This window comes from Magnolia sinica, chromosome 8, assembly GCF_029962835.1.
Source record: "Magnolia sinica isolate HGM2019 chromosome 8, MsV1, whole genome shotgun sequence".
NCBI classification, from domain to species: Eukaryota; Viridiplantae; Streptophyta; class Magnoliopsida; order Magnoliales; family Magnoliaceae; genus Magnolia; species Magnolia sinica.
Genome location: NC_080580.1, coordinates 14707794 through 14768741, shown reverse-complemented (window position 1 = coordinate 14768741; position 60948 = coordinate 14707794). Strand labels below are relative to the sequence as shown.

Sequence of the window (60948 nt, the reverse complement as noted above, 5' to 3'; positions counted from 1 at the left end):
AATCCTTGCATAGCTTGGTGGTTGCATGCTCTCCAATGTTCGTTTCCACTTTTATTAACAAGTCTCACAAATCGAGTGACTCGGCCAAGTCGCAGCTAGATTCGTTGAGTCGACTCGCTAATTTGGTCAACTTGGCCCTAAATCTTGTTGAGCCCAGTTGACTTGGCTGAGTTTTGAGTCAAGTCACCGAGTTTTAAAACTGCACTCTTAAATACAAAACTCATCTTTTTTTTTTTTTTCTGCAGTACCTTGAGCATAAGTTATCTACATAAAGTGATCGGATCTCTGGCAGAGATGCACCCACTGTTTCCACATGATACAGCATCAAACGATTGAAACCCGTCAACGCCGGAGGGCAAGCCTTCGAAAAGATTATGTTTGCACATTTGCTCAGTTCATCTGTCCACACTTCCATCAAGATTCCAACAGCTTTCCTGATCTTCAGAGGCATCTACGTGTGGAATGTCAGAATGAGGATTGGTGGTTTGGTGATGCATACCTTCTCAAAGACCTCTTCTTAGAGTCACAGTGGGACTGTATCTTCCATTGCATCTCTTTGACAAAAATCCTTGCGCTCTCTCCAATTCCTTCAGAGGGAATCACATCAGTAGGAATTCAAGCTTTTGAAGGCAGAGTAGAAGAAAGTAGCAGCAATGATGATCCATGCAAAGAGTACTAGAAAAATGTGATGGCTACTCATGTGTGTGCTGTGCAAAAGATCCGTTCCATTCATCAGGCGGGCCACATGCATGTGCTTGGCCAAAACTCAGGCTGATGCACTCATCAGGTGGTTGCAGTCATACATTTAAGTCCAAACCATCAATCAATCTTTTCAAGTGCCCTTTTTGTTTTCATCCATGTGGCTAAAAATCAAGCTGATGCACTCATCAGGTGGTTGCAATCATACGTTCAGTGCAAACCATCAATCAATCTTTTCAAGTGCCCACTTTTTTTTCATCCACATGTGGCCCACCTGAGGAGCAGAGCAATTTTGGTCCGGGGGACAGGCATCCTGGGGCCCGCCTAATGAGCAGAAGGGAGCACATGAGAGTTCACAGGCACATGTGCGCACACGTGAGATTGAATCTGTTCATCAGGTGTGCCTCATCATGTATGTGCCTCGGTAAAAGATCAGACCAGTCCACTTATTAGGTAGCCACACTAGTATCTTGAATGTGGTCTCTTGTTCAAACTTCATCAGTCCATTCTTTTAGTACAAGAGTCACCCACCTGATGAGCAGGGCAAGTAGACATGCTCATGAACGGCCTAGATCTCGAACGTGTGACCCTGCAGGTAGGATCAGACTCCTACTGGTATATCCTCAGCTGGGTACTTTTAACTTTGAGACAAATCTGTTTAGATGTCAAACAAGAGACAAGGTGTCAATCGCAGAAACCCTGGAACTATCACATCGGAGTTGCATACTTTTGAAGGTTTGCAAAAGTGCACACTCATGCAGAGCTCTGCCCATCCAAACACAAGAAAACCTGCCAGTATGGCACACCTGAGACACTTAAGTGGGCCACAATATACAAAACATATAGGAGGTTTAAGAGAATTTGTTTTCTTCTTGCCATCCATTTTGTTTTCTACATTGTGGCCCATCCAAGGAGTGAAACTGCCTGATTTTCAGGCCAGAAGATCTAATCAGTGAGTCCCACCTTATGGAAAGCTCGGAGCTCACAGATGTGTGCTCCTGTGGATGGGAAGGGCTCACAGACGTGTTAACAAACCTCTATATGATCAAATTGAAATAATTTATTGCACACATGACTTCGTCTTTGTGAGTTTCTGTGCTTAGATTGCAAACGGCGAAAATTTGCCATTTCCTTTTCCCAAGAATTATAACATGATGTTTCGACCTCATGCTAGGCATTCCCTGAAAGAGACGTGTTACACTGGCACCCAGTGCAGTGAGAAATGGGCAAAGGTGGGTTAGGGTGTCCTCCATAAGCGAAGCGTGCGCAACGGCACCCATTTATGGTGAAGAGTAGGCAAGGGTTCCAGTGTCATTTTGGACATGTGAGGAAAGAAGCTAGTCTAAGAAAATAGAACTCATGTCACTGCTGAGGTTGGCAATATGCCAGGCTTAGGCCTGAAAACTTAAAATTTTGAACAAAGCAAGCTGAAGGCTGGGTGCAACCACTTTAAAATCCGGGTCTGAACCAACACCAGGCACATCCATTGTTACATCTACATGCCACAGAGAATTTAGAAAGTTCGATAGGTAAGATGTTGGGTAGGCCTTGGGAAACCAATGTTACATTACATTTTACCTAGATTATATGTATGATACATTCATTCATTCATTGCCTTCATTAATGTGTATGGAACATGTTTATCCATATGGGTTCGAGAGGGGAATCCTTTGGTTGTCCTAGGGCACTTGAGATTGGATACAACAACCACCGGTCAAGGGAGAGTTGTAGGCCATGGATCTTAGCACCTTGTTGGCCATTACCACTTACAGATTCCAGGACCATTGTTGTCGGGATCGCATATGCCATTTTTTTCAGAAGAGTATGCGATGGCATACTTTTTTGTGCGATAAGTATGTGATTGTATATGTGAGTATGCAATGGCATGCTTATTTGTGCGATCAGTATACAATCGCATATGCGTGTATGTGATGGCATACATTGTAAGTTGTGCTTGATTTTGTAAATTAAGTTGTAATTTGTAAGTTGTTCAACTTATCAAGTTATCATTTATCAATAGAATTTCTATGTTCGAAGTGTTTTATAATTAATTCTCTCGTGAGTATTAATGTAACTTGTTGATTGTTTTGTAAAATTTTATATAAATATTTATGTCATTAAGTATATAACTTAATTTATAGATGGTCCAATAGTTTCAAACGCTCAAACTACAATGAAATAGGTAAAAGAACCCAACCCAATCACTTGTAGTAATTAGGGATAGCTTTTCCTATTTTTTTAGATTTTTTAAAATTATTTTATTTATTATTATTATTTTTAAAATTTTTCGATTTTTCGATTTTTTAAATTTTTTTTCAAAAAGAAAAAAACAAAAATGCTAGAGCAATATGCGAGTATGCGATCACATATGCGAACAACATATGTTGGTCACATACAATCGCATATTCAATTTGACAACATTGTTTAGGACAAGCCTGTGTTTTTTTTTTTGAAAGGTAACAAGCATGTGTTTTTTCAAATGCTAGTTGTCTTGTGTGTTAGGACCACCCTGTGTCAGGATGGATAGTCTCCACCATCGGGCACAAACTTGAATCTATGTGCCTTGGCCCTACCCTGTATGAGAATGTAGTGTGCCATAGATATAGGATCCTGATAGGACCTTTGGGCACTTACATTAGCAAGATTGATGGCACGTATCTAGACTAGGAGACCCATCATACCTAGACTAAAAAGAGTTGCATGTGCATTAGCTCCGTCAAATCCCTAGACCCGAGGTGTAGATGGAGAGGCTCGTTTTACGAGGTTATCGCGTGGACATTAAAGTAGGTGTGGCGAGGCACATACATTAGGATCGTTAAACTTCATGTGATTCAATAAGGGATCCACTTAGTCTACCCAGGACACTATTAGTGGGCTAATCTTATGGTTTGGACTATTCATCAAGTGTTTTAAAGGCTGAGCAACACATCAAAAGTTTTCAATTGATTAATTACAAGTTTTCAACCGTTAACTTTCATTTTTATACGTTGATTTGTTTTAAAATATGCTCGATGGACATCCAATGGTTAATATTTGTTGATCCATCCTTTAGACTAGCATGGGTATTGGCTAAGGACGGTGATCACGGAAAGTGGAGAGATTAGGACGATTAACGTGCACGGAAAATGAAAGTAAACAAACTTTTGTTACAATAAGATACATTGAAATTTGTAGGGTGGTAGAGCATCATATGCGGTGCATCCCCTAGAACCCACTTCCTCTTCGTAAATAAATCCTATCTTGGAGGGAGAGGAGCCTGAAAAAGGAGAGCTTGGATGCCCAAGCCCCCCTTGGGCACTACCTAGCAGAGAGCCAAAAACAGATAGTGAGAGAGAGTAGACCACACCCACCTCTCATAAGTGCGCTTGCCCAAGAGCGCGTAGGCCATAAGGTCCACCTTGAGGATGGCTCTGGGTTAGCCATTGGCCCCTACCAAAGGGTTGACGTGAAGGTCCTCCATCTTTCTTCCATATGGGATAGATCAGAGAGAGACTTCCTAGTTTGGAAGATTGGCCCTAGCAAGAATTGATGGTTTCTACATACACAGGTATGGTTAGTTCATGCGTTTTTGCGTTTCCAAATATGGGATTATCAAAATGGGGATCCTTAGGGATAATCTACTAATATTAACTTTTCAAAATCGTTTTTTTTCTGTTTTTTTTTTTTTTAAAAATAAAAAATAAAAAATCAACAAAAGTGGTATCAAAGCAGTCTTGTTTCCCGATAATCAGTTGTTTCTATTTTTATTCAGCCAATGAGTATGTCCATTTGATGTGCTAATCAACTAGATTTTGTACACCTTAATCAGAAAGGGTCACCTAAAGTTTCAGCGTAATCAAATGTATGAATTGGGAGATCTAGTCGGGTCAATTTTACAATATTGCCAATGGTCAAAACTGAATGCATGACCGTTAACGATACATGCTTTTAGGCCCCCCATTATAGAGAAACTTGTAATTTGATTCCTAAATATGCATATATGCAGATTTTTTTTACTATTATTTGATTCTTAAATATGCAAATATGTGTATTTTAGCATTTCCGGAAGTATTATTGAAAAATTCCACCATTTTCTCCATGTTTCCCCAATGTTTTCCTGAGTCAGTGTTACATACTTTTAGGCTCCCATTAAAGGGAAACTTACTACGTACGCATCTTTTCTGCAATTATTTGATTCCTACATATGCAAATATGTGTATTTTTGCATTTCCTGAAGTTTTATTGAGAAATTCCACGATTTTCCCCATGTTTCCCTCAGTCAGCAATACATTTCTGGGTATCGCGAACAATATCGGTGATATTGATGCATGTTTCTATATCCCCAGTCAGTAATACATGCAATGATACCAATACTATGAACACTGCTTGAACCCAATCTCGAACAAGCCTTATTCCTTCAATCGGGGTAATCAAGGCAATTAACTAAAACCGACAAACCTAGCTAAAGAATTCATCTAATAGGGGAACAGGAAGTGTATATTAAATAGGGATTTAAAAATTAGATACACTCCATCTAAGACCAATCCAAACCAGACCAGTGGATAAATGGATCAGATCTGGATCCTGTTAGTCCAGACTGCTCCAGCTTATTTAGACTTGCACTCGATCCAGACCCAACGTGTATGCTAATGATCCAGTCTGGGGCTGAAATCCAGACCCGACCCAACTGCCATTTGCAAGGGTGTGCCAAATGGATCGGCTTGCCCCAAAATTAGGATAGGTGGATGCACAATGCCCGTTAGCATTAGGTGCTGCATCCAAACATCCCCGAATTGCGAATAGATGTCACACCTGGGACAATACATTTCTCGCTGCTTATCAGCACCCCACCCACTAGTCCACAGATCTGTGCAATTGTTAGTAACTAATTTCAACTTATGTGAATGGTTGTGATTATCCATACATTTCTTTCATTAGTTTCCAAACCCAAGAGAAATGAAAATCCTGTTAAAACATAGAAAAGCTAAAACTTCCAAATATGCCAGAGGAAAGCAATATCTACGTACCTAGAGCAGTTAATCCACAGCTTGACCTTCGAAAACTGGAATTCTCCGGAACTGGGTGCCTGACCGTTGATCTGATGTTTCCGGTGCATTAGCATCTCCAGATCTTTTTCGCCTAGCCAAAAATCCTTGACCAGAAATTGACTCCAATAGAACCCCCATATCTTTCTTTCCCTTTGTTACCCTGCTGTTTTCTTCCTTCAAGCTGCACAAATGACAAAGCAACAGAGTCAAAAAAAAAAAAAATCTTTCTTTCTTTTCTTTTCAGAAGGCAAGATGATTTTTCAGATTCATCAGTGAAAAAATAAGAAGCCAGCAGATTTATCCAGCATTATCTGAAATATTTGAAGATGGAAATTTGCAAACAAATGAGAATGCGATAAGGAATCTCATTGAAAACTTAACATAAACATTTGATTATATAGTGAGAGATTGATATAGTAAACAACATGACTTAAAATCCCCTCATCCATATACCATAAACAAATCTAAAGATTCTAGACTTGTCTATGACTGAGATGATCAAGCAGAGACAGTCCTACCAGTAATGCAAATCTCTACACATTCTTCGTCACAGCTAAATGAGGAATTACTGGATCTTGATCTGTTGGGATGACAATCGTGTACCAATACACCCATTACGTGGCACTGGGGCCCATTTAAGTGATCCAGACCACTGATTCGAGGGGCCTCATGGAAGCTGGAGGGTTGTCTGCTTCAAGATTAAAACATCCTGGAAACCCAAATTTTAGCCTTTCTTCGAGACCCTTTCCATATTATTTTTACTAACCATCCATTGCAGGCTAGGTAAGATCTTCCAGTATCGGATCTTTGGGCAGTCACTTATCTGTAGTGGGGCCCATTGGATCAACAGTTTGGATTATCAAACTATATGGAATTGGAAGAGACACTAATATGAGCAAAGATAGGTCTCAAATCAAGAATATGAGGATTGCCATTTGAACATTGGATAGCCTGGAAGGTAAAATAGCAAGAGTTGCATGAATCCACAGCAACAAGGCACTGGAAAAAGAGGTTGAAATCTTCCATCCTGTAGGACCCCAGAATTGGCAACTACCTAAGGTAATAACTTGCCAATACTTCTGTTTTCAGTGATTTTTTTTTTTTAAAAAGAGAGATCTGTTTTAAGTGATCTATTTCTTCGAAATCTATAATGAGTAGAGATGAATTTATTTTCAGGCATCTACCAAATGGGACCTTAGCAAATGATATGAATTTGGAAGTGTTCAAGATGTTTGTTTTCAATCTACAGGTGGGTTTGAACTTCACCTATGGCATTACCTATTTTTAAGAGAACCATTGACCACTTGGTTGTGCCAAGTTCTCATGAGTCCAAAGCAGTCCGACTGTCCAGTCCAGTTTGGGTTTTAAAACACTCGTATAAATTGCTTAAGTTAATATCCACAGAATCGATCCTAAGCTATTAATTTAATTTACTAATTGATACTAATTTAGCATCTCAAGCGCAAAATTAGGATCAGAGTTTTTCACTAATTTAATTAGGGTGGTAGCTTATATGAGATTTATTTTAAGTTCTACTCTATCTCTTTAAAGTAGTTGGGTAAGAAAGAGATGAGACAACTACCAACTTCATTTCAGCCATATATCGCATCATGTCTATCATATGGTTGCATGAACCAACAACAAATTTGGGTGCAGGAGCAGGGAAGCAACAGCTTGAAAATGTTTGCCAGTATAAACAGCTAGGAAGCAGGAGCGGAAGAGGGAGTGCAAGTTCGAAGAGTGATTCAAAGTGTGAGGTCCACCTAGTTAGAACTTATGAGGATCGTGAAACTGACTCACTTGATCTAAATTTTGAATTAAATAATGATAATAACTAAAAAAACACTAAACCTAAATTTGATTTCCTCATACAGGAAGTTCGAAGCAAATAACAAGGCAAACATGTTAATGGCCACGAAGATACTTACCACTGTGAATACATAGGGAAGTATTAACTTATGCAAATAGGTAAGTGTTGAACATAAATATGGCAAAGGAACAGGTCTCATATTCTGATGCAAAACTACTACAATAACCATAAACTCACAAATGCAAAACTACGAAGAATCCTCAAAGCAAATAAAGAAGATTTACCGTTCCCGAATAATTCTGAAGGCTTCTTTTGTTGCAAAAGGTAATCCTGTCTTTGGGTCACGATACCTGCAACAACAGAAAGCTATTCAATGATATAAATTTAATTGAAACAGTGGAATGTTCAATGACAAAGGCAATGCTTAAGAGGAAAATTCAATGAATTTTTTGAGAATGGGCTATGCTAAAGCAGCCTCCAGAGAGGTCTCCTTCCACTTCTCAATCTCTGAGTAGATCTCTAATTCCCAAGGAGAATCTTAACACTTTCTTCTTATTCTTGGGGCCGATTAGCTTGTACATTGAGGTGTGGAGTTTGTGTTGGTGATGATTGCTCTTCATCCCCTTTGTGGGGTTTTTATTTTTCCTGCTTGTTTCCTTTTGCAATAAAATTTTGGTTGTGGTTTTATAATTAAAAAAAAAAAAAAATCATTTCCATCCACACTATACTTCAGTCACACCAATGTCTGGGTTGGCTCGGAGTCAACCTATACCCAGTGATGCAATACAATTAACCACTTGCTCTAAAAGCTTAAACTGATAGAGCATGACAAATTAATCCCTTTATCTCATAGCCTGGGCCCCACATCGCATGAGTTAGGACCTCGGCCGAACCCCCCTCGTGGGCCCCACATCACATGGGTACCGCCTCACACGGGCTGCCCACCCTGAGTATGCCCTTGCATCTCACAGGCTACCCCACTTGAGCCCGGTGTGAAAATGCCCCTACATGACCCAGCTTTTAAATGTTTTACCAAACGTGTTTATTTCACATAAGAGCTTTTTTTTTTTTTTTTTTTTTGAAAACTTGATTTTACCAAACAAGCTTATTAAAAATAAGAACTAGAATTTTTTATTTTTTTTAAAAAAAAACTTATTAGAGTAGCTCTTATTTGAAAAGCTCTTATTAGATTAGAGTAGAGATCAGATGCCAAATGAGCCCTTATACTCCCCTAGGCGATAACTAGTTAAGAAAATGTTTGACTAAAAAGGAAGTGGGGATATTGGATGGCATACAGAGTATGCAGTTAGCCCAACCAAACGCAGCATGATCAACTTCATGGTGTACTGCCACTTGAAAACCGTATTCCATAAATCAATTGATGCATCGGATGAAACAAAAAATGCTACTTATATTTTATCCCTAATGGATAAGATTGAAGAGGAGAATGTGGTGCAGATTGTGACAGATAATGAAACAACATATAAGGTTGCAAGACATATGGTGATGCTAAAGAGACCACATATTTTGGTTACCATGTATTGTCCACTGTATTGATCTTATATTGAAAGATATTGAGAAGAAGAAGAGTGTTACGGAGATGGTCGAAATGGCCAAACGAGTGACGACATTTATTTACAACAATAATCAAGTAATCGCAATAACAAAGAGGTTCACAAATGGAAGAGTTGCTTAGACCTGCAACAACTACATTTGCAACTATCTTTATAACCCTGAAAACTTTGTACCAGCATACAGGAGAGTTGAGTGAGATGTTTGCTACCCAAGCTTAGCTCAACGCAAAACATGGAAATAAGACATCGGAGACACCAGTTAAGGTTATGAAGACCATAAGGGATAATAAATATTGGAAGAAAGTCGAGAAGATCCTTAAGGTGATTGAGCCACTAATGAGGGTACTCCGTTTTGTTGAAACCGACAAAGCACCTACAATGAGCTTTCTATACGATGTCATGGATAAGGCAAAGATAACAATTCATTGTGATAGTACAAGCCGGTTGTCCTACTAGAAGATGATTGACAAAAGATAGACAAAACAGCTCCATCATGATCTTCATGTAGCAGGTTACTATCTAAATCCTAAGTACAAATATACTCAATCATTTGTTGTAGATGATGAGGTTCATGTCAGGCTAAAGAATGTAATAAAGAGATTAAAGCCTGACTTAGATATGCAAATAAGGACGTTGAATGAATTAGACATATTTAAAAATCGTCGGGGCAGCTTTGGAAATGTTCTTGCACAACATGTAATATGCAACCGCACAACATGTAATATGTAGGTTGCAACCAGCATAATGATGGATGAATTTTGGAAAGAGTGCGAAGGCTTTTCAAAAAATTACAGTAAAAGTTTTAAGCTAGACAACTTTCTCTAGATGCGAAAGGAACTGGAGTTGTTTTGCACTTATTCATTTGAAAAATATGAATAGATTGCAGAGTCAGATGTTGAATCGACTTCTCTTCATGCACTACAACATAAGGTTAAGAGTACGGTGACATCATAAAAGCATTACAGCAAGCGTTAGTGACTCGAACTATTGTCTAATAGGGACAATATTTTTTTATGAGGATGACTCACATCTACCTTGGTTGTAAGGGAAAAACATATAGAAGAGGATAGTGAAGAATTGGAAGTGGATGACCCAATAACATGTGGTGTGCAGCAAGAGAGTCATGCAATTATGTTGGACCCAGAAAAGGGGGCATGTTTCATGTAAAGTCCGGCTCAATGAAAGTGTACCGAGTAGCAGCAGCAGCGAGATCGAGACGGATGATCATGGTGGTGGTGGTGATGGTAATGCACCTGATGGCTGATGCTGGTCCCACTTCTGTTGTTGCTCAACACACCATATAGTTGTCTACAAATCGCAAGGCTAATGAGCATCAATGACAGGATACGCGAGGCCGGACTTACGAGTCTACTGAGTCACGATACAACCAACGAGAGGAGGCTGGCACCAATGGTGCACAAGGAGGTTCGAAACATCAACAGGTTTATGGTCACAAGCATTATGGATATTCTTACGACCAACGAGATTATACGGAGCCTGTTCTATCACATTCATGTTGGAGTAGTCCTCTTGATCCACATGTTCCACATGGATATAGATATCTAGATCTAAATCTAAGTTATTAATCACAAACAGATTCTCAATCTCAACAGTTCTAGTATGAGCACCAACAAGCCTATTCGACTGATACTAGTAGATATCCTTACTCAGGGTCAGAGTCGTTGTCTAGTCAGGATCAATCATCCTCCGGTTTCGTTGACCTTCACAACAAAGAAGATTTTCATTTAGGTGGTGACTCGAGAGTTTTGTTAAGGTAAGTATATTTTTTTAAAAACATTATTTACATTTCAGGTAAGTATTTCGATACCCACACACTCAAGTCCTCCTTGACACTGTTGAACTTGTGCTTAAAAGAACTCCCCTGAGAAACAATCAAGCAATCTTTAATTTGCAAGGGAGTTAATCATACTATCATTTTTTTCCTATCTTGAGGATAACAAAACAGGAATCATAGGATAGGAGAAGTCTCTTGTATGTTGAAGACTTAAATAAAATGGACACTGTAATTTATGCAAGTCTTTAGGTATGTAATGTACACTAAATTATGGAATAACAAACACCTACACATGAGAATGAGATATTTTGATACTACATTCATTCTAATATGTCTATCATTGGTATTAGATAGTTAGAAAATTAAATCTATAAGTTTTGCAGTCAATTCCATGTTGTCAGGTTCATAAATTCATCAGACAACCCAATACAAATTTCTCACCAAAGAGTGGACTGTTACACTATCATAAACATGTTCAAAACTATAAATGAATGCATATTTGGAATATTTAGAATTTTTCATATTTAATCCATGCTTTTTTGGATTTTTTTTGGCCCAAAAAAAGTCGATACAAGGGGTGTAACTGTCATTATAGCCCTGTATTGGCCGTTACGGCATAAAGGTAACGGTGGGCACCGACAGAACACCTTGCCCAATGGACTCAGGCACCACCTGATTCATGTTGCATGACTTGATAATGCCCCAGTATACTCCTGTCAAAGAGCAGTTAATAAATAAGTGGTCTGTTGTTGTTTCGTTGCTTAAACATAAAATGCACCATATTTGTTACTATCATCTATTTGCCTTTGGGTGATTTAAAGATAGCACTTAGTATTTACCAACAAGCCATCCAAATGCTATCACCCTTGGCAGACCCTTGTATGACCAGATTTTAGCAGTAGGCACTACAATATGTCTTGCCTCTTACCGCCAAAACAAAATATATAATGATTTCACCATAAAGAATCCTAACATTTCCACCCTCCATCTTCTTTTGTCTCTATCATTCAGATCTAGAACCACCCTCCATCCCTCCTCAGGATCAAATATGCATTACCTAATTTACTGAGATTCCATGGTCACTACTCCATAGAATCTTGCAAATTTCTGATATAGAAGCTTTTCACATACCACGTGTCCTCCCAAAACCTTCTTCCATCACCTTTCCAAATACTTAAAACCACCCCTCTGGAGAAACAAACTTCAACACTAGAAACCACTCTCATCCTCGACACTTTTCTTTGTATTGAGAATTTTCTTCAATTGTTGCCATCCACAATTTTCATTCCCCATATTTTCTAGCGATCACTTGCTTCCAAAGGTTAACATTTTCAACCGCCATCTCCAAAGCCGTTTTACCTAAAACAGTCAACTTCATAAGTTTCATACCCCTCATCCACTCCACCCTGCTTTTGAGCCATACCTACTTCCACCCATTAAACTATCACACCAAATGGAATTTTTTACTTGTCCCCTACTCTCCAAAGGAATTTCTTTGTAGATACCCACCCTTCCAAACCAAATTCCCCACAGCCCTTTCAATGATGAAATCGCATGGATGTTCTTTCAGCTTGTCCATACAGTATGGTATGCTAAGACATGTAGAGGGCAAAAGCATGGCCTTGCATCTAAACGCCTCCACCATCTCTCCCACTTCGTCTCCCAGTTTAACTTCTAAAATACCACTTTAAAAAATATATCTATATTCTTGGCCCTAATATTTTAGCTATCACTCTACCACGTGTCGGGCATTTCGAAGGCCATTTCCTCGTGTTGTCCAGCGACTTATAGGTGTCTCGTCATTCAACCTTGGGAATGGTTCCTGGATACGTTTATGGGAGGATATTTGGTGCGGAAACAAGCCTCTAGCGGAAGATTTCCCTTCCTTGGCATCGCTTTCTTCAGAGAAGAGATGTTTTTCCTCTGAAGGTGGGATGGGCACTCAGTGTCCTCCATGCAAAAGGGCTCTATTGGATTCTAAAGCAGCGGAGTTTGCAAGCTTATTGGTGAGTCTTCAACATTATTTCCCCTCTCCAGAAGGTATCCTCCACAAGGTTAGCAGGCGGGAAGCAGATACTAACGATAGACAATCTTTAGAAAAGGGGAATGATCCTCCCGAATATTTGCCTTCTTTGCATGCGCAATGCGGAATCTGTCGACCATCTATTGATCCATTGCCATTTTCCTAATCGGCTTTGAAATCACATCCTGCAAATATTTGAAGTGAAGTGGGCCATGCCACAGTCAGTTCCGCATCTTCTAGGGGCGTGGCATGGTATTCAGCTATCAAAAGATAGGCTCACTTTATGGCAGCTGAGCCTTCCCGCATGCCTTTGGAACATATGGGGTGAACACAACGCTCACTACTTTGAAAACAAGCTGAAATCGTGGAAACAAGTTCTATGGAAGACGGAGTTGCCTCTGAATGGGCTATGAATATTCCTCATGTTGACATCAGTGTAGCCTGTTCTTTTTTGGATCTACGACTTTTTCTTGGTTGTATTTTTTCAGTTTGACAGTTTGTCAAGCAGCTTTTCAATAAAATCATTCACAGCTCTTCAATATATATATATATATATATATATATATATATATATATAGTCTCTCAAAACTTCTCCCCACTTTCCTCAAGATAGATACTACGTCCCCATCAACATCGCGGGGGGGGGGGGGGGCTGCGCAAAGATCTCATATTCTACCCTGAAACCCCTATATAGTCCTTCCTCATCTACCTTTTTAATCATTCTTCTCAAAGATCCCACAACCCCGACAAAAAGGAGCAGGCAGTGACAGCAGGTCGCCCTACCTTAAAACCCATTGTGCACCTGAAAATTCCTCCTACGAATCCATTTACTAGTATAATAATAATAATAATAAAGGTAAGCTGATCCCACACATTCCACTACCTCCACCTCACCTAGATCCCATCCTCCCAAGCATGTATTCCAAGAACTTCTAATTAACATGATCGTGTCTTTTATCATGTCAACTTTATATATGATGTGCGATCTTCCCTGCATGTGCCTAGATTCGATGCATTCATGCACAGCCACAGCCCCATCCAAAATTTGTCTTTCTTGTATATGAGCTTAGTTGCATGAAGTGTGAAGTGAATCATCAACAGATTTATTTTATAAAAAAAAATTGAAAGGTAGTGAACCGAATCATCAACAGATTCAGGTGCAGGAGTGAGGAAGAGTGTGTTTCAAAATGCTAGAAAGTATAAATGGCCAGGAATCATAACAAATAGCAAGATTCTGAAGTGTGACTCCACGTGGGGGCGACACCTGGTTAGAAGGATCATGTAACTGAGTGAATGAGTGTCCTTGGAGCCCCAACACCTTGTTTTACCTTGTAGTTAAGATTGCTAGTATTTTATACAGTCCTCCGATTAAGCTAATCAGTTGGAAAAATAAAAATTTACACTTCATGCGTCTTCCTTCTTCGAAACAAACACAATAAAAGATGCCCTAAGATCCTTTAACAACTCTCCCCTATTGTAGTCCAACTATTTAAAAATTTTAAATTCCTGCTTTGTGTTTAAGCCCTTGTTCATCCTATCAATCAAAACTATGTCATCAATAAACAACATACACTGTGGGACTGGGACGTCTTCTTGTAATGCCCTAATCATCCATAACCAATAGAAAAGGATACAGCTCAATGCCAACCCTGGGGTACGCCTACAATAATTGGAAAGTCACTTGTTAGTGCTCCCTCATATACATCCTTAGTCAAGTCAATATACCCTCTTGAGACTCCTTTCTTTCCCAACACTTAACTCTAGAGGGACCCTATTGTAGGTTCTCCAAGTCAATAAAGATGTGGAGATCCAACCTACTCTCCCTATATTTCTCCATTAGGTGTCTGTAAGTAGGAAAAAAGTATTAATAGTGATCATACTGGCATAAGTCCAAACTGATTTTCTGATACATTTATCTCACACCCTAACCTTTGTTCAGTCACCCTCTTCCAAATGAAATAGCAACTACAAATCTCCAAAGAGTGTCTCGCATGGGTCGCCAATCCGGCATGTTTCACTTAATAGGTACTGCATGCAACAACAGTAATATTATTAGGGCCATTAATTAATGGGGACTACCCTTTTTTTTCTCATTTGGAATATTTTCAGGGATTACCACTTTACGTGTCAAGCTCCATAGAGGACGCTGAACGGATCATCTGAACCTCAATTCTTCCACTGAATGTGGACCCATGAGTTTTTGGGTTTCAACAATCCATTCAAATGATGCCAATCAATTGCCAGGAACACCTTTCCAACATGACTTTTGGAACAATGACCAATCCATAGTAGTGCAGATGGATGGTTCCAATCATCCAACTGTGGATGCATGGGGGGCCCATCCAGCGACACATGCTATTGAGCTTGTGTCATGGCACACACAAAATGATCTTATCTAAACTCAAAGAGCACTTACTTGGCAGGCAATCCTGTGACTGCACACATGGCCTTCTGGGGATCTGCAAAAGAAACCAGAGATGCATTAACTGACATTCCGGGACATAGCAAACTACATCTCAAGTTTGTCAGTGTGCCCCTAACCATAAAACATCAGCAGAGGGATAAATCTACACAGAATAGGAAAGAAATAGTCCAAGGGCAGCATCTGAAACAAAATCCTAAGAAATGTAGACTAATATACTGAAAAACACAAAGTAGTTAGATAAGTTTGAAAGATGTGTGTGCGCGCGTGTGCGCATGTATAATGCTGTTTGTTTTCATAATAGGAGTTCTGCAAACTAGTGAACAAAAATGGTATACTTCGTGTACATAGACACACACCCCTAAATTATATATAAATATGATTTATGCATGCATAACAGATATAGTAGGAAAGCAGGATTAGGCTGACCACTTCCAGATTAACTAAAAGAGTAAAAATATTCTTCAAACTATAGTACACTTACAACATAAAATTTTGTGTTCTGCATGCTACTTTGTGTTAAGAAATATCAATAGTCAGGGTATTATTTTTTCTTCAAAAACGTCAATCCCCCACTATATCTACCCTTTCATTTGCTAATTAATCCCAAACTCTACTTTACTACCCACATTTTTCTAACGCTTCTATCAACTTTTAACATTCATGCTATGACAATTGAATTAACTGCAATCATGACAGCTTGATGCTTCCCTTCAACCTGGATTGTTTTCGTAACGCATTGACCCATCAAGGTCAAATCCGAACAAGATATTTCTCACCTTCATTTTGTTATTGAAAATATAACCAAGATTAAATGTCAGAGAGAGAGAGAGAGAGAGAGAGAGAGAGAGAGAGAGAGAGAGAGAGAGAGAGAGAGACCCCCATTTCTAAGGATGTTTTCATCTTCCAGTAATGCAGGGTTTTTTTTTTCTAGAAGATTAATTTAAGTATATTTGATGGGCAAATATGCTTACCCTTGGCACCTTGCGAGACGGGTGGAGGAAATCAGGGAGCAAAACAAAACTCCCTTGATTGCTTTCTCATGCTTGTGGGTAGATTAATTTTTGCAGCAGATGATATAGTTAAAGGAAACCCCCTCAGAGAGATTCCCTTCGTCTTTTGTAATCTTTTTTTTTTTTTTGCTTTTCCTAATAAATTATTCCAATAATTGAAAAAAGAATTAAGTCAAGTTTCTTTCCTTTCTTCTTCTTCTTCTTCTTCTTCTTCTTTTTCTTCTTCTTCTTTTTTTTTTTTTTTTTTGAATCGTAAGACAATCTTTATTAAAGCAAAAGGAGAACAAAATACGGCATCAAGATATAGGGAATGAAGAGCGACTTGAGTGACCCTCTCGTCACTCCCATCTTTCGCAAGGGAATCAGCTATTTCATTTTCCTCTTGGGAATATTACAATAGACAACCCTCATATTGGCCAAAACAGAACTAATTTTGGATTTATTTTTTTAAGAGCGTATTTCCATGGGCTTGCAGCACAATGAAGAGCCTCTTGACCCTGTCATGGCTCCATCTCTCACAAGGGACTATGGAATCGGCTTATTTCATGTGCCTCCTTAGGAATATTCAAAGGAAAACCCTCCTATTGGCCAAAAGGGACCTAATTTCTTATATATACAAAAAGCATATTTCCGTAGCCCTGCAACATCAAAGTCACCCATCTGATTGCATTTCAAGAATCACCCTTTAAAACAAGATTGCAGAGATAGGGGTCAGCACAAATACATACCCCTTGTCTGCGAGCCATAATTTTCTCCTCGTTAGGCCTCACATCACTATATGGCCCCCAAAAATACCACTAGAATTTCACCTATATCATTTCTCAAAACACATCCCATACTTGAAAGACCAGGATTCCTCAGAACTCTAGTTTAGCTAGTTTATACATGCTCCACATGACTCTTATATGGATGTTTTTCGTCAGATTCTTCGATATTTAAAGCTTCTCTAAGTAGTGGTATTATCTTCTCTCTCTTTTTCTTTTTCTTTTCTTTTATTTATTTATTTATTTATTTTTGGTGCATTGATTCTAACTGGGCCAGTTCAGTTAATGTTCAGTGATCAACATCTCATCATTACAGTTTTATTGGCTGGAACTTGGTCACTTGCAGACATAAGCAGTCCATTGTGGCCTGATCGACTGTCGAGGCATAGTGCCATGGTGTGCACATTCCATACAATACAACATCTAGCTTACAGTCATTGATATAGCAGAGCTAGGTTTTTGGATCTTATTCCATGACCTTGTTTCCTGATCATAAAGTAACCCCATATTGCTTCTAATCTGGTATTTCATAAAGAACTCAGTATATCGAAATAGATTTTCCATTTTGTACGAGAGAGCATCACCACTGTAATCTGGCATTTCATAAAAGAACTAAGAAATTGAAGTACATATTCCATTTCATACAAGAGAGCACCACCAGTGTAATAAAATCTGAATTCCATATGACAGGTCTAATGACCAAATTGCCAATATGTTTACTAAAGCTGTTTAAAGGTTCTGGCTCTTTTGGTTATTGTACAAGTTGGGAACTCGTGATATCTATGCACTAGCTTGAGGGGGATCGGTTGTGCACGTGTCATGGTATAGTGGTGTAGATGGTGTCTGGTTTTAGTTGGTTTTTAGTGCTAAGGGCATTTCTGTCCTTTCACTTGATTCTATTAATACAGTTGTGATTAGCGCTTTTAGACTCTCTCACCATCTCCTCCCTATCATACATTTTTCCCTCTCCTCTTCTTCCATCTTTATTCTTCTTCATTCTTTTACATATATTATAAATCTTGAATACTGCAGTCAGTAATAAGATAAGTTTCAAATTTCAACAGTGACATAAATATTTCAAATAATCTGGGCACAGAAGTTTTCATTTACTCACATGGTACTGCCGTCGTACAGATCTCCGATTGAAATGACAACCCTTTGCTGAATTCCAGAAAGGATTTTCCTATAGGAAATGTCCAAGTTCAAGCCAAAACTGATCAATGAATCAGGAAAAGAAAAGGAGAGAGATATTATGGGATTTAAAGTTGAAAATGGAAATCAACAAGGTGTATTGAAACAGCAATGATCAACAAAAACAGTCTGAATGAACAAAAAGAACAATTAGAAATAGCGCAAGACTTTCGCATTTTTTTTTCTGCTGAGCATTTCTAAAGAAAAGCAATTCAATTATTCATTGAATACAGCAAAGACTTGCCATTTTTTGAAGAATAACATATTTGAGGACCACTGTAAACTTCTTTATGCACAACGGCTCTTTTCTTGACTTCTTCCTCCCTTGCCAATACACGCTCTAAATTTCGCAAATTCATGATTTCTGCAATATTTTGTTCCATGTCAGTGCCACTCACAAGCTACCACTATTTAGTTAATGATGCTTCCTGGAAGCTTTATATCATATATAACAAAGAATCCTGACATGCTAAACCTGTTTGGGCTGCTTCTAGAAGCATCTCTTCCTGGGTCATCCTCTTCTCCTCACCTTCCTTTCTCCTTTTTATTGGCTGATAACAGACATAATGCGGTGGGATTGACAAAAGGCATAGTATAGCTTTAGAAGTCGAATAACACTTATTCAATCATACAAAATCAAAGGAACTTGGAAAAAGCCCCAACAACATTCATTTTGCAAGGGTTGAATTTTATTGAGTTGATATCACCCAATTTAGCCAACATGGCTTTTTTGGGGTACAGAAACCCATTCAAGATTTATCCATGTCACAATTGAGAATTGAATCCTCCAAGTTGCACATGACTGGAAAAACTAACATTTCTGACTTGGTTTTTAAAAGATATGGCATCAATTAACTGTTCCACAAATTTTCTTTACTCTTTCATGCTTTTCAAGAAAGAAAAAGAGGGCTTCTCATTTTTCAATATTCCAAACCAAGACCAAGTATTGAAAAAAACAAACAAAAAAAAACAGCAGCAATGAAGAATGATCCACATGCACACATGCACCCCCGCTTCCACCCACCCACACACACTTGCATGCATGTGTGCACTCACGCTCGCACTCGCGCGCGTGTGCACACCCACTAGGAGTTTTTTGTAAGGCCAATAGGGACGATGCCAAAAGAGGGTGGAATAGAAGTATAGACAGACAATCCTCCTCTGGATGGAATCCTCAAGCTCAACTCTGACGGAATTCCTTTCTCAATCTAGTCTCGGATGAAATGAGTGAAATTATTCAGGATCATTCAGAGAGGTGACAAGGTTTTCCCAGGTCAGATTTCTAGTAGGGTGGAGGTCCATGTTCTGTTGAAAAATCATTTTCTTACACACATGAGATTAGCAGGATCTTTTCATTTGGATGAGTGGAGCTCTTCACCTCAGGCTCTTTGGAGACATCTGATAAAATTGGAGCTCTTCACTTAAGTTCCATGGATGCTAACTTCAAAAAAAAAAAAAGTTCCACGGGCAGAGAAACCTTTTACTTTTTTAAACAACTCATCCACCAAAATTATACCTTTTTGTCAAACTTGAGTTCTGAAGTGCAGAGTTCCATGGAACCTTCAAGGCACGCAGATGGTGGAACCCTCGAATTTCATGGAACTCTTGAGTTCTGACATGTATGGTTCCATCCTTTGAAACAACTCCTTGAGGAAACAACTACATCCATGATTTAAACCACCACGAGAGAATATAACTCTTCATATATTATCAAAATCAATTCAAGAGTGATTTTAGTTTGAAATAACACCTGGGCATGAGCAATTGAAGAAGTTTGAAAAGGACATTTGTGAGCATGGTTAGAGAGGAAAAAAAATAAAATCCATGGACACTGGAAGTACCTTCATTGTTGCTTGCAAAGCAGCACGTATTGCATCTCTCTCTGCTTGCCGTACAATGACTGAAGTTCTAGTAGACTTTCTCACGATTCTTTCACCCTCTAAATCATCAGGAACATCCTGATGTTCAGGTAAGTTAGACTCCTCTGTATCTAAAGGTTTTTCATCCTTGGCAACGTTTTCTAATTTTGAAAGGACCTTCTTTTTGTTTTTCTTCTTTGGTGCAGGCTTTCCAGGAAATATTAACCGCTTCTTAGTCCGTGTCCTATAGGAATCGTCAAGCTCTCATTATCTGCATAAACTTGAATTTCTCAATAATCCACTTCAGTTAGAAGAAATCAAACCTCTCATCAACATCATTTTCCTCCTCATCATCCGGCTCGGGTTCCTGATCATAACAAGAGCTACTGTGAAGTATGAAAAAATAAAGATGAAATAGAAAGTTTTCAAGTGGTTGTTTTCACAGCCCAACAAACTATACATGTGAGGCCCATCTTTTGGTGATCCAAATCATTCAAATGCCAGTTCCCATGTGGGATGGAATATACCCAAAATCTTCCCCATTGGATGAGCCAATTTAGCACCATCAAATTGTGCTGGTTATAATTCTCCATATTCATTGGATGTCACTATCACCTGATAGGTTGGATATTGGAGCATGGCCCAGCCCATGATGGGTCGGCCCACCAGTACCATTACAGGGTCAAATAAAAACAAGTCAAGCCTTTCAATCAAAGCATCACATGATACCTCAAAATTAAAACATTCAGGAAATCAACTGGCATATAGATTTCTCCTTTTGTTCCAGCAAGAAGGCCGATTCAGTACTTGAAATGTGAACTACTCATGGATGAATGAAGGGAAAAAAATGTAAAAATACTCACATCTTCATCAAAGTCGCTGTCAAACTCATCAGCAACCTCCACTTCTTCTTCGTAATTAGTATCATTCTCGTCCTGAAAAGGTATTTCCATATGCCAAAAAAGATCAAGATCAAATTCAATATTTGGTATTGCTACTGGCATGATAATGTTAAAATGAAAAGCATGAGTGATAGAAAATCACCAGTGCCCAGAGCCTATACTTCGTGTAACATGTAAACACAATACTTTATGGTACATATAGCCCAATTCTCTACTTTGTTCTCCCGACCAAATCAGAAAGTGGGTGACATGTCCATATAACCTAACAGTAAAAAATGCTACCCGGTAATAACAGTTTTAGACTACTTATGCAAAGCACTTTTAACAAACTGATATACTTTGAATTTCTCCTTTGGGCTAGTCTCTGGAAGTTACATTAATTGGTAAATATTACTCAACCTGAGATATCAGATATGCATAATGTTGTTGAAACTTGAGTCTGTACAAGTGTGCCTGTAGTTCAATGATCCAGACAGCTGGGCTGATGGGATCGACTATGAATAAATCATGCCAAAAAGTCCCCCTCATGAGAAAATCCCAACCCTTACTTGTTGCCTATAAGTTAATGGTCAAGAAAATAATGGAATTACAGTCCATATCCACCAGGTGGGGGGGAAGCCAAATGGTGGTACAAAGAACTTCAAGAAGCCACAAGATGCAAAGATCAAGCCGTAGGGCCAAGAGAGAAGCTTAAGTTACATCATCTGTGGTGCTGACCATAGGGCTAGGAAGAGCTGACAAAGGAAGGCCCTAAACTCAGTCCATGCCTGTAATAGGGCAAGGAGCCAAGGATGGGAGCGATCAGGATCTAAATGCATTAAGAAGGCATGTAATTAAGGAGGCCAAACCAATCACAAGGGAGTTGATGTACGTGGACACACACATTAATGGAAAGATGACACATGTCATGGTAGACATGGGGTGACTCATAACTTTGTCTCATGCAAGGAGGCAAAGAAGTTGAGTCTGCAGTTAGTGAGGGACCCTAAGAGGATGAAGTCGGTCAATTCAAAAGCCAATAACATTCAATTGCATGGCCAAAGACATGGTGCTACAAATTGGTGGGTAGATTGGCAAGGCAAGTCTCTCCATCGTTCCACTGAACGACCACGAAGTTATCTTGGGCTGATTTCCTAAATGCAGCAAAGGCAAATCCAAATTTCCAATGCCTTTCCTCATAGTGGTTGACATCATAGATGAGCGACTTCCATGCATGGTCCACATGGTGCGCATGGGAAAGGCCAAGGTTGAGAACATCTCAAACTTGCAGCTCGAATGGGTCTCAAGAAGGGAAGACCACTTATGTAGCAGCCTTGGTCAAGGATAAGGAACGAGTGGCAGGGGAACCATACCCTAGGAAATAATCAAGGTACTTGCAGAGTTCAATGGCATTATGCCAAAGCCAGAACTCCTTGGAACATTCAACATGGTGGAGCTTGGCATGACAAACCAGGGAACCAATGCACTAAGCCAAAAGCAGGGTTGGCTACATTCAAGCTAGAGGAGGTGGCTGCGGTAAGCCAACTGAAGGCCCGACCACATCAGGGAATGGTTGGAGTATGACCCAATGGCAAAGAGCCTCATGGCATTCATCCATCAAGGACAGTTTAAGAGATTTTCACTGAGGGGTCGTCCATTGGTCACAAAGGGAGATAGGCTATATATGCCACAGTGGGGTAACCTAAAGAGCGAGCTACTCAGTGAGTGCCATGATACAGTTGATGGGAGTATCAACCTGGCCAACATCAATTATTAGCCCTACTCAAAGCAAGTTATTATTGGCTAGTGTGTAAGGATATGTGTTGACATGTCGTGTATGTCAGCAAGGCAAGGTGGAGCACAATCAAGGAAATCTGTTTGAGCGACTCCCAACAGCAAAAAGGCCTTGGATAAACATCTATATGGATTTTCATCTCGACGTTGCCCAAGGTGGTTGAAATTGGTTTTTTATGTTGGTTGCAGCCTATTCTCCAAGTATGTGACATTCATCGCAGTGCCAATGGACTTTCAGGCAAACAAGGGCATGTGACTACTCGTGAAGAATATCATAAAGTATTAGGGTATACCTAAACCAGTGTTTTAAATAGCGGTAGCGTGTTGCGTAGCGTTCAACCCTCCGTAGCGTGTAGCGTAAGCTACACAATACTTCTATTTTTTAATATATATATATATATATGATAAATATTATATAGTGGGCCCACCATAGAAAATAATGCAAATCCACCCCTTCACGCACCTCAATGGGCCCCACGTGGGCCACACCATAGAAAATAATGCGCATCCCACCCCTTCACGCACCTCAGTGGGCCCCATGTGTGCCACACCATAGAAAATAACGCACATCCCACCCCTTCACGCACCTCAACGGGGCCCACATGGGCCATACCATAGAAAAAAAAAAAGAAAAAAGTATAAAGAACACCAAACTGACAGTAACTAGCATTTTAAAAGGGAAAAAAATGAGGAAAAAATTGAAAATACCAAGTTATTTTCATTGTACATTGAAAAAATTCAAAACAAAAGGAGCATACCTATTTTTGTCTCAAGATGAGATTGAATCGCTGAAAACTGTAAATATTGAAACTACACAGTGATCGGTTTGCCTCTAGAAGTAGTTTTTCCAACTCACGATTGAAAAGTGGGGAGACGAGCAACGTCAGCAGCGTCGATTTGCACCTGACAGCTGACTTTCGACCACAGCATTGAAGGGTGGGGAGAGAAGCAACGTCGGCAGCGTCGGATTGGCCCTGTGAGAAGATTTTGGGTCTCCAAATGGAAGGGTGGGGAGGGCAGTTGCGTCGGCTGCTGCGGTTTGGGGGTGAAAGCCCTTTAGAATTAGGTTTTTTGTTTTTTAACTTAAGTTTAGCTTGTGGTGTAAGTTCACCACTGTTTCCTGCACTGAAAAAAAAAAAAAAAACCAAACAGGTAGCATACGCTACCTGCGCTACACGCTACATATCCGTAGTGTATGCTACGACCCTTGTAGCGCACGCTACAGGGGAAAAACGCTATTTCGAATGCTACGTAGTGAAATCGCTACGCTACGCTACGAACGCTATTTGATACACTGACCTGAACAGATTGTGTGAAATAAGGGCCCCATATTCAAAGATTGTGTGAAATAAGGGCCCCATATTCAAGCAGCTAGTTTGGATGGAGGTGTTTAAGTTGTTACGCCATAGTTGCACTTCTTCACGAGCTTCCAAGCTTGAACAAATGGAAAGACCAAGAGAATCACTACCCTGCTAGAGTACTTGTGTCATTTTATTATATATAAAAAATGTCATGAGGTTCAAGAATGTCATGAATCATTGGGGTTTACTTGAACACATCACGAGCAATAGGTACAGCAGGCTCACTGGACGATTTTAGATGGAAGTGTTCAAGGTGTTCAGGCACAATTGCACTTTTCCACGAGCTTCCACTAATAAAAATAGTAAGAGCAAGAGGGTCAGTGCCCTACTAGAGTACTTGCTATATGCAACCAAATGGACTAGTTCCAACTTCTATATGTGGCATAATTCTACTATAGCTTACAGTGAAGTGATGCATCTGACAAGCTCCTTTGAGCAGCAACATGGAAACAACCACTAACCCCACAGTGGAAATGAGCTACGTGGGGAAGAGCCCGGCACAAATTGGTAAGAGAGGACCAATATCGCCAAGATGTACTTAGAGAAGGCCGTTAAGCAAATGAAGAAGTAGAAGGATGTGAAAAGGCGACCTTGAGTACAAAGAGGGGTAAGGGGACAAGTAAAGTTACTAGCCCACCAATTGACAGTGTTTTGCAATGCAAACAAGGGGTTAGTACAGCACTACGAGGGACCTTTCCCCATAACAAGAAAAGTAGGCGGGGTGTCCTACCAACTTTAGCTGCCCACTTGGCTGAAGATCTAGTCCATGTCGGTTGCTTGAAGTCATATCATGAGGACATGGTCAGCAAATTCAGCAAGAAGCTTGCTAAAGCTACTGCTGGTAACAATGCTAACTTCCTTTCATAAGTAGGTAGCTTCTCCCACACAACAAGTAGGCGGGCTTCCCAACATATAAAGAGCACTTGATAAAGTGGAGGGAATTGCCTAAGCATGAGGCCAACAAGAAGCATTCTGGCATACATAAGCAATCTGAAGACCATATACAAAGGTTTATATAAGCACGATGAGGGTGTTGATGCAATTGGGGCCGGGGGCGGGGGGGGGGGCGCGGCGCTTAAACATGGACTAAATTTTTCTGTGCTACATGAACACATGTAGTGAGGCTTGTCCGTAGTACAAGGGTGTAGAAAGATCTAGGGTAGGTTAGACACTTCTAGCAGTTTGATCTCTAGACAATTCAGAGTTCATTAAGTTTTGTACCAAGAATGTGTAGAATGGTCTAGATAGTCCAAAGGGTACCTTCACCATTGGATGAATGCGAAGTGGCATAACCTAGGCCATTGATTTACCATACCCATAACTCTTGGGTCTAAATATAGGTGAGCTCTTCTCATTTGGGAGTCACGCCAAACTGTCAAAATCTTGTATTTTGGCAGCACAAGTTATTTCCCACTCTTATGTTCTCAACATCATGGCCGAGCTCTTGTGCAAAGCAGTTGGTTGTGCAGCCAGGTGTCGGCTGACTTGCTAAGTGTTAGACATTGTGCAAGAGCCACATGGTCAAGGAGGCTAAGAAATTAGCAAGTCCGTGACAACCAGCATACACTTAACATGATTAACATGATACCTTTGCCACCTCTAAATGGACAAGAACTTCTGGATGAGTTACAAAGCACTCGTGATATTTTCTATATACAGAACAAAACAATTCATAATGGATTCTTTTGCTAATAAAAATGCTGCTACAGAAGAAATTCAGATACAGAGGCATCTTTGCAACCAATAGGCAAAAGCAAATGACTTTTTAAGACGGAAAGCAAAATCCAGAAAGAGACCCTATTAAACAGACTATATAATGGATGATGAAAATTTAGGGTGCAGAATAATGATATATTCATGCATAGTACCTCCTTGAGAGCATCTTGGTTCCAAAACACTTCATCCTCTTCAACCTCCTCATCAAGCAACTTTGTCATCCTAATGAACATAAAGTATGAGTCAATAATGTTGACGAGTCCATTTCCTAAAGCAGCCCAACTTTGCAGCAATCCTTGTGAACTTCAATTAAAAAAGAATAGAGTGACATTATGAAACCTGGACAATATGACTAGCATGAGAGTGTTATAAAACACATGGTAGCAAAAATGAAGAGAACATTAATATTCATGGAATTAGGATTAGTAATATTCTATGTTACCCACTTGTGGAACCCGTCATAATGTCTGGGTAATATAGCATGAGGCAGCATCATCCACGAGATTCTGCCTCGTGGTTTGAATTGCTCATCTTCCCACCTTTTGAAAAGGTCCTCCACACATCTAGGCATCACCCTGTACATCTCAAAGAGATCAAGGAAAGAATACCAAATGTTGTGGGCTATCTCACAATGGAGAAAGAGATGATCTTTTTTACTGTCTTTTTCTACTCTTGGAGGCACAAGTAAACCCAACACTCCGACTCAGCCCAACGATATAGGCAGATATTTCAGGTACAATCCCTATGGCAGAGATCCCCACTCAACAAAGTATTTGGTGACGGTAATGGCCAGTGTAACAGACGGCCATGTGACCATTATGATATGGGCCATAGCAGCCGTTACAACCCTATAACAGGTTGAACTTTTTTTAAAAGGAAAAAATGTATAAGGATATTTGAAAATTTCAGTAAAATATGAGGATTCGAAATATGTATTCTTTTCTAGTTTTGAACATCTATTTGATGGTGTAACAGCCCATTGTTTAGTAAGAATGTTGTCCCGGGTTGCTTGATACTAATAACCTGAGACTGACTCTAAAACAGTAAAACTCCCATATTTAAGCTTCTAAATATTGAGACTAATTTCAAAGTTTTTAGGAGTATTTGATGAAATGATCATCACATACACTCTAATTTTGAAATTTGAGTGTAGGTAGTTTGATTTTGGGAAATTTTGAAAATTTCCCAATTTCTCCCAAATTGCTTGCAATGTTGCACTCCAAACATGAAATCAAGCATGTATGAAGGCTGATCTATTGATTTGCTAAGTCCATGTCAATTTTTGGAAAATAAAAATCATTTTTTACTAAAAAATTATTTTTTAAAAAAAAATTTCCCTTCAACCAGCTGTCAATTGAGACTAATTTCAAAGTATTTAAGAGTGTTTGGTGAAATGATCATCACATACACTCTAAATGTTATGCATTCAATTTGAATATAGTAGCATTAGTTCAGTCAAACAGCGAATAGCTTAGGACCCTATACGAAGGAAACCTATTATGTTCACTTCTTTTTTGAGATGTTATGATTTAAAAGCACGTACTAAGGTCTTTTTTAACAATCCCTAAGGTTCCATTGAAAAATTCAACCATTTTCCCAATGTTTTCCCATGTTTCCCGAAAAGTGCGATAAATTACCCGATACAAATGATATGTCCCATGCGATAACTGATACGTATTTGTATCCCAATGATGCGATATGTAACGTGATACCGATATTTCGAACATTGATTTAAACTTAGTTTCTAAACTTCCTTCATATTTGTCATGAATATAGACGTGGAAAAAGCGAGAAAAGTTTCAAAAAAAATAAATTGAAAATGGACCCTTTATGGTCATATCGGCTTATAACAACGTATCGTAACAGTGCCAAAACGGGCCTACAAGACCCTTCTTTCATGATGGACTGATTCACCCATGTATCGCATAACAGGGGTAACCATTTCCTTTACGTAACGGCCTTTACAGCCGTAACATAACCATTTTTAATACCATGTCACTCAACAAAGGAGCTCATATGCATTTATCAGGCTCGGTCACTAATAGAAACACAACCGCGAGCACTACGACCAATTCTTCAACCGTCTGAATTTCCTAATCCCATAAGTTCCTTCTAAACTCCGGTTCCACAATATCTTGCCAGAAGTTTTTTCAGTCCTATATGAAATAAGTTGCCACTATGGGACCAATTCAAACCGAGTTGGAGCAACACGTAATTTTTTTTTCTTTTTTTTGAAAACTCACTGATTATATTAATAGAAAAAGAAAAAACAAAGTAGAGGATAGGAGGCTGAACCGCCGAGGGAGCGACTCAGCCCACTATACACCTAGGAAAAGCAAATCACAACCCTTTAATTTATCAACATTAATCGCCCACTCAACTACTAAAAGCCACGGAATCCGGCGAATTTGAAGTCCCCTTGAAGCCACGTAATTTTTATTTTATTTTTTCTTTTAGTTGTAGTGTTTTAAATAGCTATGTTGTGTAGCATGTAGCTTACACTACGTAGCGTAGCTTATCCTTTACGCTACATAGCTCATGAAAATAGCTTAAGTTGAGTGTAGCCTACGCTACATGATAATTTGCATATGTTATATACAACATAAACTATGCTACATGTGACATAACTCACATTACAAATTAATTTTCACTACAACATTAAAAACAATTAATGTTTTCCATTTGTTACATTTTTCTATTTTCAATAAAAATTACTCAGTCTTTTCAATGCTTTTAGTAAAATAATATAAGTAACAGTATAAAATCAGTTTTGTTGCTATTTCGTTACGTTTATGCTTAATCATTGCCCTTTTCTATTACTTTAGGTTGCATTTGGTTGCACCAAATATCATGAAAGTTTGTTAAATTTCATTATCAACCAGTCTAATTTGGTGCAAAATATTATGAATTGGTGTAACCAAGCGCAATCATTGTTAAAATTTTAGTAGTGTGTAGCTTACGCTACACGCTATGTAGCTTACGCCCCACGCTTCACTTCAAAGGAGTGAATGCCACACCATATGCTATTCGTTATTTAAAACACTGAGTTGTACTAGCTCCGGTCCCTTGGCAAGTTGCACTCTAAACCTGCTGCTACAATCCATGGTGGGAAGGTTTTCTTTTTAAATGTTTTAGCCATTCCTCTTTACGTTGCCTTTTAGCCTTCAAGCTTCATTTCTAATAAATATTTCTTATCAGTCGACAAGATTTATTTTAGAGTTTTTCCATATTTTTTGAAAACAATCATATAGGCTGATGCAGGACAATTGATCACTTGCTCTAAAAGTTCGAACTGATAGAGAGTAGCGAATCAATCCCTTTATCTCATACCCCAGGCCCCACATCGCATGGGTTAGGACCTCGGCCAAACCCCCTCATGGGCCCCACTTCACATGGGTTCCGCTTCACACAGGCCACCCACCCTTAGTATGTCCCCGCATCCCAAAGGCTACCCCACTCCAGCCCGGTGTAAAAATGACCCTGCATTATAGGCCTTATGATCTTGAGATTTACCATTTACAATCTCAGCCTCCATACAATGTTACTATAAGATGCAACTTTCAAGACATTGCCTGACACTATCTTCTTATTGATAAATGAAGAATTATATGATCCTCGCCCTGAGGATGGGCACAGCATGTTTGGGTTTTTGGCTTTTTTTTCTTAAATAAAGGTCTTACAATCTCAACCTCCTTACAACTATACCATAAGATAAAATTTTCAAGACATCGCTTGACACTATCTTCTTATCAATAAATGGAGAATTGTATGATCCTCGACCCAAGGATAGGCAAAGTATGCTCGGGTTTTCAATTTTCAAGTGGGCCCATGGTTCAATCATCCAAATCATTGGTCATTTGGAGCCCACAATTCATGGACCATGCCTTAAGAGACTCCCACAATGGAAGAAGCTAGACATCGATATTAGGCTTTCTTTTTCAGTTGAATGCAGGTTGTTGGTGTATTTCTCTTCTTTAACATCTACTTGCAGGCCATCAATTGAAAGCCTAAGGTCATCCTATCAAAGAGATTTTTGGGGCATGGTCTATGCATGTTGAAGCCCAACACACCAATGGTTTGGATGAATGAGCAATGGGCCCTACTTGCACAAACTGCAAAAGCAAACTATAGTGAGAACATCCATGATTTGGGATCATATAATCCCTCTCAGTCAATGCTTCTTTGGTCATCATAAAACCTCTCAGTCAATGCTTTCTATGGTCATCATATAACCTCTCAGTCAATGCTTTCTATGGTCCAACATGAAATCAAACTTTCTTTTTTTTTTGAAAGGTTACGGATCTTACTGAGAAACCCCCCACGCAAAAGTGAGGCGAGGAAAGAATACAACCCAAAAAGTAAAGACAAAGCAAGGATAAAGATTGATGGCTTTCGCCACCTCTACATTAGAAGCCAATCCTCACACATCAAATTTAGCCTTCCTGACAGCCTCCTCCATGAAGGCATTCCTATTTTGGAAGCACCGACTTTTCCTTTTCCTCCCAAATAGCACAAAGCACAACCATAATGACAAGCCACCATACTGCTTGACCTCCTTTGCTAGACGCTACCCCATGTCAAACGGATAGAAGATCTTCCACCCACTTCAACATCCCCCACACCACATCAAGCATTTCAAAAAAGCAATCAAACGACTTTTGAGCAAAGGAGCAATAAATGAAGAAATGATCAACAGATTCCACATCACTTGTGCACGTGATACAAACATTGAGGAGAATCATATATCTCTTTCGAAGGTTATCAATTATTAACACTCTTTTCCTCCCTACCAACCACACGAAAGTTAAGACTCTCAGGGGAGCTCCATAAAATCAAGGATGAAAAGGATGGCAGGAACCTAGAAGACAAGGCAAAACTTGAAAAAGGATTGGACTGAAAAGCACCCCGAGTTGTGAATAGCCAAACATCACCCCCACAAAACCGTTAAGCAACGGAACTTGAGATGATCCAAAAGTCTCGTCAATTCCTCAACTTCCTCATCATCCATATTCCTACAACACGAGGGTGACCACACCACTGAACCACCAAAGATGGAGTAGCAATGGTCAATTGTAACATTTCTGTCACTCACAAGCCGAGCCACTCTAGGAAAGAGCTCATGCAACCACCTCTCCCCAAACCACAACTCTATCGAGAATCAGATATAGCCACCATCACCCAGCTAGCTGGAGACTCCTTGATTGAACTTAGAAGATATCGAGTCCATAGCTTTCCAACGACTAGAAGACCAGGAAAGCAAGGATCTCGTAACTCCCCATCAGCCATGAGAGTTGCCATATTTGCACGCAATTAGCTCCCTCGACAACCTACCTTCCTTAGTTCCAAACCTCCACAACCAATTACCAAGCAAAGCCATATTCTTAAATTCCAAGCTCCTTATGTCCGCTCCTTCCTCAACTTTCGGCTTGTAGACTCTTCTCACTCTAAAAGGTGAAATTTTTCCTTATCCTCAGCCCCCCTCCACAAAAAATCTCTCCTAAGCGTTTCTAATTAAACCAAGACTGATTTCAGGCATTTAAAAAGGGACGTAAAGTACAACAACATATAGAAATTGTCGCTTTAATGAAGGTCAAGTAACCGCCTAAAGATAAGTACCACCGCTTCCAACTTGACAGCTTTATTCCAAAATCAAACTATATTTTTTTTTAAGATGAACAAAAAATTTATTAGGCAAAGATAGAGAAAAGATTGAAAGAAACAAGGAAAAAAAAAAAAACCAACAAACCAAGAAAAAAAAATCCCAAATAAATACAAAAGCCAGCCCTAAGGCTGGAAATAAACCCCACAAAAGAACAACCCTAGAAAAGGGCCCAAAGAATCATGGGGCCCAGTCCCTGAAATACATTAGCAATATGCTGAAAACCCCCATGATAGAACCCCATCTATTTCTAAAACAACGGCCATTTCTTTCCATCCAAATAGCCTAGAGAGTAGTTGGAAGAAGAACCCTCCATTTTGTCCTGCCCAAATTCCCACCCAAATGATCTGAAGAGGAGATCGACGGAGGAGGGCATCACCCAAGACACTTCAGCAAATCTAAAGATACGTAACTAGATCTCAAAGAAGAATGGACATGGAATAAAGAGATGCACTATAAACTTTGCATCTTGAAGGCACAACAAGCATATATTGGTTAAAGGCAAACCCCTTTTTCTAAGATTGTCCACCGCCAAAACTCCGTCCCTTCCAACCAGCCACAAGAAGGCAACAACTTTTTGGGGGACTCCATACTTCCAGGCCAAAATCGTACTATATTACTAGCCAAACCAGTAAAGAATGAGGAATCACATGATGGTTTGGCTTGAGCTAGCAGCAAGCTAACATTCCGTACAGGTGGGGCCCGGCTTTGACTAACCCACCTCTCGAACCTTCATTTGGTAGGCACCACCATGGATGTGTGACAGCCAAAATATCTCCTCAATAAAATAGCGACCAACTAGCAAACTCTCATCTCACCAGATACATGCTTCACTCCTAACCGTCCATTTCAACACAATAGCAGGATGAATTTGTTGTCCGACAGTCCGATTTTTGTCATCTCAGCTCCAATTCATGGTTGATCCAACCAGATGAACGGCCTAGATTACTTTGCAGCAGGTCCGACCTATACCATCCAAAACTAAGGACGCCAGCAATGCTCATCGCTCCCTCGCAAAGAGGCATCGTAAAGGTCCTAGAACTCATTAAGCAACTCAGAACTCGGCCAGGTCAACTCAGTCTACAAAGTCCAAGAATCATTGTGACAAATAACGCTGAGATTTTGAAAATCCCATGATATTTTGCTGGAAATTCATCAAATAATATTATCGCAAGATTTTCAAAACCTCGACGGATTTTAAATTCCGCCCATATTATCGCTCTTTTAGCGAAATAAATATTTAGAAGTTGAAATTAATTCATTTTCAAACAGAGTTTAAAATTTAAAGCTATTTGTTAATTTATAATAATATTTTTTGAAGGGTTTTGCAACATCCCCAAGTCTTTTTAGTGATACGTGAGACATCAAATTGTCAATTTGAACCATTCACTCTTTCACACAACTAGGGAAAAGCCTTAAAGCCATGGTGCAAAAATCATGCCTATTGGATGATCATAAGCATCCGATCACTGGCATGGAAAATGGAGAGTCAATACGAGTAGAAAACCAGAATAGGAACAATCATCATGTCGAACCATCTATCTAATATATCCCACTTTGTATTGCTTACAATTCCAAGGTAGCATTTTGATTCCGATGACTTTAGCCGTGTGATCTACAGCTAGTAAAAGATAGACCATTGTAACAAATTGGCCTAATTCGTAGGGTTAGGATCATCCAATCGGCGTGATTCTTGCAGCATGTCTTGTTAAGAACCTAAACAATATGCTAAAAGCCTCAGGATTTGATGGAACATGTCAAGCTAGGCTCTTTAAACAATTGGGATCGTAACATTCCACCATGCTCCGCAACTGACGTCCACAGCGGCCCACTTTATGGCGGCACTCGCTTTGGCATCTATTCTAGGTAGCCCTTTCTAGTGCATGGCGGTTGCACTCTAGTTATCCAGGTAACCCTTTCCACTTGGTGGCTGCACTCTGGTTGCTCATGTAGCTCTTTTCATGCTGCAGCGGCTTTCACTCTGGTTTAGGTTGTCCTTTCCACAGGTCGCCCCTTCCGTGACTCAAACACAGGATGTGTTGGCTTTGATATTAATTGTTAAGAACCTAACCAATACGCCAAAAGCCCCAAGACTGATGGAAGGTATCAAGCTATACGCTTTAAACAATTGGGATTGTAACATTCCACCACGCTCCGCAGCTGACGTCCACGGCGGCCCACTCTGTGGCGGCACTCACTCTGGCCTCCATTCTAGGTAGCTATTTCCAAGGCACGGCAGCTGCACTCTAGTTATTCAGGTAGCCCTTTCCACTTGGCAGTTACACTCTAGTTGCTCATGTAGCCCATTCCATGCAGTGGCAGCTTTCACTCTGGTCCAAGTTGCCCTTTCCACTGGTCGCCCCTTCCGTGACTCAAACACAGGATATGGTGTTGGCTCTGATACCAATTGTTAAGAACCTAACCAATACGCCAAGGGCCCGTTTGGATACCACCAAATAAGTTACTTTTTCTACTTACAGCAGTAGATAAGTAAGTTTGGTTTATGATCAATTATAAGTAGCTTTTTTATTTAAAGTTACTAAATCACTTCAGTTTGGTAAGTAGAAATCAAGATAAGCTACTTAAGGCATAAGTAGCTTATCTCAAGTAACTTACTATCCAAACTTCCCCCAAAAGCCCCAGAACTGATGGAACGCGTCAAGCTAGGCTCTTTAAACAATTGGGATCGTAATATATCTTGCTCCCAATGGCACTATAGAATGAACGATCCTGATTGACGATTGGGTGTTTCCCGTGTCACTATAAAGATTCCGGATATTATGGTGAGAACATGTCAGTGTCTGAAAATCTCCCGAGATATTCCCAAACCGAGAGATTGCCGAGGATGAGATTTGTCGCAATACCAAGAGCTCGTAACTCGGCTGTGTCGACTCAGTGTTTGAATCGGCAGTCCATTTCCTTTCCTCAATCCTTTCACGAGATTAGGGTTTTGTGTTCTTATTTTGAAGAGACGAAAGCAACGATAGAGATAGAGAAAGAGAAGGGCAAAAGCGTAAATAACAAGAATACCTCTTGCCCCTGGTGATTCGAGAAGAACGATTTAGAAACATCGAGACTTCCTCTTTCGTAGAAGCCATGATTTCTTCTTCTTCTTCTTCCTCTGCTACTGCTGCTGTTTCTGCGTTTTCTCTGGGAATGAGGAAGGGCTGATGAGGAGTTACTTGATGCTCTGGCAGATTATGATACTTGATACGCAGGCACTCAGAGAATCTCCACGTCGCATGGTTTAATCAAATCGAACTGTCCAACTTGTGGGATCCACCGTAGATAGGTCATCATCCAAAAATCAGACTCTTCGAGTGATGTTAACCTCTCATAATGGCAGACACTTGTTTGCTGAATTTGGACCGTTGAATGTTTTTCATCTCAAACGTCCAATCAATGTCCACCAATCGACAATTAATTTTGGTCTGTGATAACTATAATGTGAGGATCGCCAATTGGACGGTTAAATTTGAGCTTCTTGGAATCCACATGTGCAATTTATAGTGCCTGCGTATCGATCATAAGGGTCTGCCAGAGTAGGAAGTTTTAGATTTCTGTGATAGTTCACCACCATTTTTTAAAATGGTCTAGACTCATCCTCCTCATATTTAGTACTCGTGTAGGGCCATCTAGACCATTGAAACTGTGGAACACATTGAGGATGGCCCATATACTTAAAATCGTACCATAAAACATTCATTACCGCTCAATCAATGGCTGTCAAATGCATGGTTAAAGCAAAATTAGAAAGTGGGGAAAAAAATCAGATGATTACCATCATCGTCATCTTCTGTGTAATTTTTTAGTCATGCTCCATCCACCGTAAGGTCAGCGATGGGAAGATGAGAATACAAGTAGGCCATGTGCACGGTCAAAGAACCATTGCCATTTCTTAAATGGTGGTGAATTATCGCATGGGTGTGACGCTTAGCACGTGAGAGCTCGAAGAAACGGATTCTTTCGAATCCATGCCGCCGCTGGACGCGGATTTGCTGCGAAAGCCTTTGCAGGAAGTTCCTGCGCAAGGGAAACGGATTGGCTACTCCCCCTGACACCAGCCCCGGAGCTGGTGGTCGGTGCTCTATGGGCCCCACCATGATGTAGGTATTTCATCCATTCCGTTCATCCATTTTTAAATATCATTTTAAGTTTTTCTTCCAAAAACGAGAGGGATATAACCTCAGGTGGACCACACCACAGGAAAACAATAGTGATTGGATATCCATCATTTAAGTCCTCCCAAGGCCCACTGTACTGTTTATTTGACATCCAATCTGTTGATTAGTTCATAAAGACCTAGATGAAGGGAAAAAACAAAGATCAACTTGATCCAATACTTTTATGGCCCCAAAAAGTTTTTAATGGTCGAAGTTCATTCAACACTGTTTCCTGTAATGTGGTCCACTTGAGACTTGTATATATCTCTTTTTTTTATTATTATAAATTGATATAAAAAAATAGATGGACGGAATGGATGAAACACATACATTATTACGGGGCCCACGGAACACCGACCACCGGCCATTGGCTGGTGGCAGGGGAGTAGCCAATCCGTTTCCCTGCGCAAGCGTCTGGGTGGGGCCCAAAGCCCACTACGGCGTGAGTGTGTGGCGGTGTGCGTGCGTGTGTAAAAAAAATAATTCCTGCCCAAGGATTCTGGGTGGGGCCCACTGCGATGTTTGTGAGAAATCAAACCCGTCCATCCATTTTTCGACCTCATTTTAAGACATGCTACCAAAAATGAGGAGGATCCAAAACTCAAATGGGCCATAGGAGATGAAACAGTGGGAAAGGAAAGCCTACAGTTGAAACCTTCCTAGGCTCCACTTTGCTGTTTATATGCTATTTAAACCGTTTATAAGGTCATTTTAACTCAAATAAAGTGAAAAAACCAAAAAATTAGACCGTTACAAAACTTTGATGGCCATATAAATGTTTCAACAGTTTTTACTAAATCTCCACTGTTTCCTTTCGTGTGGCCCACTGGAGTTTTGGATCCTCCGCATTTTTGGTCTCTCCTAATAAAATGAGCTTCAAAAACGGATGGAGGGGTTGGATTTATCACAAACATCTAACTGACCCCAACACATAATCCTTGGGCAGGAACTTCATCCACCGGTGCTCGTGTGGTAAGCTGATGTACTGATCAAGACCTTTCATCTAATGGGCCAGTCGAGAATAGCCTCTTTCCAAACCTCACACCAATCTTCCATCATTTCATGGACGCGAATTGCCTTGAACTACCCGAGACAATGTTACACGTAGACCGCGTCTGGTTGACACATGAACACTTTTTCATTAGCCCATTGCGAAGTTGACAGACTGATCGATGGTGCTGTATATTTAGTACCACACCCACCAGTTAGAATGGGAGAAGGATACGACATGGCGGCATTTGATTAACCGGCGGGCCTCCGTCAGAAATTAGCACGTGCAAAACATGTTGGAAAGTTATTGGATCAAGAACTTATTCATAACCAATGGAGACATACGGACCAATGGGTAGGATGCTAGGTCTGTGGGTGGTGGGTACATTGATGTATTTGTTTATTCACATCGTTCATGTCTTCTCTTATATTATTTTAATGTATGTACACAAAAATGAGACAGATCCAATGTTCAAGTGGATCATACTTTCTGCATTTAATGTAACCCAAGCTTATTATTTGGCGTGGTCCACTTGAGCATTTGATCTGCCTCATTTTCGTACACATACCTTGAAATGATATGAGAGAAAGGATGGACAGTGTGGATGAACAGATCACAGTGGGCCCACCCATAGAACTGCCCGTTAATGGCTAGAGATGGGCAGGGGGTAGGACGCAATCTTCGTCCGTGGGGATAGTACTTAGTCCGCATTCATCTAACCATGGGTTTAAGGGATTTTTCATCCTCATTTCAAGGGTTATAAGGGATTTTCATCTTCATTTCAGCACCTAATGTTGCTAAGCTAGTTTTGCCCCTTCACACCTGGGGCCACTTTTGCACAACCCCTCTTTGTGACAGGCCACGGTGATCTCTTTGAAAATGAAAGTACCATGAAAAACGTAAATAAAAATAAAAATAAAATAAAAAATTCAAGAGCAAATTTACCTCGGATGCATAATCATGATTATTTTCTTTTTCATCGCACATAAATGAAAGTAAACCTGTTAATATTACAAGACAGAAGACAACATTGCATACACTATTCTCTCAATTTTTTGAAACTAAAGCTATTAGCGGGAAAAAGAATTCTCTAGGGTTAGAGCTTAAAAGATATAAGAAGCCACTATAACCAAAGCCCTACACCCTTCCATAAGCCTCCTCTTAAAATTAAAGTTCAATATCTCTTATAATATTATAATGGTAATAAGATATATGAAATTACCATGCTCTCTTGTAATAAGGAAACTTAATATATACCCTCTAATCAATAGATCTATTGTGAAATATATGACACTATAATCATTCTTAAAGATGACACTGCATTAATTCTATAAGTTGAATTGAAACAACTCATCTCAATCTTTGACCATTTGTCCTAGAAATTTGACTTAATTACACTTAAACAGGCACATTTGATTTCACATGTGCATATATGGAAATTTCAACGCTTCGATCGTGATGCATACATCTGTTTTTTAGATTGAACAGATTTCATTTTTGCAAACTTAATAGATCAAAATCCATTGAAATATTATATAATACATAACTTTTAAAAAAATGTCTGAAATAAAATTCAATCATCCATTCGATTCTACACCCTAGTCCTGAAAGATATTGCAATTGGGAGTAATATTTTATTACAGTGCTACATAAGTCTCATTTACATCATCACCATTGTGTGATAGAGTCGAACACAAACCAAGCTAGCTTGGTTAGCTTGCTTGTCACAGCCCAATTTAGCTCGGCTTGGTGCAGCTCGAACATCCTGTTCAGATTAGGCCAAGCTAAAAATCCCAACTCGTTTCAAAATCGGGTCAAGACTTAGATGTATGTCAGCTCGAATTTCAACTTGGTTCGGCTTAGTCGAGTATGAATGTAGTATGAATATAAAAAAATACAAAAAATCCTAACTTGAATGTTTGAACATGGTATTACCTTAACTTTTCTTTAGCTTATCATCGATTTTGATTCATAAACTTTGGGTTTTGTTGTTCATTTATTCTCCACTTCATTTCTTTTGTCTACAATTTTAAAATCAAACCAATCAAAAGCTAAATTAAATCCAGTCTAAAAAATAGAACTCGAATTAGCTTGAACCTAGCTTGAAACAGGCTAGAACTAGAATAGTGTAACGCCCTGAAATTTGGGTGTCGAGCAGTACTCGACTTCCAATTTCCCGGGTGTCACTTATCTCCTCAGTGTAGTGATTATTTTGCATATAATTCAATTTAAAAGAGCATAAATAGAATCAAATGGAACATAAGCCACATCTACAACTAATCTATTGAAATGAGAGCAGCTAGGGTATACGGGTTGCAAAAGATATCAACGGGTCGCACGTAGCGTTGCCCGACAAAACACATATATGACGTGTTCAAAAGAATGTGTCGAAAAGAATAGTGAGCTAATCCCATAAAAGGTCCAAAGAATATGTCTAAAAAGAATAGTGTTCTAATCTCCCTGTACATTGGCCCATAGTCAGCCTGCTCGATCTACGATGACCCACCCATAGGCTGGAAGTAGGAGAGCTCCTCCTCCTCATCTGCGCACGCCCCGCTCAGCTCGTCAGGCTCTACATCACCTGCATCTAATGAAATGTCTGGTTGGTGTTTTAAAATACTGTCCCAGAGTGGGAGTGAGTAGCTAACTCAGTGGGTGTCATCAGCCATAAGTTACATCAAATAACAATTCCATGATGAATTTAATGAAAAGCACGCATTAATAAATCACTAACTAGTATTTGGTAATACATATGCATGCGTTGTGTATGATGCATGACCTCACCCACAACACTCCCTCGAGCGACTTCGTCTCACGGTCGCGCATGACCAACACTCCCTCATTGCGACCTCAACTACCAAGTCGTCAAATTCTAGCTAATGCGATGCATGAATAATGTTAGCCGAGTATTTATTTAATTCTGTTCATCCAACAGGTTGGGGAAACTGGTACACCTCGACGATATCATTGCCTTTATCCATTTACGAGGTTCGGACCCCTCAACCCGCGAGGCCAGGACCCCGCGATCCTTGATCCCATCTGGGTCCCCACCCCCAATTGTAAGCACGCAAGGAGTGCTGGAAAGCAAAATCGCTCGCGGTCACTACGAGGAGGCTCGTCACCCCAGCGTAAGCCGACAGCTCGGACACAGTGTCCATTCCACCATGCCCGGCTCATGAGACTGTGGATCAGTTTTCAGCTGTTGTCCGTGGGCATCAGTGGGCAAGGGGTGTTCCAGGTTCCAAACAGGCATGAGCAAACATGGTTAACAAGCATGGTTGGTCAGTCGGTGGATTAGACTACTCAAGTTCAAGCAAGCGCGTAACGCACGACATCGGGAGCAAGCAACCCATGTACTCCCACTACTGTTGCCCATTCATGTTCGCCCAAATCAGTCAGTCTGGTCACAGGGCGATCCAACCAACGGGTCCACCCTTACAATTTTCAGTTCCTGACCAACCTAGAGAATAGGTTGTATTCAATATCACTTCAACAATTAAGAGTTCATCTTCTAGCACAAGTAAAATCATGCGCACAATACATCAAGTATGAAGTTTAAGGTTGTTAATATAAATGCAACTACTCTTAATAGCATGAGTTAGACGTGTGTGCGTGTGGTGCTAGATTACCGATGAGACCAAGGACAACACATCACTCATAGTACAAGAATACTACAAGAAATAGTACAATCATACATGTTATAGGGAAAATTATGAAAGAATCAAATATGAGATGATCATGTAACACCAATTTCATGCTCAAACATGTTGAAAATGAAACAAATAGCAATTTATCGTTGTATAGATGTTGGTGAACCTAATATGTAGGTTTCTAGCTAGGTTTTTTCCAAATCACTTATGCACATCACTCTAGCATTTAAAATCATTTTATTAATCTTAAAATCGGTACTTGGCCACCTAGGGATAATGGTCCGCACCTTATGACGTTTCCCCTAACTCATGGCGCTCATTGGGTTAGAAAATTGGAGAAAATGATTCCTATACCAATTTAGAAGCAATTAGGTAAGATTCATGTAATTCATTTTAGAAAAACCTAAGTTGGGAAGTAGATTTTGTTTCTTACCATCCAATTGCGAATGAGGTGGATTAGGCGAAGAAATATGATCGATTCTGGGGCTTTAATTGGAGAAAACCGATGAAGGGAAACACTAAAGCCTCCCCCACCCTTCTCTCTCTTCTTCTCTTCTTCTTTCTCTTCCTCTTTCTCTCTTTCTCTCCTTTGAAAATATAAATTCGTATGGGAAGAGAGGGTGCCCAAATAAAGCCCTTATATAGTGTCAGATTTAGTGTAAATGGCCATAATGGTTGAGTTTTTACTATACTATCCCTATGTGAAGGTTTTTCGAACCTTTAGGGCCCATTATGGGGTGTACAAGTCGATATACACCGTAGGATAGTTAGCCTTAATGATGATCTACGTATGGATATGATCAGTCTGCCATTTGGATGTGACAATCAACGGATATGATTAGAAGTCTGTTTTATGGTCACCGATGGTCGATCGGGGCCGCGGCTATAAGGATATGAGCAGGAAAATATCATTAATCGGTATTCCAATTTTAATTGTGGATTGATGGTCCAAAAGCCACAACTTTGCATAAGAGTGGACGACCCAATTCACTTAAGTTTCAGTTTCTTCCTTTAAGGTATTTGTACTTCTTATGCACTCATCCTTCAGCTCAAGTTGAGCGGTTCTGGACACTATTCAGGTTCAACTCCCACGATGGACGTCAAGCCCAATAAAACGGACATTATTCTATAGTTTTGGAACTAGTGACCCACTAATGAGCAGTTTACAGCTTGTTCAAAAAATCAGAGCATTTCTAGAATAAATTAGGTATTGAGATTTCTCGTGGGCAATGATTAGGGTTTGTATTAACTATGTTCATAGTGTAACCTATTTATAACTAGTGAAAGTGGAGATTTGGTCATGATTACTCTGAACCGTCGGTTTTAGGCTAAAAGAGTAACGAGGTTGATTTGGTCCATTAGTCAAGGTCCAGGCCTTATCTAACTCAACTTCGAGTAGATCTTTTAATTTAGTTATGATTGTCTTGATTAATCAGTGGTAGGTCGGTTAGATTTAGGCTTGGTCTAAGTAAATCATGGGGCTAAACTTGATGTTCAAGTGATCGGGCGGATTCGTTGGCTTCCTATGATTGATTAATCGGACTTGTGCGGTTCTTTACTAGTATCACTCGTGTATAAATTAACATTGAGTGTTAATGGTCAGTAAGTGATATTAAAAGTTAATTACATTTTAAAAAAATTAAGAATTTTTTGAAATCCAAAATAACGAAAATCCAGGACGTTACAAATAGGCTTAAACCTGGCTTGACTTTGGCTCGATTTGATTACCAAACCAGGCCGAGTTGACTAGGTCAGCTCCATGATCAAGCTGAGCCAAACTCGAGCCAAACCCCTTGGCTAAATGAGCCGAGCTGAATTGGGGCAAAGTTCATCCCAGTTCGGCTCGTGTACAGTTCTATTGTGTGATCATTTATGATTTTCCTCTGACATATCCATGTTACCTGATCTTAATTGCCAAATAAACATTACCTCTTCACCACCTTGTCACTTAGCATAGAGTGATATGGACATGAGTTTCCTATATGACCACCATACTTGCACAACAAGTGGATCAAAATCAATATGTTGCTTGTAGGTAATTGGTTTACATCACATATGGCTCAATTCATACATTTTGAAGGATCAAGCATTTGTTATCTCTATGATCATCATGTGAGATCTACTCGATCAACCAAGGATCTATCCTCACCACTATCCATAGGCTTACACAATTTGACTGGATATAGAGCTCATCATGTTGATCTTTATGTGATCTTTTCCTGATCATTTTATAAATACGACTAGAAGTACTTCTTACACACACATAAGCACATATATATGTATTATATGAATCTCGATATACATGGCTCGTATCACATATACCGACGCAATGGTCTACACCATGCGAAAGTAGTATAAGCCTTTTAATTAACGAATATTGACCACGCCTAATTATTATGGCCAATCCAAAACTCTGTATATACATTATCATGAAGTAATCACATCCACATGTATAAATACAAACATCAACTTCTTCTTTTTTTAATGAAGGAATATATACACATGTCAACAATAGTCTAATAGGTTGTAGAAAGTCCAAAAACTCTTCATGCATAATCTATGTCTCACTAGCCAAGTACATGGAAATTATATCAAACCCTTCCAACTAATATATATTCTCCCTTCTACTGGATTTATCTTTTGTCCTTTTCTTTCTTTTTTTTTAAAATGATGATGGTGAAACTCCCATGCCAACTACTCGGTCTCACCCCACAACCCCCTTCGCTCTTATCCTGGTTGTATTTTAAAATATTTTTGTTTAAAAATTCAAAGTTTTCCCTCTATGCTTCTTTTTGTAAGTGTTTTATTTTTAGTATATTTCTCTTGTCCCATATCAGAAAGGACCAAAGAAAAACTTAAGTAAGAGAAGAGTTTTGTAGGTGGGTTAAACCCCTTTTCAGGGAGCATGTGAATTTGGTCCAATAGGGAGCTATGTCATTTGCCTGAACTTATGTCATTGACCACACACGTGTGTGCTCGCTGAGCCGGGTTGTGCCATGTGCGCATCGCGCCAGTCCGAGTTCGGGTCTAAGTTTGGGTCTATGTGAAGATTGAGAGTACACTCGCACTAACGATTTTGTTCTGTACTCCATGACTATACTTGCACCTGTTGATTTTGTGTGAATTTCAAACCAGAGATGCGTCTGTTCGGGTGGTCACACCAGTTGGGTTCATGCCCAACGGACCTAACCCATTTGAAACGATGTTTTAAGCACCTAATCATGGTATATATGTAGACCTACTCCTTTTACGAATTCATTAATTAAAAACCAACGATTTGTCTATAGTCCTTAAAAATAAGTCTCTGGTTCGGTGTTTTGCAATTGAGTTCACCGCTGAATCAACTCGCTTCGGGTTTAAGTTCTGCACGTTGGTTCGAGCCCGTGTACAATGAATGCACCATTGGGATCGGGTCATAGTCATTGTACCTTGGTGACCAACTGTCAAAGATTCCTATTGCACTTGGGATGCAGTCTAAGGAGGGCATATTTGGTTTCGAGTTCGGTGATCTAGTCGCAACTCAACTTAAACAAATAAGTCATATTTTCTCACTTTACTTTTATATATATATATATATATATATTCCTAATATTATCTATTGTTTTCAACACATTATTTCCAACAATCCCTCCCTTTGTAACAACCAACAATGACCCCTTTAGGCCTAATCTCTCTCTCTCTCTCTCTCTCTCTCTCTCTCTCTCTCTCTCACACACACACACACACACACACACACACACACACACACACACACCCTATGGCAAGTTAGAAGATTCATCTTGTGGGGCGACCAAACTTGCGGTCACATCGTCCTAGCAGGTGCATAAATAATCCTAGATTTATCTACTATTAAACTGGAACTAGGACAGATCAGATCGAATGTTATTACAGCTCTCTCGTTAGATGTTCTTATTATTTCCACCCTTATTCTATTTTTTTTAATCCAAATGAGACCCAAGAATTCATTCATAAAACCATGTTTTTAGTCGCCTTCCCTTTGTGCTTGTTTAAATTGTTGGTAACCATTGCCATTGCTACTCTGCATGGTGCTCCAACCGCTTCCACCCCATCTCCAAAAAGTAGTAGACCATGGTGTCAACATCGTCCTTGAAAATGTTGTAAGCATCCTAATTTGAGAAGTTTGTGAAGGTTATAACAACTCATAATATGAAGTGAGAGGTGGTAATCAAGAACTTTTGCTAGTTGGTTTTAGACCTCAAGAATAAAGAATAAAAAGAGAAAGTTGAAAGCAGTTTTAAAAAGCAGAAAAGATGGACAAGGCCTCTTACTCATTTGTTGGTAGTTGGAACTTTAATGGATCGTCTATTGAAAATATGACACCAACTAGGGTGGTTGGTGTTATCAGAAACACTAAAGGGTTGCTTGTGTTTGTACCCATTTTTGGCACACCAACGTAAACTAATAAAAAGTCACCATGTGTCGACACTACGGTTTCGATGCTGGCATAATCATACTCACATTTGAATATATCTTCGTTTGGCAATACGAATTCTGTTATTAATGAGGTGGCACAGAACCCTACACATGCCTTTAGGAGATCGAAATGTCGAATGGCACGTGGTCGTGATTCGCATGGCATTTGAATGAGGCAATGTACCCAATACCTCTATATATATATATAACCTATTGAGTTGAGACTCCTATTATGGATTTGGATATATATACTCGATGAGGTTGTCTCTCGTAGTCCTTCTAAAATGGGAGATCTTCCCAGAGACATTAGGAGCTCTTGCGGCAAATACGAAGATTCTAAATATCCAAATATTGAACCAATAAGATTATGAATATCCAAATATTGAACCAATATATGAACATATGGATATCAATGGAATGGGCCCATCTTGGAACAGATTGGAATCAAAATAATGGGAGAGCTCGATCAGGTGGATCCAATTCCACTAGTTTCGAAATAAGAAGGGACAAAGGATGGAAATGGCTCTAATCGAGATATTTTTAGATGTAAAATCATCTTGAAGATCCTATATGAGAGCATCTACATAAAAGTGGGGACCTGCAAACCAACAATTTAAGATTTATGAAGATCTCCCTATTCGGATCCTGGACTATTAAGGAAGCCTAGAGAGAGTTTTGCAACTGCCACAACTTGTAAAAGGAGCATGCGATGAAGAACTCAAGGTCCACGCCAAACACAATCTATCTTTTGCTTTTTTCTTTTTTTTTCTTTTTTCTTTTTTTTTAATTTTAAACATTTGTCCTAGCATAGCTTAGCATAGCCTAGTCTTAGCATAGATCACTAATGTCCAACGACATCGCTATAGTACCATAAGTTTAGCATAAACATCCACGACCTTACGTTGTTGGATACCAATCAACTGAATTCTTGCTCGGGCTATCAGATTCATGTCACACCTTGCTGACTATCCGCCTAAATTGTCTGTTCACACATGCAAATTGGGTATTTATCTTTTTCATTATCTCTAGTTATTTTCACTATGTCAATTATTATAAGCTTCGTTTAAACATTAATAAAATTGGAAATGTTTTCGCCTTTCTAATATATTTGTTCATCTTCGTTCTTTTGACAAATACATTGGCCGCAAGTAATGGTGAAAGAAAAATGCTTAACATAATGTAAAAAGAATCCATCAGGAATTACTCACCCCTATCCTTTCACAAATCTCCTGATCAATGATTATAATCGATGGTTGATTCAACACCTGAATTTTTGAATCCGGTCTTACTCAGTCATCTCGACGTGAGGGTTATCAGCATTCAATCAAACATTGAGTCGATTACAACTCTAGTATGCCTCTACCTCTTAATCGCACCCGCAAACTGAATACAAACCCTTGATCGCACATGTGGCCGTGTGTTTGATTGAACTGCGCAACACCTATAAGTTTTGTAAGTTGGAAGTGACTTACAAGCCACTTACAAGTGGTGTTTGGGCGACAAAATTTACATGTAAGTCACAGGCAAAACTATCAGAAAGTATCATAGAATTGGCGTGAGAAGTCATTGTTGTATAAATGACTTACAGCTAAAAGTGAATTTCAGGGGAAAGTCACAAGTTATAAATATTTATAGGCATCCAAACAGTCGCTGAGGATCTGTTTGATTTCTTTTTTCGATGCTCTCTTTTTTGGCGATGGTCAAGAGCAATGAGACCTTGGGTTGAAGATTTTTTCACCACCATTCTTGAGAATTTTATTTGTCAAGGGTACTTAAAGAATGGCATTCATCTTTTGGGATTTAATCAAACACTCCAAACCACAAACGCTCTCTCTCTCTCTCTTGTTGAGCCAACTGATAGGCTAAGCATTTCATCTGATTACGCAGGAAGAGCTGAAAATGAAGACACCTTCAAGTTGACACTTCAACGTAAGAGGTGCAGTCACATGCCTCTTTTGTATTGGAAATGTATTCCATTTTTATTTTTTTTTAATGTAAGCTCTTCTTTTCCGATAAAATTTTTATCATTCAAAAACATAGAGAGAGAAAGAAAGGGAAAAAAAAACCCAAAAAAGAAAAGAAAAAAGAACAAGAATAAAAAGAACTTCTTTTTGGAGCATATAATATAAATTTGTTATTTTAATTGAAAGACAAGTGACAGTTATCATTCTTTTTCTGAATTGTCCATTGCGTTGTCACGTCATGGCATGTGATTGGAAAAATTAAATTGAACTATGTATTTGTAAGGGTCTACACCAATGTAAAAGGGATTGTCTTCTTTGTCTAAGCTTTAGCCATTGTATTCTGCCTTATATTTCTTCTTTGGCACTCTCTCTAATAAAATTTTCCTTATTTTCAATAAGGGGAAAAAAAAGAAAAAAAACAACCAAAAAGGATTTTGTCCATTTTCCTTTTGTGGTACATTCCCTGCCATTCTACATACTGAGAACAACTGAGGAGCTGTTTATGATGGGTAGTACATTCCCAGCCTTGGTAGTTCATGGCAAGTAATCCACAAACAGTAACATCTACATGGCGCACATTTCAACTGTCAGGACATGCACCAATTTTGAATTCAACTGATAAAACTCACACTACTAAAAACTAGTACACAAAGATAAGCAAACAATAACTGATGTTTTTGGGTGTGTTTGGTTGCATCAAATTTTGTGAAATTAATGATTAATTAGTCTAATTTTGTGTAAAAATTTAGAAATTTCGTGACATTTGGCGCAACAAACCCACCCTTAATAAAATTTATAAAACATGATATTGAGAGGAATTGTTCAAGGTTTCCCTTACAAACAAAATTTATATGAAAGCATTTGCACCATTGAATTGACCAATGCGCTTCACATAAGTTATGCATCCAAACAATCGTAAATGCATCAAATTTGGCTTCTCTTTATAGAGAATTCACATAAGTTATGCATCCAAACAATCGTAAATGCATCAAATTTGGCTTCTCTTTATAGAGAATTTGACATGGGACATTCATGCTTAGTCACAACAGTATAGAACCGATCAAGTATACTACGATACACATAGCTTCCCTTTAATAAACTTTTGGCAAATTCTTTCCATTCATCATAGCCTGAGCAACCTTGACTATGTGATTGTTTTTTCAAGTAATCCCATTTTGCTAAGGAGTTTCTAGGCAAGTGAACCGCCTTTTGATTACAAATGATTTTAAAAAGAGCATTAAAATAATTAGACAAACTCTCATCATTATCCGTTCATAGAATTTTTATTTTAAATTTAAGTTGCTTTTCCACAAATGTTTTAAATTCTTTAAAGTATTTAAATACTTCAGATATTTGACGTGTAAAAAGATATCCAAATATAACATGGGAACTCATCAACGAAGGATATGTAGTACATTAAGGGCTTATGTGATTTCATTATACTTAATAGCCAAATATCAATAAGGATTACTTCAAGCTAATAAGTGACATATTATGTGAAAGGATGATGGCCTTTGCAAATTTACATGCCTCACACATCCTATTGTACTTTACAATAAGCATTTTATTGACGAATCACTTTTTCCACATGCTTCTTATTTTCTAAAGGTTAGACTGACTTAATCTCATGTGCCATAAATTGACAACTTCAAACGAGAAATTCTTAAAAGACAATTTAATTGTAAATGCAAATAATCGACCCACTTCTATTATACGAGTGATAATTCTACCATTATACCTAAATAGGATTTCACATCTTCCATCATCAAATATAACATTGTAGTCTTGATTTAGTTGTCCTATGAACATGAGATTCTTCTGCAACTTTGGCACATACAATAGTTTAGAAAGATTTTTTTGTTCTCGTTAGAATCTTATAGGTTGATGGCATCCTTATCCTCAACTTCAAGAGATGTGTTATCCCAAGTGATAACACCTGATGTATTTAACGTTAGCTCTGTATCAGTGAAGAGATCTTCTAATGCAAGGGCATTTTCACATCGGGCTCGAGTGGGGTGGCCTGTGGAATGCAGAGGCACACTGGAGGTGAGCGGCTCGTGTGAGGCAAGTGGTTCGTGTGAGGCAGGTGGCTCGTGTGAGGCGGCACTCATGTGAAGTGGGGCCCATGAGGGGGGTTCAGCCGAGGTCCTAACCCATGGGATGTGGGGCCTAGGCTATAAGATAAAGGGATTAATTCGTCATGCTTTATTAGTTAGAACTTTTAGAGCAAGTGGTTAATTGTCCCACATCAAAGTGGTATCAGAGCAGGAGGTCTCGTGTTTGAGACTCCTCGCCAGAGGTGATTAATGCAGGACATTGCTTTGTAAAGTACTCATATTTTCATAATTATATCACCTAGCTTGATGATGCAGGACATGAAATTCAAGTATGATGTGCAAGATTTTCAAGCTTTAGATCACACTAGTTCAGAAACAATTATACAAAATTCCACATCCCACACAAAAGTTCAAACACTCAATCAAGGGGAATCTTATGCGGATCCAGGCCTACACATGCTAGGGCCGGATCAATCAAAATTATAGACCAAACAAGAATCAAAGGAGGGTAAATTCATCCACATATGCACAAAAATAATTCATCAATCCAAGGGATTTAGAAATTTCAATTCGGGAAACCCTAAGGTTGAAGAAATGGCATAAAATTAGAGATTTAAGTAATTTAGGGTTAGGTTTAAGGATTTTGGGTGAAAGAGGAGTAAAAGAGAGGAGAGAGACAAACCAGAGAAGTGTCGCACGTGTGAACAACAACAATGGCCCAGACGCATGTGGGTGTGATCCCGGCCGCATGTGTGTGGGGCACACTATTCAGAAAAATGACACCTTGGCCCTAGTCGGCCAAGGATGAACTCTAAAACCCCCAAATCTCAGCTCGATCCGATGCACGGTTTGTGCGTGGTGCTTTGCTGAAGTTTCAGCCCTCCTGTAAGGCCAGATTCTGAAAATCTGCTGTAAAGAGAAAAATGTCTACAAATATTAATGGATTTGCAAATGGAATGCTTGTAGGAGGAGAGAAATATGGATGGAAGAAGGTGGGCGCGAATCGAAATAGGTGTGGCTTCGCACCACGGTGGTTAGCCCTTCGAAGAAGGGATGGCTTTGCACCCAATTAGGTTTTTATAACTTAGAAAGGAGCAGGAAAACGCAGAAATTTTATTAATTTTCAATGAATAAAAAAGACTACAAGGGGTACCTATTTATAATAAAACCATATATCCCAAAACTCACTCCATGTGCACAACCTATTACTTGGCGACGAAGTAATAAAAAATAATAACTAATGAAAGCAATATGAACCGTCCATGATACTCCTAATAATAATAATAAGCAAAACTCAAGTACTAGATTAATTAGAATAGTGGGGCATGATCATGAGAACCCATGGTAGGATTCACATGACTATCGGATCCACTCCAATGAACTAAAACGCAGTCCTCTAACTAGGAAGCCCTCCCTGGACGTCGTCATCGATCCAAATCGATGGTGGGGCTCTTCTTCTCCTTGCGTACATGCGTAAGGGGGCGTGTGTGTGTGCGTGATGTCCCTATCAATTCTCCCTAGCTGCGAAGGTTTTGCCACTGGCGAAACAAAACTCCTAAACCACTCCGAGATGTCAGGATCAAGTCTCTAAAGCTCCTCCTCAGTGAGACACATAATGTCTGAAGCTGGGCGTGGCTTCCACTTGACTAAGAACTTTTGAAACTTATCGTCCGTCGTCGATACTATTTGATGGTCCAGGATATCCTCTATCTCCTCTCTGGGTGTGGGAAGGGTGGGTATGGAAGGTAGAAGCTAAGAAGATGGGTCAAGAGGGGGCCATGAATCAAGGGAAAGGTATGAGGAATCAGGATTGTTAGGTGAAAGGCCGGACAACGTATTAGTGGTCTTCTGAAATGCAATTAGATCCTCCACATTGAATGTGGAACTAATTCCCATGGAAGGTGGAAGATCTACCACATTCGCATTGAGACCGTTTCGTTTTATAATTTTGAATGGTCCAGCATACGCGCGTGTGATTTACGAACAGTTCCCTGAAGGTACCGCTCTAGCCTGATGCAGACCATCGCAGATTTCCTTACATTAAATTCCTTGAAACGTTTATGTTGGTCTTCAAAAAGTGTGTAATGTTCATTATTAGTCATGATCTTCTGCCTGATTTCTTGTTGCCATGAATGAATGTAATACGCAAAAGACTCTGCAGACTCTGACGGCCTATAGGACAGTGACAAAGGGACAAGATCAGTAGGTTTCCTAATTTATAACCAGTAATGACTTCAAAAGGACTTACACCTGTAGACCTATCGACAGAATTATTAAACGCAAACTCAGCTATAGGTAGTACGGTGTCCCACGTCCTGGTGTGCCGTATATCTCTCATAGGGGGAAACTCATCCGGTAGATCATCAGGAAAGATATCACGAAACTCATCCGCTACCAGAATAACCTTAGTAGGTAACTTTACACTAGCATCTAGTGCACTCTCTCTAGCCACAAGGCTGTACATGTCGTACCACTCAAAAAGGTGGTCCATGACTGAAAACAATCTTGAAAAGCTTTAGAGTCCAAGTAGCTATCAAACGTGGGGGCATCTACTCTAAATCCTTTGAGAAGTTGCGCATCGAGGTCATAATGGTCTTGATGTCCCTCACGGGGTGGGTGCACGAGTGCGCGCCCATAACCAATTCCTTGGCAACCTCCATTCCTTGGTCTATCCTCTTGACCAGCTGGCTGAGATTGGACATCTTCCCCAATGGTGGGGTTTGCCCTGGCGGAGGTCACTAGTTGGGTAATGCGCATATCAAGCTGTTCAAAGCGTTGGTCCATACGTTGTTCCAAGCGCCTACCCAAAGACTCAAACTACTGAGTCAGCTTGTTTATTGACTCTTGTAATTGCTCCATATTTAGTGTAGGGTGCAAGCCAAAACAACGACCCGTATGTGTGGGCATACAATTACTAACTCAATCTAAGGACCTTCTACTACAACTATATGTGCCTAGATAAGACTAAATGCTCCCATAGGACTCTATATGGAGAAAACAATACAATACTACTTAATTTTCAGCAACCTATCTGTCTAAAAAAATTCTATCAATAGAAAATTCAGTAAAGAGATATGTGGATTTTCTGATAACAGAAAATTCAGCAACCTATATCAAAAATTATGGACTTCTAAACAACTCTATATGATGTTACTTAAGGCATAATGGACACAAACAAATTAAACCCTAAACATGCAATGCATTCCCTTACAAGAACCCTAAGCTTTGATACCAAATTTGATGCAGGACATGAAATTCAAGTATGATGTGCAAGATTTTCAGGCTTTAAATCACACTAGTTAAAATTACACAAAATTCCACATCCCACACAAAAGTTCAAATACTCAATCATGAGGAATCTTATGCGGACCTAGGCCTACACATGCTAGGGTCAAATCAATCAAAATTATAGATCAAACAAAAATTAAAGGAGGGTAAATTCATCCATATATGTACAAAAATAATTCCCCAATCCAAGGGATTTAGAAATTTCAATTCGGGGAATCCTAAGGTTGAAGAAAAGGCATAAAATTAGAAATTTGAGTAATTTAGGGTTAAGTTTAGGGATTTTGGGTGAAAGATGTGTAAGTGCTATAGTTTCTATCCCTGTTGGTTGTCAAATTTGTAGTGCCAAAATCACTATTATACTCTGTTATATATAACTTGCATAAGTGAAGCTCTCTCATAAACAACCTAAGCTCACAACAAGCAAAGCTCAAGATCTTGAATGAAAGAACTGCTCACAAGACTCAAGCTGAAAAGAAAAAGAAAGTACAAGGCAAGACTCAAGCTGAACTCAAGACTCAAGTTGAAAGTCAAGCTGAACTCAAGACTCAAGCTGAAACTCAAGCCACTTTCATGATTGAGCTACTTCAAGGTTTAGTCTACATCAAGACTTCAAGGCACATTCTTCATGGTCTCTTGTTTCAATGTCCATACTTCATGATTGAGGTTTGTTTGACCATAGGATGACCTTAGAAGTAGGTCATTTCGGATACATAAGTCGAATGTTATTTTACATGTGATTGGTCTGTTCTTCGACCAGTCTTATGTCTGCTTCGACTAGTCCTAGACTTGCTTCGACCAGTCTAAGAAAATCCTCGACTAGTCGTAAGTTTGTTACAAATTCCGGATAAAATCCGTTAGCCTTCGACTAGTCCTGGAATGCATTCGACCGATCGTAGGAGCAGTGTTTACGCATCTTCGACCAGTCGTAGAATCTACGACTCGAAGTCCAGCGAACCTTTGCAGGACCTACGACCAGTCGAAGGAAACCTACGACCAGTCGTAGGTGACGTACGACCAGTCGTAGGAGGGCTACGACCAGTCGTAGAACGGTCAAAGTATATCCCGCCGGATTTTTCAAATATCTGTTACTTCTTCGACTAGTCGAAGAGCACTCTAGACCAGTCGAAGACACGATCTTCTCACCTATAAATAGTGCACGAATCTCAGAAGAAATCATCGATTTAATTATAGTATTCAAGCCAATCTTCGTCGAACTTCTGAGAGATAATTCTGTGCTCCATCTAAGCTAAGTGTGCTTATTTAATATCTTCTTTCCTTAGCTTTATTTTAATTGATTTTGTTTCTGCTATTCCAATCTGATTTGAAAAGAGGAATTGTTATTCCCTTTCTTTGGAATCAAAATCAATTAAGGCAAGCCCTATTTGGTTTAATTTAAAACCTATTAGAACTAGAACCATTGTAATCGAGTACTGGACATTGAACTTGGACATTCAATCATCTACTTTGATTTGGTTCTACCGGGCTGCTACAACGAAGAAGATATTCAGGTATTTTACATATTGTAAATTCCTTTCTATTATTTTGGTTTCTTTTAAGATTTGCCAGAAAAATCTTGTTATATTGGTTATCTGAGGAAAGCCAGGAAAACTCAGAAGTGGGGGTTTTTTTAATTGTGTAAGCCCACATACAAAGACACAATTGTAAGGGTTTTGGGTGAACCTAGGAAAACCTATTTTTAGTGAACGCTAATATCCCCTGTGTGAGGATATTAGGAGTGGAGTAGCTTTTTGTGTGGCTGTTGGATAACAGTTGGTGAACACACAGGCGAACCACTATAAATCCTTTGTGTTGTGGTTGTTTATTTTATTCTTTTAATTTTTTTTATTCTTTTTGTGGGATGTATGTATGGTGGTGAATGTTGTAATTATTTCAAGCTTTGTGAGAATGTTGTAATAGCTTAGAATTTACTTTCTGCTATTCCTTTATAAGCTTGATTTTCAATTTCATTTGAAAGTTGTTCAAGCAAGGTTGCCCTGCCATTTTTATGGTGTATGGCCGTCCCTAGAACAATACATCTTTAATTACAAGTTATTTCAATTCAGTTCATATTTGTTTTTGTATTCCTCTTCGATTTGAGACTTGATACAAAGACCTTTCTAGAAATAAGGTTGTCCTACCATAAACTCGTTTTTGGTGTAAGGTTGTCCTTAGAATAACGTTTGTATCAACCTCTCAAGATCTGAATTTTGAGGTTGTTTTTCTTTCTGCTTTATTATTTAATTTGGCTATCATTTTCTTTATTATTCAGTTATAAGTTTTTATTTGGCATTGTCCTATTCATCCCCCTCTAGGACATATAGCTTGGCCTTTTCAAGTGGTATCGAGCCTAATAGCTCATTTTTTTGGATTTAATTCTGAGCTAACGATTTAAGCTATTTAAGATGTCAAATTTTGATAGCCTTTCATCACTAGGCCTCCACCCTTTGATGGCTCCAACTATGCTTATTGGAAAGCCGAATGAGGATCTTCCTCAAATCAATGGATGAAAATGTGTGGCAAGCCACGGTGGTGAATGGAATCCTCCTATCATGGAAGTTCTGGGGTTGATGGTTCAAAGTCTATGAAAACCACACCATATTACCAATGGACCACCCTTCAGGAAAAGTGAGAGTAGTGCAAATGCTAAAGCACTAAATGCAATTACTTACGCACTATCACCTGATGAGTTCAAAAGAATCACTTCCTGTGATACTGCAAAGCAAGCTTGGGATATATTAGAAATGACACACGAGGGTACTACAATAGTCAAAAATCTAAAGTCCAACTCCTCACAACCAGATTTGAAGAAATTCATATGGAGGAAAATGAGATGTTTATGGACTTTTACACTAGATTGAATGACATTGTAAACTCAATGTGGGGTCTTGGCGATAAAATCCCAGAAAGTAAAGTATGTGCAAAAATATTACGCTCACTTCCTGAACGGTTCAATTCTAAAGTAACCGCAATCCAGGAACTTCGTGATACGGATAATATGAGGGTTGAAGAACTAGTTGGTTCTCTACAAATCTACGAGTTAAACTTTAAAGCTCCTAAAGGTAAATCTATCGCGCTAAAATCTTCTAAATGTAATTCAGAAGAAAATTCTGATTCAGAAGATGATATGGCTCTTTTGGCTAAAAAATTTTATAAGATTTTCAAAAGCAAGAAAAGAGTTGATTTTCAAAAATCAAATGACAAAAAGAAGTTTAGACCCAAATCTCGAAAATCTTTGAAAGATAGTCAATGTTACAACTGTCTAGAATATGGGCACTTAGCAAATAGATGTCCTAAAAGGGACAAACCCAAGAAGAAGGGTATGTTGGCTACATGGGATGAATCATCTGATTCTGAAGGTTCTTCTGAATCAGAAGATTCTGAAACCGAGTCGGGCAATGAGGTCAAGGCTCTTATGACTCTAGTCAAATTCACATTTTCAGATAATGACTCTACAAGTGAAGAAAATCTAAATAGTGAATGTGAAAATGAAGATGATCTTCAAGATGCTTACAATGCCCTATATAAGGAAAGTTGTAAAATTGCTGTCAAACTTAAACTTCAAAAAGAAAAGTTTTCTAAACTTAAAAATTGTTTTGAATCGCTTGTCTTAGAAAAATCACAAATTTCAGATTGTTTTGAAAAATCAAAATGCGATTTGGAATTCAAAAACTCTCTAATTGTTGATTTAAAATCTGAAATTGAGAAACTTAAAACTGAAGTATCCTCTCTTCTGAGTTTAAAGGACACATGGAAATATGCCCAAGGTGATTCAAAGTTAGAAAAACTTTTATCCGGATCAAGAAAATGTGGCGATCGATCCGGGTTGGGCTATGATAAAAATCAACCTCCTAAACAAAAGTATACTCCTCCTATGTTTGTTAAAGGAGAGTCCTCAAACTCAAAAGGGAAAAGTACTTATCAAGGTTTTTCTAAAAATTCAAAAACTTTTCAAAAACTTAGAAACAGCCATGTCAACTTTAATCAGAATCGAAATCCACTAGCTGAAAAGATAGTTGATTTACTCAAGGAGCTATTAAAATCTAACTCTATAGGTCATTCCTACAAATATACACAAAAGAAGACCAACTATGTTCCTAAACCCAAAACAGTTATGAAATGGGTTCCTAAAGTCACCTGCTTGGTTACTCACACCGCTTTCAAAGCAACAAGTCATTCAAAGTGGTACCTAGACAGTGGATGCTCCAGGCATATGACAGGTGACAAAGCCTTATTCACCGATCTGAAAGATATGACTGATGGTTCAGTCACATTTGGTGATGGAAGCAATTGCAAGATTATAGGCCAAGGTACGGTTCAACTTTTTAATCTTTCGGTGTTTAAAAATGTTTTATATGTTGAAGGCCTAAAGCACAACTTGCTTAGTATAGCACAAATATGTGATAATAACCATAATGTTCGGTTTTCTAATCAAAGTTATGAAATACTAAATAATAAGGGTTCTGTAATATTAACTGGACGTAGAACGTCTGAAAATTGCTATATTATTAGCGAATCCAGCTCATCTAATCAAACATGTTACATGGTCCATACAGACGAGACTGATTTATGGCACAAACGTCTTGGACATGTACATTATCGAAATCTATATCGATTGAGCAAACGAGAACTTGTAAGAGGTTTACCCAAACTTAAATTAGATAAAATATGTGGTGAGTGCCGGATAGGCAAACAAACAAAGAACTCACACAAAAGGTGAATTCAAATACCACATCAAGACCACTCGAACTTCTCCACAGGGACTGGATAGGACCTACCAGAACGGAAAGTCGTGGTGGTAAAAAGTACATCTTGGTAATAGTTGATGACTTTACCAGATTCACTTGGGTAGTCTTCTTAAGGGATAAATCTGAAACCCTTGAAGAAGTAAGAAAAGTTCTCAAAAGGATTCAAACTGAAAAATCCTCTCAAATTAGTAAAATTCGTAGTGATCATGGATCTGAATTTGAGAATAGCCATACAGACGAGACCGACCAAGGAATATTACATGAATTCTCTGCTCCCAAAACTCCACAACAAAATGGAATTGTAGAAAGGAAGAATAGGGTGCTTCAAGAAATGGCTAATGTTATGTTAAATAGCATGAAGCTCTTTAAAAATCTTTGGGCTGAAACACAACTTGCTATATTATTAACCGAGTCTACACTAGAAAAGATAATAATAAAACGGCTTACGAATTGTGGTTTAATAAAAAGCCTATTGTTAAATACCTCGATCAGTCGAAGTGCTATATTTTACGTGATCGTGAAAATTTGGAAAAATTCGATACGAAGAGTGATGAAGGTATTTTTCTAGGATACTCTTTAAACAGCCGAGCTTATAGAGTTCTGAACAAAAGGACTGGTGTGATTCAAGAATCCATTAATGTTGTCATTAATGATCATTTAAACACACCAACTTCTAATTCAGATAATGATGAAGTACTAATCATTGATAAACCTGATACTTCATCGAATCAGACTGATTCTGAGTTAAGGACTGTTAAAGATCATCCAACCACACAAATTCTTGAAAACCCTCTCACCGGTGTTCGCACCCGTAGACAACTTAAGGATATATGTAATTATGTATGTTTTACATCCCAAATTGAACCATCTAACGTAAAAGAAGCTCTGGCTGATGAAAACTGGATTGTTGCGATGCAAGATGAACTCAACCAATTCGTAAGAAATGATGTTTGGTATCTCGTACCAAGGCCTAAAGATAAACACATCATTGGAACAAAATGGATTTTCAAAAATAAGTCTGATGAATGTGGAAATATAATTAGAAACAAGGCGAGACTGGTGGTACAAGGTTATACTCAAATTGAAGGGATTGATTTCGATGAAACCTTTGCACCAGTAGCACGTCTTGAATCTATCAGACTATTTATATCCATTGCATGTTTTAGAAAGTTAAAGATCTATCAGATGGATGTGAAAAGTGCTTTTCTAAATGGCGATTTACATGAAGAAGTCTATGTTGAACAGCCAATGGGATTTGAAGATTCCAAAAATATTTATCATGTATATCGGCTTAAAAAGGCACTTTATGGTTTAAAACAAGCACCTATGGCATGGTATGAGAAACTAACAAAATTTCTTTTAACTCATAATTTTCAAATGGGATCTGTTGATAAAACTCTGTTTGTTAAGAAACATAATGATCATATCTTAATGGTACAGATTTAAGATGATGAAATCATTTATGGATCAACTTGTACTGACTTGACTACTGAGTTTGCAAATTTAATGAAATCACAGTTTGAAATGAGCATAGTTGGGGAATTGACTTATTTCCTTGGATTGCAAGTAAAGCAACAACCTGAAGGAATATTCATTTCTCAATCTAAGTATGCCTTGAATCTAATCAAGAGATTTGGATTTGAAAATGGCAAAAATTTTGATACTCCTATGAGTACTACCCTGAAACTATCAAAAGACTCTAATGGTAAAAATGTTGACTCAAAACTTTATCGGAGTATGATTGGTAGTTTGTTATATTTAATCGCTAGTAGACATGATATTTCACTAAGTGTTGGTATTTGCGCAAGATATCAATCTGATCCAAAAGAATCTCACTTGATTGCTGTCAAGCGAATTATTAGATATGTCGCAAGTACTGTAAATCTAGGTCTCTGGTATCCTCATGAAACCAATGTCCAATTAGCTGAGTACTCGGACTTGGCTGGCAATCTAGATGATAGAAAATCAACTAGTGGTGGTTGTTTTTATTGGAAATTGTCTAGTTTCTGGTTTAGTAAGAAACAAAATTCTATATCACTTTCAATATCTGAAGCTATATTGCAGCTGGTAATGCATGTACACAGCTTGTCTGGATGCAACGAATGCTAAGTGATTATGGAATTAAACAGGATTCTATGTTATTACACTGTGATAATTCCAGTGCGATAAATATTTCAAAAAATCCTATTCAGCATTCTCGTACTAAGTACATTGACATTAGATTTCATTATATAAGGGAATTAGTAGAAGAAAAAGTTATATCTCTAGAATATATTCCTACTGAAGATCAACGTGCTGATATTTTCACAAAACCTCTTGATAAAAGCAGGTTCAAAAAGATGAAATTTAATCTTGGCATGTGCATTTTAAATTGATAATTTATGCCTTCTTGTATAATATTGTATATATTTGCTAGATTGTATTTCAATTTTTGTAAAAATTGTTAGAAAATTGAATTTTTTGGGGTTTGTACGACCAGTCGTGAGTATACACGACCAGTCGTACTACGACCGGTCGTAGATACCCACGACCAGTCGTGGAGCACGGGTTTCACTTGAAATTAGGGATTTTTTTTTCTTTCTTCCTCATTTCTTCTTTCTTCTCCTTGGAGCCGAACTTCGACTCGTCGAACCCATCCTTCAAGTTCTTCAAGGTTAGTGTTCCAAATCCGTTTTTCTTACATATTTGTGTCAAGATTGCTTCCTTTTCTCTCTTGAAGCTTTCTATCTTGAAAATCATTGAGATTTGGGGTTTGGGTTGTGAAAAATCTGTTTTGAGCAAACCCTCTTCTCAATCCTTTGCAACCTCTTTATTCCTTTAATTCCTTCTTGCAAATGGCTTCTAGAGGAAGAAAAACTACTTCATGTGGTCCTTCTTCTTCCTCCAGATCAACCCCTTTATCTAAACGTCATCTTCTTGTTCCCAATGATGATCCATCATTTGTTAGGGACATTAGATCTCGTAAGGTTATCGTTGAATATCCTGTTGATGCCAATCACATTGCTCCATTTGACATCCTTCCTATGCTTGAAGCTGTAGGTTGGACTAACTTATTGCATTGGGGTGGGCCTGCATACCGGTCCATTGCTCAATCCATGTTTTCATGTATTAGTGCATTTTCACAGGATAATTTAACTTTCCAAATTTCTACTAGAGAAGGGCCATTTGACGTTGATCGTCATTTAATTTCAGCCCTTATGGAAATTCCTGTAAATGATGAGGGTATTCCAATTCATAATTTAACTGATAAACCCTCAATGGCTGAAAAACGTATGCTAACTAAAGACTTGTGCAATATGGATGTTCAATGGACTCAAAAAGGGAATGCGCTCCTCGCAAGGTATTTGTTACCCAAATACAGAATTCTTCACAGAATTTTTGTGTCTAATCTGTATCCTCGTTCGGGTAATAAATCTGACCTGACTTCATTTATGGTTCGTGTTATCCATGCTATCTTAAATGGTACTCAGATTTGTTTGCCTTCCTTAATCTGTCATTTCATTCTTCAGTTTCGCCTCCATCCTGGTCATAGTAACATTCCATTTGCATACTTTATGATGTATTGGCTACTCATATGTTAGTCGATATGCTTGATGAAGCACCAATCCATCATCCGATCTTCAACAATATAAATATTAATAAGATGAAGTTGGATCGCTTCTGAACAAGGTGGTGGTGGTGGTGGTCTGAAGAAGCTGGTGTTGATATTAATATGGATGATATTTTTGAGGAACTGGATTCGAACTCAGCTAATGATCCAGATTTTGTACCATCTGATGTTAATGCACGTCTGAGTGCATTAGAAGGTAGAGTTGAGGATATAAATGTTAAGTTGGAAAACATGTCTGTTGCTCATGATTTGCAATTCAAGTATATGCGCAAATATCTTAGGCGCTTGAACAAAGGCATGCACCAACTTGATCCTTCTATTCCTGCTCCATCTTCAAGTTCTAATTCTGACTAGTTTCTATGAGACTTTTGGTATGTAATAACTTTATTACTTTGCTCTTGTTTGATTGAGTTTGAGTTGGATTCTATGCTGTTGGATATTTGTTCTTAATGTAATAT

The 60948-nt window shown here is 38.9% G+C and overlaps 1 protein-coding gene across 3 annotated transcripts; it reads right to left on the bottom strand.

Annotated features, from left to right (window-relative positions):
• Window positions 1-223: 223 nt before the first annotated feature.
• On the bottom strand, window positions 224-34851 carry LOC131252949 (SWR1 complex subunit 2). Of its 3 annotated transcripts, XR_009174771.1 has the most exons (13): window positions 34619-34831; window positions 26082-26151; window positions 21041-21112; window positions 20501-20544; window positions 20160-20421; window positions 18794-18869; window positions 18563-18682; window positions 18242-18310; window positions 15345-15387; window positions 7821-7886; window positions 5706-5907; window positions 1231-1353; window positions 224-587 (listed from the first exon to the last, which is right to left on the bottom strand). XR_009174771.1 is itself a non-coding variant. In XM_058253745.1 (12 exons), exons 1-11 carry the CDS (start codon window positions 34684-34686, stop codon window positions 5715-5717), a joined length of 1083 nt encoding a protein of 360 aa, XP_058109728.1. In that variant the 5' UTR covers window positions 34687-34832; the 3' UTR covers window positions 224-587; window positions 5706-5714. The 3 variants fall into 3 exon arrangements, 2 of the variants coding, with proteins under 2 accessions (XP_058109728.1, XP_058109729.1); XM_058253745.1 differs by lacking the exon at window positions 1231-1353 and having other exon boundaries at window positions 34619-34832; XM_058253746.1 differs by lacking the exons at window positions 224-587; window positions 1231-1353; window positions 5706-5907; window positions 7821-7886; window positions 15345-15387 and adding an exon at window positions 16795-18153 and having other exon boundaries at window positions 34619-34851.
• Window positions 34852-60948: the final 26097 nt, after the last annotated feature.

What these genes read in the sequence shown, in the direction of transcription:
- LOC131252949 (XM_058253745.1), bottom strand. Translation starts at nt 34,686, where the DNA reads ATGGCTTCTACGAAAGAGGAAGTCTCGATGTTTCTAAATCGTTCTTCT. An exon ending in ACAGCGACTTTGATGAAGAT is followed by an intron (nt 20,545 to 21,040) that starts GTGAGTATTTTT and finishes TGTTATGATCAG; the next exon opens with GAACCCGAGCCGGATGATGA. An exon ending in ATGTTATTCTTCAAAAAATG is followed by an intron (nt 18,311 to 18,562) that starts GCAAGTCTTTGC and finishes CATTTCCTATAG; the next exon opens with GAAAATCCTTTCTGGAATTC.